We start from the raw sequence: 72,089 nt of genomic DNA on the forward strand, positions 1-72,089 counted from the left end.
GGGACCGCACGTACCTAGAGTTTGCCCATGAGTTGCAGGTGTACTTTGATCGCTGGTGTACCTCGAAAGGGGCAAGGGGGGGGATAGTGACAAAGTGACTCAGTTGATGTAATTGAAGAGTTTAAAGGTTGCATCCCTGATGGTATGAGGACGTACTTAGAAGAGAAAGCCGCAGACACCCTGTCAGAAAATGCTAAGTTAGCAGACGAGTATGCTTTGACCCACAAGGGAAAGTTTTTCCCGAGCAAGAACTACCAGAAGGGTAACAGGGATGGCAGAGATAGCCCACTGGCTAAACCAGAAAGTAAGCCAGGGACTAGCGAAAAAGATCAGGAGGAAGATTCCCTAGTTTAACGTGTTTTAATTGTGGGAAGCCCAGTCACATGGAGTCTTGGTGTTTCACTCCAGAGACAAGGGAAAAGGAAAGAAGAAAACCCCAACTGCCTGTGTCCAGCAGGGAAAATTACCGCTGAGGAAGGAGGGGTCAGGCCAAGTTCAAGAAGGATGCGAGAGATTTATTTCAAATGGGTTTGCGTCTGTAAAGTAGGGGTCAACCCCGGTTCCAGTGAGAATCTGGAGAGATACTGGAGCTTTTTCGTCATTAATCTAAAGGAGTGTGTTGGAATTTGGTGCTGAGACGGAGACTGGTGAAGTGAATGTTATCCAGGGTATTAAAAAAGGGATTGAGGCCGTACCTTTGCATAAAATAATTCTGAAATGTGACTTAGTATCCGGACTATTCACAATAGGGGTGTGATCTAAATTACCAATGGACAATGTTGATGTCTTACTTGGTAATAACCTTGCAGGTGGAGACATTTCTCCAGCAGATCAGCTAGCTAGCAAGCCTGCCGCTGCTGAGGACCCGCCCATGAATTCCAAAGTTGGTCCTGCCTGCGCAGTAACAAGAAGCATGTCAAAAGAGGCTGCTGACACTAATACTGATTTATCCGAGACTTCCTTACCGTCCCTGTATCAACAGGACTTAGAGGAGAGTAAGGAGGAGGAGAAAGGCTTGTCGCTATCGAGGAAAGAATTTAGACAGGAACAAAATAAAGATCCAGAAATTGTGGCTTTAAAAGAGACAGCTCTCTCTGAGGAAGAAATTCAGAATGAGGCAGTGGGATATTACATTAAAGATGGGGTGTTGATGAGGAAGTGGAGACCTGCTACGGTGCCCACAAATAAGGACTGGGCAGAAATTTTAAATTTGGCACACAAGATGCTTTTAGGGGGACATTTTGGAGTAAAGAAAACAGTCAACAGGATTATGAAGGAATTTTATTGGCCTAACATGAGGAGAGATATTGTCAATTATTGCAGAGGATGTCATACATGCCAGGTGGTGGGAAAACCTAACCAGGCCGTCCCAAAAGTGCCACTTTGGCTGATACCTGCTTTCGGTGAACCTTTTTCCCGAGTCATAGTGGACTGTGTAGGCCCGTTACCAAAGACTGCAGCAGGGTATCAGTATGTGCTAACTATTATGTGTGCTGCATCTAGGTTCCCAGAGGCTGTGCCTCTTAGAAGCATCAAAGCAAAAGCTGTGGTAAAGGACCTCAACAAGTTTTTCACACTGGTAGGTTTCCCTAAAGAGATTCAATCGGATCAGGGGAGTAACTTCACATCACACACATTCTAACGAATAGTTTCTAAGCTGGGGGCTATACAAAGTGTGTCATTTGCCTACCACCCAGAGTCTCAAGGGGCTCTGGAGCGGTTTCATTCAACTTTAAAAACCATGATTAAAACTTACTGTCAGGAGAATGGCAGACTGGAATGAGGGATTGCCCCTATTACTTTTTGCCGTGGTGGACACTATTCAGGAATCACTGGGTTCAGTCCATTTGAGCTCATTTTCGGCCATAGGTCCAAGGGACCTTTGACCTTACTCAGAGAGCAGTGGTCTAACCCAACAGCATGTCAGTGTGATAGATCATGTTTTGAAATTCCACGAAAGACTTAGTAAGGTATGCAACCTTGTAAGGAAGAATTTACAAGACTCCCAAGTCAAAATGAAGCATTGGTATGATAAGAAAGCAAGGCAACAGGAGTTTGAACTTGGAGATAAAGTCTTGGTTTTGTTTTCCTTAGTGACGAACCCCCTCCACGCAAGATTTCGGGGACCCTACACGGTAATTAAAAAGATTGACTCTTTGAACTATATTATCAAAACTCCTGATAGGAGCAAGGCTAATCAGCTAGTTCACGTAAATATGCTCAAACCATATTATGACCCTGAGATGGTATCAGTCAGTCCTGTCATGGAAACAAATGAGGTTGTGGAGTCTGATAATGCGGGGCAAGAGCACTGTAATGTTAAATATAGTGTCAACCAGACTGGAGAATTCACTATTTTGACCAACCTTATGGATAACGTCTGTCACTTGGAGCCTGCACAGAGAACACAACTGACAGAGTTAATTAACAGGCATAAGGATTTATTTCCAGATGTTCTGAGACAGTGCACGATGACAGAGCATGAGGTCATTGTAAATTCAGCCCAGCCCATTAAACAGCATCGCTGCAGAATGAATTTAGAGAAAAGCAAGTTGGTGGAAAAAGAATTGAATACATGCTAGCAGTCGGTATTATTAGGCAATCTACCTCAGACTGGGCGGCGCCTTGTGTTCTTGTGCCCAAACCGGACGGTAGCATGAGATTCTGTAATGACTACAGGAAAATAAATGCCATCACAAAGACAGATGTTTATCCTACCCCGAGAGTAGGTGATTGTATTGATAAAGTGGGAAAGGCTAAGTACCTTACAAAAATTGACTTGCTGAAAGGATATTGGTGTGTTCCTTTGACTGAAGGGGCTAGAGAAATCTCAGCATTTGTCACACCTTCAGGGCTGTATGAATATAATGTTTTACCTTTCGGAATGAAAAATGCTCCTGGGACATCTCAAATGATGATTGACTTGGTAATTAGAGGTTTCGAAAAGACAGGGGCTTATATCGATGACTTAGTGGTCTGGAGTGACATGTGGGAAGAGCACACTGTGGCTGTGGGAAAATTGTTTGAACGGCTGTTTGAGGCCAATCTAACAGTGAACCTCACTAAAAGTGAGTTCGGCCACACTACTGTCACATATCTTGTGTATGTGGTAGGTCAAGGGCAACTGGCTCCTGTGCAAGCCAAGGTACAGGCTATTGCTGTGGTTCCCGTTCTGAAAGCTTTGAGAAGGTTTTTAGGGGTATTACCGAAAGTTCCGTTAAAACTTTGCAGATATCGCTCTCCCCCTTACAAAACTTCTGGGGAAGAGTGAGAGATTTGTATGGACTGACCTTTTGCCAGGAGGCGTTTGAACGACTGAAAACTATATTTTGTTATCATCCCGTGCTCAAAACACCTGATTTTTCAAAACCATTCTCTATAGCAACAGACACTAGTGACGAGGCTGCTGGAGCAGTACTGCTACAAAAAGATAGGGATGACATTGAACACACAATGGCTTATTTCTCAAAGAAGTTTAATGTACACCAGAAAAATTATTCAACTGTGGAAAAAGTGTTACTATAGAGTTATTATTCTGGTGTTACAACATTTCGAAGTTTTATTTGTCCTGCCCAGAAGCCACTGGTAGTTTACACAGATCATAATCCGTTGGTATTTCTGACAAATATGAAAAATAAGAACCGAAGGTTGTTGAACTGGAGTCTGATATTGCAAGAATATGACCTAGAAATAAGACATGTAAAAGGTACTGACAACATTATAGCCGATTGTAATTCTAGATGTTAAGTTCAAAATTGTACCCGTCTTACTCTGTTATCTGATGATTACCTATGTATTGTGTCAAACTCTGTAATAAGCATTTAACCTAAAAATTTTCCTTCGTAAAAATTTCTTACAAGGAAGGGGGTGTCATGGGTAACCCTAGTTTGTAACGGGGTCCAGAATAGACCCTATGTACTGTGCTATTAAGAGAGAGAGAGCGCAATGAGAGAGACAGAAACAGCTCAAAAGATTGATGTTATGGTTTCTCTGCAAATTGTTTACCTTTCCCCGAGGTCACTTGCCTGCTTGTAAAGTTCCTGCAGAGAGAGGAGGGCAGAGCAGGTTGATGGACAGATGGTGTCCAACATGTGGAGATAAAAAACAGGTCCGCTGTTACACAGGGAGACACACCATGAGACACACAGTTCAGACACAGAATGAGCTTTGTTGCACCCACACGAAGGTGGGGTTGTGGAGGATCAATTCGGGGAAATTGATCAGTGGTTCACAGTGTGAAAAGGTGCGACCAGTGGGGAATTATTTGTGTGTCCATCCTTGCCTGGGTGATAATTCCACCACCGAAGAACAGTCGTACGTATCATGATCATAGTCAGTGACCACAGCAGGACTTCAGAAGACAACCACCATTTCTGCTGGTTCTTTCACCCGGTCACGGAATACGAGACAACATAATTAACCGATTCTCCTTTGTCTATCTTGTTTATCACAATTTCAATAAATTCAAAAAATTTCAACACACTTTTCAGGCGAGATTTTCCTTTGCGAATGGCCGATTTTATCATGTGCCCAACACATCGCCAACATCCTACTCCAATATCTTCCCAACCAGTGACATCAGAAAAACTGGACTTAAATTTCTGCTCTTCTGTCTCTTTCCCTTCTTGATTAGTGGAGTGACGTTTCCAAATTTGCAGTCTTCCACAACCATACCAGAATCCACCGATTCTTCAAACATCATTACTAATCCCTCTACAATCTCTTCAGCCATCTTTTCCAGAAGTTTGTGATATCCACCATCTGGTCCAGGTGATCAATTTACCTTCACACCTTTCTGTTTCCCAGGAACCTTCTCTCGAGTAACGGCAATTTCACACGTCTGACCACTGACATCTGGACTTCCACCATCCCGCTAGTTGCTACCACAATGAAGACTGATGCGAAATACTTTCTCAGTTCATATACTTATCAATACTTATCCATCTATCCATCTCCTTGTCCACCATTACTATCCACCTCCCCCCACCCCCCGGCATCATTTTCCCCGGTCCAATATCCACTCTTGCCTCTCTTTTATACTTTATGTATCTTGGTATCATATTTAATGTAATTAGCTAGCTTCGTATTCCATCTTTTCTTTCTTAATTACTTTTTAGTTGCCTCTTGTTGGTTGAGGAAAGCATCCTAATCATTTAACATCCCCCCAATTTTTACCATTATATGCCCTCCCTTTGGCTTTTGTGTTGGCTTTGATTTCTCATTAGCTGCAGTTGTATGGTGCTGTCTTTAGAATAGTTCTTCCTTTTTTGGAATGTATATATCCTGTGTCTTCCAAATTGCTTCCAGAAATTACAGCCATTGATGCTTTGTCATCATCCCTGCCAGTGCTTCTTTTTCCTATCAAATTTAGCCAATTCCTCTCTCATGCCTCTGTAATTGTCCTTTTTCCACGGTTATACTGATACACCTCACTTTAGCTTCTTCTCAAATTTCAGGGTGAATTCAATTATATTAAGATCACTTGCCCCTCAGGGTTCTTATACTTCAAGTGTTCTAATTTTAAGGGTTATTTTCAATCGAAGCAAGAGGCTGAGAGTGAAAGGCTGAAGCATCGTGGAGGAAAGGTCGTTTTCTTTTCTTTAACTGATTGGGGAAAAGAGGCTCTACTGCGCAGGCATGTAACTTAGCACACCAAGGTTTAAAAGGGAGACCGCCATATACAGCGGCCATCGTCGGGGTGGACTGAGTCAGAGTGGGACGGTTTCGACTCAATCAGGCTTCAGCGAGAAACAGGCAGAGGCGAAGGTAGGTTCCGGTAAGTTTCTGTTTTTCTTCTTTTTTTTTCATTCAGACTAGAGAATATAACAGGCAGGATGTCGGAATGCTCCTCTTGCAGGATGTGGGAAGTCAGGGAGACCTCTGGTGTCCCTGACAACGATACCTGCAAGAAGTACATCCAGCTGCAGCTCCTAATAAACCGCGTTAGGGAGCTGGAGCTAGATGACCTCTGGATCATTCGGGAGACTGAGCAGTTTATAGATAGTAGCTTCCGGGTGGTAGTTACAGCCAAGGAACAGGGCACAGGTAATTGGGTTACCATCAGGCGAAGGAAGGGGAAAAGGCAAGAAGTGAAGGGTTCCCCTGTGGTCATTCCCCTCCAGAACAGGTATACCAATTTGGATACTGTTGGGGGGGGATGGGTTACCTGGGGCAAGCTGCAGCAGCCGGATCTCTGGCACTGAGTCTGTTTCTGCAGTGCAGAAGGGAGGGAGGAAGAAGAGGAGAGCGGTAGTGATAGGACTCTATAGTCAGGGGTACAGACAGGAGATTCTGTGGTCGTGACAGAGACTCTGGATGGTTTGTTGCCTCCCGGGTGCCAGGGTCAGGGATGTCTCTGATCGCGTGCACAGCATTCTGAAGTGGGAGGGTGATCAGCCAGATGTCGTGGTACACATCGGTACCAATGACATAGGTAGAAAGAGTCAGGAGGTCCTGAAGAGTGAGTACAGAGAGCTTGGTAGGAAGTTGAAAGACAGGACCTTGAGGGTAGTAATCTCCAGATTGCTGCCTGTGCCACGTGCCAATGAGGGTAAGAGTAGGATGCTCTGGCAGATGAACACGTGGCTGAGAAACTGGTGTAGGGGGCAGGGTTTCGGATTTCTAGATCATTGGGACTTCTTCTGGAGCAGGTGAGAGCTGTACAAAAGAGATGGGTTATACCTGAACTACAAGGGGACCAATATACTTGCAGGGAGGTTTGCTAGTGTTACTGGGGAGGATTTAAACTAGATTTGTAGGAGGATGGGAACCAGAGTGCCAGAGTAGATAGTGGAATGGGGGGTAAAAATAAATGATGTTAGTAGTTCATGCAAAGTCATAAATAGTAAGGTTTGTGTGGTGGTAACACTCTTCTGAGGTGTGTATATTTCAATGCAAGGAGTATTGTGGGAAAGGCAGATGAGCTGAGGGCCTGGATTGACACATGGAATTATGACATCATAGCCATTACTGAAACTTGGCTACAGGAGGGGCAGGACTGACAGCTCAATGTTCCAGGGTTCTGATATTTCAGACATGATAGAGGCCAAGGGATGAAGGGTGGGGAGGGTGGTTTTGCTAGTCAGGGAAAATATTACAGCAGTGCTTCGGCAGGAAAGATTAGAGGGCTTGTCTACTGAGGTCATATGGGTGGAGCTGAGAAACAGCAGAAACATTAATAGGGTTGTATTATACACCACCCAATAGTCAGTGAGAATTGGAGAAGCAAATCTGCAGAGTGATAACAGACAACTGCAGGAGACAGAAAGTTGTGATTGCAGGGGATTTTAATTTTCCACACATTGATTGGGACTCCCATACTGTTAAAGGTCTAGATGGGTTAGAGTTTGTGAAATGTGTTCAGGAATGTTTTCTAAATCAATATTTAGATGTACCAACTAGGGAGGATGCAAAATTAGATCTCCTATTAGGAAATGAATTAGAGCAGATGACGTGTGTAGGGGAACACTTTGGTTCCAGTGATCATAACGTCATTAGTTTCAACTTGATCATGGATAAAGATAGATTTGGTCCTCAGGTTAAAGTTCTAAACTGGAAAAAGGCTAAATTTGAAGAAATGAGAAAGGATCTAAAAAGCATAGATTGGGACAGGTTGTTCTCTGGCAAGGATGTGATTGGTAAGTGGGAGGCCTTCAAAGGAGAAATTTTGAGAGTGCAGAGTTTGTATGTTCCTGTCAGAGTTAAAGGCAAAATGAATAAGAATAAGGAACCTTGGTTCTCGAGGGATATTGGAACTCTGATAAAGAAGAGAGAGATGTATAACATGTATAGGCAACAGGGAGGAAATAAGATGCTTGAGGAGTATGAAAAGAGTAAGAATATACTTATAGAAATCAGGAGGGCTAAAAGAAGACATGAGATTGCTTTGGCAGTCAGGATGAAGGATAATCCTAAGAGCTTCTACAGGCATGTTAAGAGCAAAAGGATAGTAAGGGATAAAATTGGTCCTCTTGAAGATCGGCTATGTATGGAACCAAAAGAAATGGGAGAGATATTAAATGGGTTTTTTTCATCTGTATTTACTAAGGAAACTGGAATGGAGTCTATGGAAACAAGGCAAACAAGTAGGGAGGTCATGGAACTTATACAGATTAAAGAGGAGGAGGTGCTTGCTGTCTTGAGGCAAATCAGAGTAGATAAATCCCCAGGACCTGACGGGGTATTCCCTCGGACCTTGATGGAGACTAGTGTTGAAATTGCAGGGGCCCTGGGAGAAATATTTAAAATGTCGATATCCACAGGTCAGGTGCTGGAGGATTGGAGGATAGCTCATGTAGTTCTGTTGTTTAAGAAGGCTCAAAAAGTAAGCCGGGAAATTATAGGCCAGTAAGTTTGACATCAGTAGTAGGTAAATTATTGGAAGGAATACTAAGATATAGGATCTACAAGTATTTGGATAGACAGGGACTTATTAGAAACAGTCAGCATGGCTTTGTGCGTGGTAGGTCATGTTTAACCAATCTATTAGAGTTTTTCAAGGAAGTTACCACGAAAGTGGATGAAGGGAAGGCAGTGGATGTTGTATGCATGGACTTCAGTAAGGCCTTTGACAAGGTCCCGCATGGGAGGTTAGTTAGGAAGATTCAGTCGCTCGGTATACTTGGAGAGGTAGTAAATTGGCTCAATGGAAGAAGCCAGAGAGTGGTAGTGGAGGATTGCTACTCTGAGCGGAGGCCTGTGACTAGTGGTGTGCCACAGGGATCAGTGCTGGGTCCATTGTTATTTGTCATCTATATCAATGATCTGGATGATAATGTGGCAAATTGGATCAGCAAATTTGCTGATGATACAAAGATTGGAGGTGTAGTCGACAGTGAGGAAGGTTTTCAAAGCTTGCAGAGGGATTTGGACCAGTTGGAGAAATGAGCAGAAAAATGGCAGATGGAGTTTAATGCGGACAAGTGTGAGGTATTGCACTTCGGAAGGTGAAACCAAGGTAGAACATACAAGGTAAATGGTAGGACACTGAGGAATGCAGTAGAACAGAGTTTAGATACATAATTCCCTAAGTGGAGTCACCAGTAGATTGGGTTGTAAACAGAGCTTTCGGTACATTGACCTTTATAAATCAAAGTATTGAGTATAAAGAGTTGGAATGGAATGGTGAGGTTGTATAAGGCATTGGTGAGATCGAATTTGGAGTAATGTGTGGAGTTTTGGTCACCTAATTACAGGAAGGATATTAATAAGGTTGAAAGAGTGCAGAAAAGGTTTACAAGGATGTTGCCGGGACTTAAGAAACTGAGTTACAGAGAAAGGTTGAATAGGTTAGGACTTTATTCCCTGGAGCATAGGAGAATGAGGGGTGATTTGATAGAGGTGTATAAAATTATGATGAGTATAGATAGAGTGAATGCAAGCAGGCTTTTTCCACTGAGGCCAGGGGAGAAAAAAAAAACAGAGGTTATGGGTTAAGGGTGAAGGGGGAAAAGTTTAAAGGGAACATTGGGAGGGTCTTCTTCACACAGAGAGTGGTGGGAGTGTGGAATGAGCTGCCAGATGAAGTGGTGAATGCGGGCTAACTTTTGACATTTAAGAAAAACTTGACAGGTACATGAATGAGAGGGGTTTGGAGGGATATGGCCCAGGTGCAGGTCAGTGGGACTAGGCAGAAAAATGGCTTGGCACAGCCAAGAAGGGCCAAAAAGCCTGTTTCTGTGCTGTAATGTTCTATGGTTCTAATTCTGTTCATTGCACAACACCAAACCCAGAATAGCCGATCCCCAGCTGGGCACAACCGGAAGATGCTCTAATAAGCTAACGTCTGGGCATTCCAGGGATTCTCCCTTTTGGGATCCAGCACCAACCTGATTTTCCCAGTACGTCTGAATGACTATCTTCCATGACTATAGTTGCATTGCCCTTTTGGCCAGCATTTTCTATCTCCCGTTATAATTTGTGGACGATATACCTACTGCGGTTTGGGGTCTCTAGATAACTCCCATCAGCGTTTTTTCAACCTTACTGTTCCTTAGCTCTTCCCACAATACCTTCCAACCCTATGTCACCTTTCTGATGATTTGATTTTATTTTTTTTACAACAGAGCCACAGCACCCTCTCTGCCTACCTGTGTGTCCTTTCCAGAAACGTACCAGTATATGGGACACAAGAGATACAGCAGACGCTGGAAGTCTAGAGCAATAACAGAATGTGCGGGAGTTGCTCAGCAGGTCAGGCAGCATCTATCGAAGGGAATCAATGTTTTGGGCCAAGACCTTTCATCGGGACTCTTATCTGGAATATCAACAGGCAAAGAATATAGAAAATAATGCGAAATAGAAAAACAAAAACTTATGACAGAATTTAGATCAGGGCTTAATAAAATTTGCCAAGCAGAGCTCCATGACATAGCAAATACAATAAAGGCAATAAACACTTCCGCTATACCAATATTAATGTATTCTTTCGGCAAAATATCTTGGTCCCATTCCGATCTGGACACTTTACAACGAAAGATAAGAACTGAAATGAAAAATTAAGAAAACACTACTTACACTCAAATCCATGTAGATGAACACTACTGAAGACAGATGGAGGAAGAGGTATAACAGACATTAAAAAAAACACCCAATAGTCTGATAAAATTTCTAAAGTATATATTTTCATCGAAAATAAACATGATTCAGAAGTCCATGTGAGTATGTATGCAAGTCTGATATGAAACACAGACCAGAAAACTTAATTGAGAAGCCAATTCAGAAATACGCATTAGCACTATGGAAAAAAAATGTTAACCAGTGGAATGAGTACAACTCTCCATGGGAGACATTGCAATGATCTAAGCAGACGAGATGGTGACAAGGAGGCATCAAGCGCCCGACTCAGAGTTGGAGAACTGAAACAGAGGGGTACCTTGCAGAAATACAGGACAAGGTTGCTAACAAAGGAAAAAAAATCAAAAATGCATAAAATACAAACAAGGTGATAAATGCAGAAAATGCCCAGAGAAACCAGACACAGTCAAACACATTCTGGGATCCTGCAGCAGTTGAACTTAATCAGATTACTTACACAGCTACAATCTAATGGCAAATATCATTCACCAAAATTTACTTTAAAACGTAAACTCATGAATGACCACCGTAACTTCATAGAGGCAGCATAAATTCAAGCCTAATCCAGTTTTAGAGTCAAAATCTTACAAATTATACGATAACCAATACATTATTTCAGATAGGACAATCCATAATAACCATCCGAATATATTACAGGATAAACAGGCAGGAACAACTCCCTCAAAAGGTAAAACCATTCCCAGCACACACATTCCTCGACCAGTGGAGCACCTCACAACAAGTATTGTTTGTGTCATCAGTCAGATTGATTCATACGTTTTACCAGACCACCGTCCAGAGCCCCAAACTCTGCCCTGTGCAGACCTGCCTCTGGTTTCTGACCCTGTTCCGTTGAACATCCAGCTAACAGTTTCCCATTCTGCTTTCAGACTTTAGAGGACAGTGGTGTTTTCTAACAACCCTGGCAGTTATATAGGACCCAGGTCAGACCCCAATTGGAGTTCTGTGCTCAGTTCTACTCGCTTCACTACAGGAAGGATGTGGAAACCAGAGAAAGGGTGCAGAGCAGATTTAAGAGGATATTGCCTCGATTGGGTGCCTTATGAAGACAGGTTGAGTGAACTTGGCCTTTTCCCCTTGGAGTGACGGAGGATGAGAGGTGACCTGATAGAGGTTTATAAGATGATGAGACGCATTGATCGTGTGGGTAGTCAGAGGCTTTTTCCGAGGGCTGAAATAGTTGCCACAAGAGGGCACAGGTTTAAGGTGCTCGGAAGTAGGTAGAGAGGAGATGTCAGGTGTAGATTTTTACGCAGAGTGGTGAGTGTGTGGAATGGGCTGCCAGCAACGGTGGTGGAGGTAGATACGATAGTCCTTTTAAGAGACTTTTGGATAGGTTCATGGAGCTTAGGAAAATAGAAGGCTATGGGTAACCCTAGTAATTTCTAAGGTAGGGACATGTTCGGCACAACTTTGTGGGCTAAAGAGCTTGTATTGTGCTGTAGGTTTTCTATATTTCTATGTTTCTCTGTTAACCTTTTAGAAGCAGGGAAAATGACCCATTATGTGGGAATGAGCCCTGAATCAGGAGGTTAACTACCAATGTCATTCTTCCTCAGCCCAGAGATTTGAGGGGCGAAGAACATGTCAGATAGAACTGCAGTCAGCTCAACTTCCTTAGTCTGCAGAAAATTCAAGGGAAACCTCTTCACCCACAGAGTCGTGACAGGAACCCATCCCACAGGGAGAGCGAGAGGGGAACAACAGGGGAGGATTTAAAAGGACCATTGTGTAACAGAATCACTGGCAGGGTCCAGCTGCCCTGTGTTGACTCTCTACTGTACACTAGGTGTGTTATAAATTCACTAAGTACCGGAGACAGAATTTAAAATAGAACTGATTTATTTGTCTCAGATCCAGAATATTAAACTCCAGTCCCATTAAAGGTGAATGTGCAGCAGAAGAAACTCCTCCCATGCCCAGTGACCAGGGTGCAGAACCAGAGTACAGACCACGGTGTGGTGAGCAGCAGAAATAATTGCAAAGTTCAGCACTGACAGTCACTCTCAAAATTGCATTCAGCAACAGTGATGGACAAATATCCAGCATGCAGCTTATTAAAACTTTCTCCCCAGTGTGAACCCGGTGGTGTGACACAAGGTCAGATTGCTGAGTGAATCGCTTCCCACATTCACAGCAGGTGAACAGCCTCTCCCCAGTGTAGCCTCTCCCCAGTGTGAACTCAATGATGCACATTTGGTTGATTTGGCTGAGAGAATCTTTTCCCAAAGTCTGAGCAGATCGGCCTCGACCCAGTGTGAACTCGCTGGTGTCTCAGTACATAAGACGACCGCGTGAATTCCTTCCCACATTCACAGCAGATGTATGGCCTCTCCCCTGTGTGAACTGACTGGTGTGCCAGTAGGGTGGATGATCGAGTGAATCCCTTTCCACAGTCTGAGCAGGTGAACAGCCTCTAACCAGTATGAACTCGCTGGTGTCTCTGTAGATGAGATGACTGTTTAAATCTTTTTCCACATTCTGAGCAGGTGAATGGTCTCTCCCCAGTGTGAACTGACTGGTGTGCCAATAGGGTGGATGATCGAGTGAATCTCTTCCCACAGTCTGAGCAGGTGAACGGCCTCTCCCCTGTGTGAACTGATTGGTGTGCCAGTAGTTGTGATGACTGAGTGAATCCCTTCCCACATTCTGAGCAGGTGAACGGCTTCTCCCCGGTGTGAACTCGCTGGTGACTTTGTAGGGTGGATGACTGAGTGAATCTCTTCTCACAGACTGAGCAGGTAAACGGCTTCTCCCCAGTGTGAACTCGCTGGTGTCTCTGTAGGGTGGATGGCTGGGTGAATTTCTTCCCACAGACTGAGCAGGTGAACGGCCTCTCCCCAGTGTGAACTGACTGGTGTGTCAGTAGGTTAGAAGACAAAGTGAATCCTTTCCCACAGACTGAGCAGATGAATGGCTTCTCCCCAGTGTGAACTCGCTGGTGTCTCTGTAGGGTGGAAGAGTGAGGAAATCCCTTCCCGCAGACTGAGCAGGTGAACGGCTTCTCCCCAGTGTGAACTCGCTGGTGACTCTGTAGGATGGATGATCGTGTGAATCCCTTTCCACAGACTGAGCAGGTGAATGGCTTCTCTCCAGTGTGAACTCGCTGGTGTGTCTGTAGGGTGGATGACTGAGTGAATCTCTTCCCACAGACTGAGCAGGTGAATGGCCTATCCCGGGTGTGAACTGACTGGTGCATCAGGAGGTTAGATGACAAAGTGAATCTTTTCCCGCAGTCTAAGCAGGTGAACGGCCTCTCCCCAGTGTGAACTCGCTGGTGTCTCTTTAGGGCGGAAGAGTGAGGGAATCTCTTCCCACAGTCTGAGCAAGTGAAATCCCTCTCTACAGTGTGAATTGACTGGTGTCTCAATAGCTGAGATGATTTAGTGAATCCCTTTCCACAGTCTGAGCAGGTGAATGGCCTCTCTCCAGTGTGAACTCTCTGATGTTCCTTCATTTGGGATGAGCAAGTAAATCCCTTCCCACAGTCTGAGCAGGTGAACGGCCTCTCCCCAGTGTGAATTCGCTGGTGAGCCATTAGGGTGGATGACTGAGTGAATCCCTTCCCACAGTCTGAGCAGGTGAACGGCCTCTCTCCAGTGTGAACTCTCTCATGTACCTTCAGTTTAGATGACCAAGTAAATCCCTTCCCACAGTCCAAGCAGGTGAATGGCCGCTCCCCGGTGTGAACTCGCTGGTGAGCCATTAGGTCAGATGACCGAGTGAATCCTTCCCCACAAATTCAGCTGATGACCAGCCTCTGCCCAGTGTGTACTGTCTGGTGTGCCTACAGGTGGAAAGACTGACTGAATCCCTTCTCACCCACAGAACAGGTGAATGGCCTTGCCCAGTGTGAACTTGCTGATGTACCTTCAGTTGAGATGACTGACTGAATCCATTCCCACTGTCTGAACAGATGGACAGCCTTTCCCCTGTGTAAAATGACGGGCGTGCCAGTCAGTCAGATGATTGAGTGAATCCCTCCCCACAGTCTGAGCAGGAAGGATGGAAGATTTAATCCTTTGTTCCACTTCTTAAATATCTAGACAGAGACAGCAAAACTGGTGTGTTGTGTTCAAGATTCCCATAAATAAATTCCTTGTTGTTTTTAACCTGAAAAAAGATTCATAATACATCAATGAGTGAAGGACAACATTTCAGATGAGATCACTTGAGTTGTCAAGGTGTGATCTGGCATCACACTGTTACAGTGAGGTTCAACTCAAGTTGGAGAGGGAAATCATCTTCTAACTGGGCAGTGCTGGCATCTGGAATGACCATCAAACTCTCTGATGCTCTTCCTGTCTCTATAAGAATGGGTCATTTCTGCCATCTCCAATCTGTGACCTGGCTCAGTTTGACTCTCTCCATTGATATTATTTCCTGTTCCCACTGAGCTGCATGGGTTCTGAAACTGAACCCATAGTAGTAACTGAAATACTCTCACACAAATAGCCTTTGTTGACGTGCAGCTGGGATTTTTTTTTTACGTACTATTAAATTAAAGTAACACAGTTTTAATGTTATATAAAAATTTCCTGCTGAGATGAATGGTTGGTCTGCACAGCTGTTAAAATGACTTAGAGTGAATATTACTATTATTTGAGTTTCTTGTCACAGTCATAGAAAAATACAACACAGAAACAGGTCATTTGGGCCATCTAGTTTGTGCTGAACTATTTAAACTGCCCACTCCCATACCCCTACCATCCAACCTCTTAAATGTTGAAATCGAGCTTTCATGCACCAGTTGTGCTGTCAGCTCATTCCACACCCGGGTGACCATCTGTGTGAAAAAGTTTCCTCTCATGTTCTCCTTAACATTTCACCTTTCACCCTTAACCCATGGCTTCTGTTTGCAGTCCCACCCAATCTCAGTGGAAAAAGCCAGCTTGCATTTACCCTATCTATACTCCTCTAGCACAATCAAATCTCCCCTCAATCTTCGACATTCCAAGGAATAAAGTCCTGACCTGTTCAAACAAGCTGGATGAACTCAGCAGGTCAGGTAGCATCCGTTGAAATGAGCAGTCAACGTTTCGGGCCGAGATTGATTCGACCACAGCATCTGCAGTGTATTTTGTGTTTACCTGACCTGTTCAATCTTTCCTTATAACCCAAGTCCTCCGGACCTGACAACATCCTTGTGAATTTTGTCTGAACTCTTTCAACCTCTTTTACATCTTTCATGTAGGTAGGTGACCAAAACTGCACACAATACTCCAAATTAGGCCTCACCAATGTCTTATACATGTCAACATAACATCCATCTATTGTCAGTACTTTGGTTCATGAAGGCCAATGGGCCAAAATCTTTCTTTCCATCCCTATCTAACGATGAAACCACTTTCAGTGAAATATAGACCTGTATTCCCAGATCCCTTTCTTCTATAACACTCCTCAGTGCCCGATCAGTCACTGTGAAAGACCTACCTTCGCAGGTCCTACCGAACTGCAACACCTCACACTTGTCGACATTAAATTCCATTTTCTGTTTCTCAAACCATTTTACCAGCTGGTCCAGATTGCACTGCAAGCCAGGATGGTCTTCCTCACTGTCTACTACAACCCCTATCTTGGTATTGTCCAGAAATTTGCTGATCCAGTTAACCACACTATCATCCAGATTACTGATAAGAGACGACAAACAACAACAGAGATCCAGCACTGATCCCTATGGCACACCACTAGTCACAGGCCTCCAGTCAGAGAGGCAACCATCTGCTACCACACTCTGGCTTCTCCCAAAACCAGTGTCTCATCCAATTGACTATCTCATCTTGAATGATGAGTGACTGAAACTTCTTGACCCACCTCCCATATGAGACTTTGTCAAGTGCCTTGCTAAAGTCCACTGCCTTGCCTTCATCCACTTTCCTGATAACTTCCTCAAGAGACTTTATAAGATTGGTTAGACATGACCTACCATGCACAAAGCTATGCTACCTATTCTTAATCACTCCACATCTATACAAATACTTATATATCCAGTTCCTGCACATATGTTCCAATAACTTTCCCCCTACTGATGTCAAGCTCACCAACATACAATTTCTTAGTTTATTTTTAGAGCCTTTCTTGAACAACGGAACAACACTGGCTGTCCTCCAATCCTCCAGTACCAGTACCTCATCTGTCACTAAGGATGATTTAAATATCTGCGCTTGGGCCCGACAATTTCTGCACTTGTCTTCCGCAGGATCCCAGGGAACGACTTGTCAGGCCCTGGGGACTTATCCATGGTAATTTGCCTTACGACAGCAAACACTTCCACCTCTGTAATCTGTACAGCGTCCATGAAGTTGATGCTGCCTTGCCTCACTTCTATAGACTGTGCCCATCTCCTGAGTGAATACAGATGCAAAGAAAAAACCCATTTCCAGAAAAGTTGGGATATTTTCCAAAATGCAATAAAAACAAAAATTTGTGATATGTTAATTCACGTGAACCTTTATTTAACTGACAGAAGTACAAAGAAAAGATTTTCAATAGTTTTACTGACCAAATTAATTGTATTTTGTAAATATACACAAATTTAGAATTTGATGGTTGCAACGCACTCAACAAAAGTTGGGACAGAGTTAAAATGAGATTGAAAAGTGCACAGAATATTCAAGTAACACCGGTTTGGAAGACTCCACATTAAGCAGGCTAATTGGCAGCAGGTGAGGTATCATGACTGGGTATAAAAGTAGCGTCCATCAAAGGCTCAGTCTTTGCAAGCAAGGATGGGTGTGGCTCACCCCTTTGTGCCAAAATTCATGACAGAATTGTTAGTCAGTTCAAAAGGAACATTTCCCAATGCAAGATTGCAGAGAATTTAGGTCTTTCAACATCTACAGTACATAACATTGGGAAAAGATTCAGAGAATTCAGAGACATCTCAGTGCGTAAAGGGCAAGGTCGGAAACCACTGTTGAATGCGCGTGATCTTTGAGCCCTCAGGTGGCACTGCCAAAGAAACCGTCATGCTACTGTGACAATTATAGCCACCTGGGCTTGGGAGTACTTCGGAAAACCATTGTCACTTAACACAGTCTGTCGCTGAATCCAGAAATGCAACTACGCAAGGAGGAAGCCATACATCAACTCTATGCAGAAACCCCAGCGAGTTCTCTGGGCCTGAGCTCATCTCAGATGGACTGAAAGACTGTGGAACTGTGTTCTGTGGTCAGATGAGTCCACATTTCAGCTAGTTTTTGGAAAAAACGGGTGTCGAGTTCTCCGTGCCAAAGATGAAAACGACCATCCTGATTGTTATCAGCAAAAGTTGCAAAAGCCAGCATCTATGATGGTATGGGGCTGCATCAGTGCCCACGGCATGGGTGAGTTTCATGTATGTGAAGGTACCATTGACTCTGAGGCGTATATTAGGATTTTAGAGAGACATATGTTGCCATCAAGAAGACGTCTCTTCCCAGGACGTCCATGCTTATTTCAGCAGGACAATGCCAAACCACATGCTGCAAGGGCTACAACAGCGTGGCTTTGTAGACACAGAGTGCGTGTGCTTGACTGGCCTGCTGCCAGTCCAGATCTATCTCCTATTGAAAATGTATGGCGCATCATGAAGAGGAGAATCAGACAACGGAGACCACTGACTGTTGAGCAGCTGAAGTCTTATATGAAGCAAGAATGGACAAAATTTCCAATTGCAAATCTACTACAATTGGTATCCTCAGTTCCAAAAGGAAAGGTGATGTAACACAATGATAAACATGTCTCTGTCCCAACTTTTGTTGAGTGTGTTGCAGCCATCAAATTCTAAATTCGTGTATATTTACAAAATACAATTAAGTTGGTCAGTAAAACTATTGAAAATCTTTTCTTTGTACTTTTGTCAGTTAAATAAAGGTTCACGTGAATTAACATATTGTGGCGACCCACTTCCTAGCGCACTCGAACCGGCTCACAAAGCGGCGAGCGCCGGTATTGAGGCCGGTCCCAAAGAGGGCGCCAAGCCTGCTTCACCAGCAAGGGGAAAAGCCCACGCGCGGGACAGGACTGTGAATACGTGCCCCCTACAGCATTCCCACCCGGGGAGGGCGGGATCAGGAAGGCTTTAAAGCAAGGCCACGAAGTTTGAATAAACCTTTTTTGCAACTGCAGCTCACCGACTCCGTGTCGTTATTTCAGCACACCGCTACAATTGGTGACCTCGACAGCCCAAACGATATTTGGACTGGAGATGAACGACGCCGCATCTGTTCATGCAGTTTCGTTAAAACTGCCAAGCTTCTGGATGCTGCGACCTCACCCATGGTTCCAGCAAGCAGAAGCCCAATTCCACATTCGGCAGATAACCTCGGATGCCACATGTTACTACTACGTGGTGAGCTACCTCGACCAGAAGACAGCTGCCCAGGTTCAGAAGTTCATACAGTCGCCCCCAGTGGACGGCAAATACACAGAATTCAAAGCCTTGCTCATAAGGACTTTCGGACTCTCACAGCGCGAGCGAGCTGTCCACTTACTGCACCTGATTGGTTTGGGGGACAGGCCACCGTCGGCTTTGATGGAACAAGATGCTGTCCCTGGCCGGAGGTCACAAGCCCTGCCTCATGTTTGAGTAGGCTCCAGGAATTGGAGCAGCTGCCCGAGGACATACGCCGGCTGCTGTCCGACATGGAATTCAGCGACCCCCGGAAGGTGGCGGCCCAGGCGGACGTGCTGTGGAGAGCCAAGAAGGAGAGTGGGGCGTCCGTCGCACAGATCACCAGGCCACGCACCCAGCAGTAAACCAGACAAGGCCCAGCCGCAGAGCCCACTAATCCCAGAGGCAGGGGTGAGGAGACCCACGAACAATGGTGCTTCTACCACCAGCGGTGGGGTGCAGGAGCCCGCCCCTGTAGCCCGCCCTGCAAGTTCCCGGGAAACACCAGGGCCAGCCACTGCTGATGGCTATGGCAGCTGGTCATCGGGATAGCCTCCTGTATGTCTGGGACAAGCAGTCAGGACGCCGCTTTTTGGTCGACACCGGAGCCGAGATCAGCGTCTTACCTCCGACGAGTTACGACACCCGCAACAGAGAACCGGGTCTCACCCTGAGGGCCGCGAACGGCAGCACGGTAAGGACCCCAGCCGGTTCACGTGGGACTTCACACTGGCCGCCGTAGCCCAACCGCTCCTGGGAGCGGATTTTTTGCGAGCCCACAGCCTACTGGTCGACCTGCCAAGGAAGAGACTGGTCCACGCCGAGACCTTTCAAACATTGTCCCTGGGTGAAGCCCAGTTGCCGGCACCACACCTATAGACTCCATCAGGCTGTCCAACAACGACTTCATCAGAGTCCTGGTGGACTTCCCATCGGTTCTGGCACCACAGTTCACGGCAGCCATACCAAGACACGGCATACAGCACCACATCCCGACTCAAGGACCACCCCTCCATGCCCGTGCTCGAAGGCTTCCCCCGGACAAGCTCCGCCTGGCGAAGGAGGAGTTCAACAGGATGGAGGAATTGGGGATCATACGGCGGTCCGACAGCCCATGGGCCTCCCCCCTGCACATGGTACCCAAAGCAACAGGGGGCTGAAGACCATGCGGCGACTACCACAGAGTGAACGAGGCTACAACACTGGACTGCTACCCTGTGCCGCACATTCAGGACTTTGCAGCAAACCTGCATGGCGCACTGATCTTCTCCAAGGTAGACCTCGTCCGGGGATATCATCAAATCCCGATGCATCCGGACGATGTCCCCAAAACGGCACTCATCGCCCCTTTCGGCCTTTTCAAGTTCCTCCACATGCCGTTCGGCCTAAAGAATGCCGCACAGACGTTTCAGCGGTTAATGGACGCGGTGGGATGCGACCTGGACTTCGCTTTCATCTATTTGGACGACATCCTCATAGCCAGCAGCAGTCGTCAGGAGCATCTGTCCCTCCACCGTCAACTCTACGCCCGACTGAGTGAATACGGCCTGACAATCAACCCGGCCAAATGCCAGTTCGGGCTTGACACCATCGACTTCCTGGGCCACAGGATTACTAAAGACGGGGCAACCCCTCTGCCCGCCAAGGTAGACGCAGTCTGCCATTTCCCCCGACCCAACACTATCAAAGGCCTTCAGGAATTCGTGGGTATGGTGAATTTCTACCACCGCTTCCTCCCTTCAGCTGCCCGAATCATGTGCCCCCTGGTCGCCCTGATGTCGGGTAAGGGCAAGGACATTACCTGGGACGAGGAGTCCGCCGCCGCTTTCATTAAAACCAAAGAAGCCTTGGCAAACGCCGCGATGCTAGTGCACCCCAGAACGGACGTCCCTACCGCCCTCACAGTGGACGCATCTAACACGGCAGTCATCCATGGATGCTGTTCATTGCTGGAACAACTCATCGAGGGTCGCTGGCAACCCCTGGTGTTTTTCAGCAAACACCTACGACCACCCGAGCTCAAATACAGTGCTTTCGACCGGGAACTATTGGCGCTATACCTGGCAATCCGGCATTTCAGGTACTTCTTAGAAGGTAGGCCCTTCACCGCGTTCACAGACCACAAACCCCTTACCTTTGCGTTCACAAAAGCATCCGACCCCTGGTCGTCCCGCCAGCAGCGACATCTGTCCTACATCTCCGAATACACGACTGATGTCCGCCATGTCTCGGGAAAGGACAATGTCGTGGCGGACGCCCTCTCCCGCCCTAACATCCAAGCCCTGTCCCAGGGGGTAGACTATGAAGCACTGGCGGAGGCACAGCAGGCAGACAAGGAGATCCCTAGTTACAGGACTGCAGTCTCCGGTTTGCAACTCCAGGACCTCCCCGTAGGCCCAGGTGAGAGGACCCAACTCTGTGACGTCACCACCGGCCAACCCCGCCCCGTCGTTCCGGCAGCCTGGCGGCGGCGCGTTTTCAACTCCATTCATAACTTAGCGCACCCCTCCATCAGGACAACCATCCGGATGGTAGCCAACAGGTACGTTTGGCACGGACTCCGCAAGCAGGTCAGTGAATGGGCCAAAACGTGCATTCACTGCCAAACAGCCAAGGTGCAGCGGCACACCAAAGCTCTGCCGCAGCAGTTCCACTGCACCCGCCGGCATTTCGGCCACATTCATGTGGATATCGTGGGCCCCCTGCTAGTGTCGCGAGGAGCGCGGCACCTCCTGACTATCGTGGACCGGTTCACAAGATGGCCAGAGGCGATCCCGCTCACCAACACCACCTCCGAATCTTGCGCCCGGGCACTGATTGCAACCTGGGTATCTCGCTTTGGTGTACCGGCCCACATTACCTCCGACAGAGGCGCCCAGTTCACCTCCAGCCTGTGGTCAGCTATGGCCAGCCTTTTGGGGATACAGCTGCACCACACAACTGCCTACCACCCACAGTCGAACAGACTACTGGAGCGTTTCCACCGTCACCTGAAGTCCGCTCTCATGGCCTGCCTCAAAGGGCCTAACTGGGTGGACGAACTTCCCTGGGTCCTGCTCGGAATCCGCACAGCGCCCAAAGAGGATCTGCACACCTCGTCGGCCGAGTTGGTGTACGGTGCACCCCTGGTTGTCCCAGGAGAGTTCATACCAGCCCCAAGGGGGCAAAAGAAGAACCCGCAGCAGTCCTGGGCAGACTACGCGAGAGGCTCGGTAACCTGGCCCCCATACCCACTTCACAGCATGGGCAGAACCCTGCAAAACTGTAAGTTCGTTTTTGTATGACGGGGCGGACATCAGGCACCGCTACAGCGGCCCTACGAGGGGCCGTTTACGGTGATCAGAAACAACGGGTCCACGTTCGTGCTGGACATTGGGGGGAAAGAGGAGGTTTTCACAGTGGACTGACTCAAACCGGCCCATGTGGATTTGGCACAGCCGGTCGAGATTCAGGCACCGCGGCGCAGAGGCAGACCTCCCAAACAGAGTCCGACCCAGACTGTGGACATCGGGGGTGTATCGCCAGTTCTGGAGGGGGGGAGTTATGGGGCGACCCACTTCCCAGCGCACTCGAACCGGCTCACAAAGCGGCACGCACCAGCAATGAGGCTGGTCCCAAAGAGGGCTCCAAGCCTGCTTCACCAGCAAGGGGAAAAGCTCGCACACAAGACGGGACCATGAATACGCATTCCCGGGGAGGGCGGGATCAGGAAGGCTTTAAAGCGAGGCCGCGAAGTTTAAATAAACCTCTTTTGCAACTGCAGCTCACCGACTCGGTGTCGTTATTTCAGCGCTGCGTGTAGCACACCGCTACAATATCACAGATTTTTGTTTTCATTGCATTTTGGAAAATATCCCAACTTTTCTGGAAATGGGGTTTGTACTTTGCCTCCTCATATGGATTACCATTCTGATCTTCCAGAGGATTATTTTTTTTCCCTTGCCACCTTTTTGTTCTTAAAATAAGCGCACAGCTCCTGAGGATTCTCCTTCACCTTGTCTGCTGGGGGAACCTCAAGCCTCCATTTATTTCTTTCATAAGAGATCACTTCAATTTCCTGTACTTCATCAGTACCCCATTTCTTCTTATCTGTCTGTACCTGGTATGTGCCTCATAGAACATAGAATAGTACAGCACATTACAGGCCCTTCGGCCCACAATGTTGTGCCGACCCTCAAACCCTGCCTCCCATATAACCCCCCCACCTTAAATTCCTCCATATACCTGTCTAGTAGTCTCTTAAACTTCACTAGTGTATCTGCCTTCACCGCTGACTCAGGCAGTGCATTCCATGCACCAACCACTCTCGGAGTAAAAAACCTTCCTCTAATATGCCCCTTGAACTTCCCTCCCCTTACCTTAAAGCCATGTCCTCTTGTACGGAGCAGTGGTGCCCTGGGGAAGAGGCGTTGGCTGTCCACTCTGTCTATTCCTCTTAATATCTTGTACACCTCTATCATGTCTCCTCTCATCCTGCTCTCCAAAGAGTAAAGCCCTAGCTCCCTTAATCTCTGATCATAATCCATACTCTCTAAACCAGGCAGCATCCTGGTAACTCTCCTCTGTACCCTTTCCAATGCTTCCACATCCTTCCTATAGTGAGGCGACCAGAACTGGACACAGTACTCCGTGTGTGGCCTAACTAGAGTTTTATAGAGCTGCATCACTACATCACGTCTCTTAAACTCTATCCCTCGACTTATGAAAGCTAACACCCCATAAGCTTTCTTAACTACCCTATGTACCTGTGAGGCAACTTTCAGGGATCTGTGGACATGTAACCCCAGATCCCTCTGCTCCTCCACACTACCAAGTATCCTGCCATTTACTTTGTACTCTGTCTTGGAGTTTGTCCTTCCAAAGTGTACCACTTCACACTTCTCCGGATTGAACTCCATCTGCCACTTCTCAGCCCACTTCTGCATCCTATCAATGTCTCTCTGCAATCTTCGACAATCCTGTACACTATCTACAACACCACCAACCTTTGTGTCGTCTGCAAACTTGCCATCCCCTCTTCTACCCCCACATCCAGGTCGTTAATAATAAAAAGTAGAGGTCCCAGAACAGATCCTTGTGGGACACCACTGGTCACAACCCTCCAATCTGAATGTACTCCCTCCACCACAACCCTCTGCCTTCTTCAGACAAGCCAATTCTGAATCCACCTGGCCAAACTTCCCTGGATCCCATGCCTTCTGAGTTTCTGAATAAGCCTACTGTGTGGAACCTTGTCAAATGCCTTACTAAAATCCATATAGATCACATCCACTGCACTACCCTCATCTATATGCCTGGTCACCTCCTCAAAGAACTCTATCAGGCTTGTTAGACACGATCTGCCCTTCACAAAGCCATGCTGACTGTCCCTGATCAGACCATGATTCTCCAAATGCCTATAGATCCTCTCTCTAAGAATCTTTTCCAACAGCTTTCCCACCATAGACGTAAGGATCACTGGTCTATAATTACCCGGACTATCCCTACTACCTTTTTTTGAACAAGCAGACAACATTCACCTCCCTCCAAACCGCCAGTACCATTCCCGTGGACAACGAGGACATAAAGATCCTAGCCAGAGGCTCAGCAATCTCTTCCCTCGCCTCGTGGAGCAGCCTGGGGAAGATTCCGTCATGCCACGGGGACTTATCCATCCTAATGTATTTTAACAACTCCAACACCTCCTCTCCCTTAATATCAACATGCTCCAGAACATCAACCTCACTCATACTGTCCTCACCATCATCAACTTCCCTCTCATTGGTGAATACCGAAGAGAAGTATTCATTGAGGACCTCGCTCACTTCCACAGCCTCCAGGCACATCTTCCCACTTTTATCTCTGATCGGTCCTACCTTCACTCCTGTCATCCTTTTGTTCTTCACATAATTGAAGAATGCCTTGGGGTTTTCCTTTACCCTACTCGCCAAGGCTTTCTCATGCCCCCTTCTTGCTCTTCTCAGCCCCTTCTTAAGCTCCTTTCTTGCTACACTATATTCCTCAATTGACCCATCTGATCCTTGCTTCCTAAACCTCATGTATGCTGCCTTCTTCCACCTGACTAGATTTTCCACCTCACTTGTCACCCATGGTTCCTTCACCCTATTTCCTCTCTTCCTCAACGGGACAAACTTATCCCTAACATCCTGCAAGAGATCCTTAAACATCGACCACATGTCCATAGCACATTTCCTTGCAAAAACATCATCCCAATTCACACCGGCAAGTTCTAGCCTTATAGCCTCATAATTTGCCCTTCCCCAATTAAAAATGTTGCCGTCCTCTCTGATTATTTCCTTTTCCATGATAATGCTAAAGGCCAGGGAGTGGTGATCACTGTCCCCCAAATGTTCACCCACTGACAGATGTGACCTGACCCGGTTCATTACCTAATACTAGATCTAGTATGGCATTCCTCCTAGTCGGCCTGTCAACATACTGTGACAGGAATCCATCCTGGACACACTTAACAAACTCTGCCCCATCTAAACCCTTGGAACTAATCAAGTGCCAATCAATATTAGGGAAGTTAAAGTCACCCATGGTAACAACCCTGTTATTTTTGCAACTTTCCAAAATCTGCCTCCCAATCTGCTCCTTGGTATCTCTGCTGCTACCACGGGGCCTATAGAATACCCCCAGTAGAGTAACTACACCCTTCCTCTTCCTGACTACCACCCACATTGACTCAAAAGAGGATCCTGCTATATTACCCACCCTTTCTGTAGCTGTAGTAGTATCCCTGACCAGTAATGCCACTCCTCCTCCCCTTCCCCCCTCTATCCCTTTTAAAGCACTGAAATCCAGGAATATTGAGAATCCATTCCTGCCCTGGTGCCAGCCAAGTCTCCATAATGGCCACCACATCATAATTCCATGTATGTATCCAAGCTTTCAGTTCATCACCTTTGTTCCTGATTTTTCTTGCTTTGAAGTACACACACTTTAACCCTTCTACCTTACTACCTTTACACCCTTTATTCTGCTTCTCTTCCCTCAAAGCCTCTCTATATGTTAGATCTGGCTTTACTCCATGCACTTCTTTCACTCCTCTATCGCTCCGGGTCCCATCCCCCTTGCAAATTAGTTTAAACCTTCCCGAACCATTCTAGCAAACCTACCTGCAAGGATATTGCTTCCCCTCGAGTTCAGGTGCAACCCATCCAATCTGTACAGGTCCCACCTTCCCCAGAAGAGATCCCAATGATTCAAAAATCTAAAACCCTGCCCCCTGCACCAACTCCTCAGCCACGCACTCAACTGCCATCTCCTCCAATTCTTACCATCACTATCACATAGCACTGGCAGCAATCCTGAGAACGTCACCCTTGAGGTCCTATTCTTCAGCCTTCTGCCTAGTTCCCGAAACTCACACTTCAGGGCCTCATCCTTCTTCCTGCCTATGTTACTGGTACCAACATGTATCACGACTTCTGGTCGCTTTCCCTCTCATACCAGGATGTCATGCACCCGGTCAGAGGCACCCAGGAGGCAACAAATCATGTGAGTGTCCTTCTCACATCCACAAAATCTCCTGTCTGCTCCCCTGACTATTGAGTCTCCAATGACAACAGCTCTCCTCTTCTCCGTCCCATCCTTCTGCACCACAGGGTCAGACTCAGTGCCAGAGGCCCTGCCACTGTGGCTCACACCTGGTCGGTCATCCTCACCAACAGTATCCAGGACAGTAAACTTATTATTTAGGGGAATGCCTACAGGTAGTGCTCTGCACTACCTGTCTACTCACCTTCGCTTTCTCCCTCTGACTGTCACCCAACGACCTGCTTCCGGCAGCCTAGGTGCGACTATCTCCCTGTAGCTCTCATCTATGACTGCCTCCTTCTCCCTTATGAGTCGAAGGTCATCCAGCTGCTGCTCCAGATTCCTCACACAGTCTTCCAGATCGCCCAGGTGCATGCACTTCTGGCAGATGTGACTCTGCGGGAGAGGGGAGTTCCCCCAAGACTGCCACATCTCACAGGAGAAGCACATCACCGTCTCAGGAGGCATTGTAAAGACTAACTGGGAACAAACGTCCTCCGCCTCTTCTCGTCGAAGCCTCTCGAGTCAAAGCAAATCTCCACTCCTTCACTGGCCCACTCACTCACTAGCTGCTTTCCACAGACTACTCTGCTTGAGCTACCCCTCTATTTATTTGTTTGAGCTTTTCAAACTGCTTGGTCACCTGAGCTCGATTGCCCAATCAGCTGCTTTCTGCTGAGTCTGAGCTATTCAAATCTTGAAAGACTTGATTGCACAGTCCAACTGCCAAAACTGCCAGAATCTCTTGAGTCAAAGCCTCAAATCTCATCTCTGGGAGATGAAAGCCAAAAGGGTGATAGAGCTGCATGGTTGGAGGTTGGAGGGTTTGGAGGTTGGAGGGTTTGGGGGATGGAGGGTTTGGGGGTTGGGAGTTGGGAGGTGGGGGTGGGGGGGTTGGGAGGTGGGGGTGGGGGGGTTGGGAGGTGGGGGTGGGGGGGTTGGGAGGTGGGGGTGGGGGGGTTGGGAGGTGGGGGTGGGGTTAAACTAAAGTTGCAGGGTGAATGGGAGCCTGAATAACAGAACAGACAGTGGAGGAGTTGTGGAGGACAGTGGAGAGGTTGTGGAGACAGATGCTGTTCAGACCTCAGATAGAGTCAGGAATGAAAAAGTTGATCATGGTGCAGTGAATATGCATATTTCAAAGTATATTCCTGTATATTTCAATATAAGGAGCAGCGTAGGAAAGGTGGATGTGTTCAGGGTATGGATCAACAACTGGATTATGACACTAGGATCTAGCACCTGTGGACTGGGACAGGCTGCTTTATGGCAAAGGTGTGATTGGTAAATGAGAGGCCTTCAAAGGTAAAAGATAGAAACTTTGGTTTGCAAGAGATATTGAGACCCTGGTGAAGCACAAAATGGAGTTGCATAACAGGGATAGGCAGGCAGGTTCTTATGGTGTATAAGAAATACAAGAGAACAAATAAGAAATAAATCAGGATGGCTAAAAGAAGGCATGAGATGCCCTCACAGAGAAGATAAAGGATAATCTCAGGGATTCTAGAGATAGATTTAGAGCAAAGGTATTGCAAGGGACAAAGTTGGTCCTCTGGAAGACCAGAATGGTAATCCATGTTTGGAACCAAAGCAGACTGGGAAGATCATCTCTATTTACTCAGGAGATGGACACAGAGTCTATGGAAGTGTGGGAAGGTGGCATTAACATGGTGGACCCAGTACAGATTAAAGAAGAGATGTTTGCTATCCTGAGGTAGACTAGGGTGGATAAATCTCCCTCCTATGGGAGGTAAGTGCAGAAATTGTTGGGGCCCCTAGCAGAGATAATTAAATCATCTTGGTGACAGGAGGAGGTACAGAGGATTGGAGAACAGCCAATGTTGTTTTGCTGTTTAACATAGAAATCTACAATATATTACTGTGGCCTGAAGGGTCTAAGTTGTGCCAACCATGTAACCTACTCTAGAAACTGCCTAAAATTTCCCTAACACATAGCCCTCTATCTTTCTAAGCTCCATGTACTTATCTAAGAGTCTCTTAAAAGACCCTATTGTATCTGCCTCAACCACTGCCACTGGCAGTGAATTCCATGCATCCACCACTCTCTGTGTGAAATACTTACCCGACATTTGAGTCCATTATTAAAGATGAAATACTGGCATATCTAGATAGCAGTGATTGAATTGGGCCGAGCCTGCATGGATTTACCAAGGGCAAATCATCCTTGACTAATCTATTGGAGTTTTTCGAGGATGTAACCAGGAAGTTAGACAAGGGAGATCCAGTAGATGTAGTGTACCTTGATTTTCAGAAGGCACTTGATAAGGTCCCACATAGGAGATTGGTGGGTAAAATCAGAGCTCATGGCTAAGCTGGGTGGCAGTGTGACATGTGATGAGGATGTTAGGAGAATTCAGGGAGACTTGGATAGGCTGGGTGAGTGGGCAGATACTTGGCAGATGACGTTTAGTGTGAATAAGTGTGAGGTTATCCATTTTGGGAGTAAGAACAGGAAGGCAGATTATTATCTGAACAGTGTAGAGTTAGGTAAGGGAGAAATACAAAGAGATCTAGGAGTCCTTGTTCATCAGTCACTGAAGGTGAATGAACAAGTGCAGCAGGCAGTGAAGAAGGCTAATGGAATGTTGGCCTTTATTACAAAGGGAATTGAGTACAAGAGCAAGGAAATCCTCTTGCATTTGTACAGAGCCCTGGTGAGACCACACCTGGAGTATTGTGTACAGTTTTGGTCTCCAGGGTTAAGGAAGGACATCCTGGCTATAGAGGAAGTGCAGCGTAGATTCACGAGGTTAATTCTTGGGATGTCTGGACTGTCTTACGCAGAGAGGTTAGAGAGACTGGGCTTGTACACACTGGAATTAAGGAGATTGTGAGGGGATCTGATTGAAACATATAAGATTATTAACGGATTGGACAAGATAGAGGCAGGAAATATGTTCCAGATGCTGGGAGAGTCCAGTACCAGAGAGCATGGTTTGAGAATAAGGGGTAGGTCATTTAGGACAGAGTTAAGGAAAAACTTCTTCTCCCAGAGAGTTGTGGGGGTCTGGAATGCACTGCCTCAGAAGGTAGTGGAGGCCAATTCTCTGGATGCTTTCAAGAAGGAGCTAGATAGGTATCTTATGGATAGGGGAATCACGGGATATGGGGACAAGGCAGGAACCGGGTATTGATAGTAGATGATCAGCCATGATCTCAGAATGGTGGTGCAGGCTCGAAGGGCCAAATGGTCTACTTCTGCACCTATTGTCTATTGACATCCCCTTAGTACACATTTTCAAGCACCTTAAAACTGTGCCCTCTCATGTTAGCCATTTCAGCTCTGGTAAAAAGCCTCTGGTTATCCACATGATCATCTTATACACCTAAAAAAGGCTCCAAACATAAACAAGGAAATTATACATTGCTCTGAGGATTTGTTCAAAGTATACACAATTATGAGGGTATAGATAGGGTAAATGCAAGCAGGCTTTTTCCACTGAGGTTGGGTGGATGACAACCAGAGGTCATGGGTAAGTGGGGAAGGTAAAAATTTAATGGGAACATGTGGAAAAACTCTTCACTGAAATGGTTGTGACAGTGTGGAATGAGATGCCAGCACAAGTGGTTCATGCCAGCCCGACTTCACCACTTAACAGAAATTTGGATAGGTACCTGAATGGTAGGGGTACGGAGGGCTGTGCTCCCAGTGCAGGACATTGCATTAGAGATTTTAAATATTGTCGGATTGACTAGATGGGTTGAATGGCATGTTTCATGGAACTTCTCCATGTCCCTATGACAGAGAAGATGTCCAAACTTAATTGGAAGGGGAAACTGGTAGGAATGACGATGGAGCAGCAATGGCTGGAGTTTCTGGGAGCAATTCCGGAGCTGAGTGATAGATACGTCCCAATGGAAGCATTGGAAAGGCAGGAGGACACAACCGTGGCTAAAATGGGAACGCAAAGCCAACATAAAAGCCAAAGAGAGGGCAAATAATAGAACAAAAACTATTGGAAAGTTTTTAGAAACCAACAGTAGACAACTAAAAAAAAAAGATATGCTCAGGGCATTAAATTATGATTTGTAGTCATTAACGAGTCTTGGTTGACCCAACAGTCTGAGGCATTAAGAGGAACAAAATATCCAGGGCCTCAATATCTCTTGAAAACCAAGGTTCCCTGCACCAGTTACCTTTCAACTTTATTTTGGCAGGCTCATACAAACTCTGCACATTCAAAATTCCACTGCTGAAGGATTTGCCAAGTACTCCTTTTCCAGAAAACATCATGTCCCAATCCACACTTCTCAGATCCTTTCTGATACCATCAAAATTGACCTGTCTCCAATTTAGAATCTCAGCCTGTGTTCCAGACCTCTCTTTTTCCATATTTACTTGGAATCTCATGGCATTATGATCACTAGATACTAAGTGTTCCCATACACTAATTTCTGTCACTAGCCCTGGATCATTTCCTAATAGCTTATTGCACACTTCTACATTGGGAATTCTACATACTGATTAAGGGCACATTTGACAAACTCTACCCCAGCTAGTCCTTTTACAGTATGGGAGTCCCAGTCAATATTTGGAAAGTTAAAATCACTTCCTATATCAACATTTATTTCTTGGCATAGACTGCAATCTCTCTACAAATTTGTTCACAATATCATGATTCCATGCCCTGAGTTCATCTGGCTTTCCTACGATGCTTCCTGCATTGTGCTATACACAGCTCAGCACATTCATCGCACCATGCTCAACCATTTGATTGCTGACTTTGTCTGAACAACATCCGTCTGGATGTCAAGAAAGCAACCTCTCCCTCAATGACACAAAAACAAGGGAACTGGTTGTGGACTACAGAAGGAATGGAGACAGGCTAACCCCTATTGACATCAATGGATCTGGGGTTCAGAGGGTGGATAGCTTTAAATTGCTCGGCATAAAACATCACCAAGGATCTCATGTGGTCTGTACATACTAACTGTGTGATATGCGGCTGTGCGCCTGTTTCACCTCAGATGGTTGAGGAAGTTTGGTATGGGCCCCAAATCCTAAGAACTTTCTACAGGAGCACAATTGAGAGCATCCTGACTGGCTGCATCACTGCCTGGTATAGAAACTTTACTTCCCTCAATCGCAGGATTCTGCAGAGAGTGGTGCAGACAGCCCAGTGCATCTGTAAATGTGAACTTCCCACTATTCAGGACATTTACAAAGACAGGTGTGTAAAAAGGCCCAAAGGATCACTGGGGACCCAAGTCACCCCAACCACAAACTTCCAGCTGCTACCATCCGGGAAATGGTACCGCAGCATAAAAGCCAGGCCCAACAGGGTCCTGGACAGCTCCTTCCACCAGGTCATCAGACTGATTAATTCATGCTGATGCAATTGTATTTCTGTGTTATAATGACTGTCCTTTGTACTATTTATTATAAATTACTATAAATTACACATTGCACATTTAGATGGAGAAGTAATATAAAGATTTCTATCAGATTTCTGGTCATGGCTGACGGACTATCAGCAATCTCCTGTTGCTCCAGTCTTGAAACTTCCTTTTTAAGTGTGATATTTTTTCATTATGGCTACATCAAGGGGTGGCAGAGATACTAAAAAGGATGATCCCCCTGCTTCTTTGGATTCTACAATGGATTTGCTGCAAAGTCATACACGAGAAGCTTCTGAGAAGTTTCAACAATTCAGCTCTGAATTTAAACAAACAGATGGTAAACTGGATTCTATTCAGCAAACTCTTAACAAACATGATAAATGTATAAAAAATAATGAAGCAATGTTGTCTTCTCTGGACACGGAAGTGGATGAACTGCAAAAGCTTTGTGAAAAGCAATCGAAGTCCAACGAAAAGTTAAGACAGAAGATTATCAACATAGAAAATAAAAGTAGAAGGAACAACCTAGGTGTTCTCTGTCTTGAAGAATTAATCAAAGGTAATCATCCTATGGAATTCTTTGCAAACTTTCTGCAAGAATTACTTCTGGGGATTTTGGCATCTTTGCCAATGATTGATCGAGCTCACAGGTCCCCCATGTTCAGACCTCCTAACAGAGATAGACCAAGATCCATTATAATTTGTTTTCATGAATTTAAAACAAAGGAACTGTTAAGACGCGAATCTCATCGAAGAGGCATGATTGATTATCGTGGCAGCAAGATTAGAATTGTTGCAGATTACCCGCCTGAGATTATAAAGAAACATGCTAAATTCAAAGAAGTTATGTCCATGTTTTTTAACAAGGGTTTTAATCCCTCCCTTTGCCATCCAGCTCGTCTCAGAATCACACTTAAAAATGGTTCTTTAGAATGGTTTCGTTCGACTGCTGAAACACAAAGGTTTTTAAACTCCAAAGGCTAGCTGTTTAGTTTGTCCTTACATGTAGACACAAGATTAAATGAGAAACTTTAAATTCGCAAATCCCGTTGAAGGAGTGGAATATTAAGATTCTCGAAGACTATTTGCTTGTGGTTATGCAGGAATGTGCTAAGTTTAAACAAGCTTTGGTGGAATTTTTTTTAACAAGGGTTAACCCATCCCTTGGCTACTTAGTTTGACTGAGAATCTCATTAAAGATGGACCCTTTGAACGGTTTTGTTTGAATGCCGAAGCATAAAGGTTATTTTTAATTTGAAAGCTAACTGCTCAGCCTGTTTTTTCATGAAGATATAAGGTTTAATGTCTTTTAGTATGAATAAAGGTATCTTTTACTTTTGGTAAACCTTTGTAACTAATTTCCTTTTGTATTTTTTAATACTGTATTTTTGATATACAGGAATTGAATTTCCTGTTTGGATATTGTTTAATCTAGGTTGGAATAGAAACAAACTTGAAACTAATTGGAGCGATCACCAGGTTTTTTGGGGGGTTGTCCGTAGTTGTAGATGCCAGCTTTCTATTGATCTGTTTTCTTTCTTTGGGAGGTGGGTGAGGGTTTTTTTTTCTCTCAGAAGCTGTTTTCGATTTTTTTTAGCCAACTTGTTTCTTGGTTACCATTTCTCAAGGTTTATGGATTGGTTTTAACTTATGTTTTAACCTTTCCTTTAAATAATTCTAAAAATGGACCAAACTATTAATTTACTCAGTTTTAACGTGAAAGGGTTAAATCACCCTTTCAAACATAACAAGGTTTTTTTCTTACATTAGGGAATTTAAGGTCCTTATTTTTTTTACAAGAAACTCACATACGCAAATGTGATAATCTATGTCTTTTTAGCTGTTGGAACGGACTTTGTTTTCATTCGTCTTTTCAAGCCATATCTAGAGGAGTTACGATTCTTATAGATAATACACTTTCCTTTCTCCAACATAAAGTAGTGTCTGATACGAATGGACATTTTGTTAGTTTCAGGAAAACTAGATAATAAATTAATAGTATTTGCCAATGTGTATGCCTCAAATATAGATGATCCAAGATTCTTTGAGCATTTTTTATTTCATTTTTACCAGATCAGAGTCTTTATTCTTTAGTGATGGGAGGAGATTTTAACTGCTGGCTAGACCCAATTTTAGACCGATCATCTTCTAAACCAGCGTCTTTTAATAAATCAGCTTTGTTTATTCAATCTTTTTTTATTGCAATGTTGATATTTGGCATTTCTTACACCTTTTAGATAGGGTGTACTCATTTTTTTCCCATGTTCATCATACATATTCCAGGATTGATTTTTTTTATTGACAGTCAAATGATTTTATCAGTTTGTTCCTGTGAATATAAAGAGATTGCTGTTTCAGATCATGCCCCTGTATTTCTATCTTTAAATCTCCCTGGGCTTCCTCAAACAAACAGAATTTGGCATTTTAGTACAACTTTGTTATCTGGTAAGGATTTTTTTAAATATCTAGACAGGCATATTATTTTGTTTTTTGAAGAGAATAAAAAGGAAGAGACTTCTAATCTTATTGTATGGGATACTTTCCAAGCCTATATTGGAGGTCAAATTATTTCTTATACTTCAAGTGTTAAGAATAACTCTTATAAAGAAAGAATTGAATTAGCCAATCAATTGAAACAACTAGATCAAAAATATGCTATAGCTCCAGATCCTGTTTTATATAAAAGATGCGTTGAAGTTAAAACTAAATATGATCTTCTGTTGAATCCAATTGAAACTCAACTTCTTAAAGATAAAATTCAATTTTACATTCATGGAGATAAATCAGGCAAAGTATTGGCCAACCAATTAAAAACTTCTGTAGTTAAACGACAAATTAAAGGAATTTGCAAAACTAATGGTGATAGGACAACTTATCACTCTGAAATAAATGATACCTTTACAGAATTCTATTCTAAACTTTATAGTTCTGATTCCCCTAAAGATAATAATGAATAATTTTCTAGATCAATTAAATATTCCTGCACTTTCTGCAGATAATTGTAAACAGATGGATCAACCCATTTCTTATGAGGAAATTGCTGAGGATATACGTTTATTACACTCTGGGAAGGCTCCAGGTCCAGATGGATTTTCTGGAGAATTTTATAAGGCTTTTTCTTCATTAATTATACCGCAGTTACGCTTAGTCTTTTTGGATTCTTTCAAATTGAGTAGCTTGCCTTAATCTTTCTATGAAGCCTCTATTTCGCTTATCCTAAAGGAGAACAAGGACCCAACTGAATGCTCTTCATACAGGCCAATTTCATTACTCAATGTTGATACTAAAATCTTTTCTAAAGTTCCGGCGTGCAGGATTGAAAATATTCTACCTTCTATTATTTCTGATGATCAGACTGGTTTTATTACAAACCAACATTCCCTTTTTAATATACACCGTGTATTAAATGTTATTTACTCTCCCTCCCTGGAGTTATCGGAATGTGCGATATCCTTAGATGCTAAGAAGGCCTTTGATCAGGTTGAATGGAACTATTTATTTAAAACCTTAGAAAAGTTTAATTTTGGACCAGATTTTATTCAATGGATTAAATTACTTTATCTATCACCTTCTGCCTGGGTTGTTACTAATTTTCAAAATTCCAAACAATTTAAACTTCATTGCCGAACTAGGCAAGGCTGTCTGTTGATCCCTTTGCTCTTTGATCTAGCTTTAGAACCTCTTGTCATTGCTTTTTGAGAATTTAATGATATCTGTGGTATTTTAAGGAGAGGTATTACTCACAAAATTTCACCTTACACCGCTGATATATTGCTGTTTATCTCTAATGTTGAGACCTCGTTACCTTGCATACTTTCTTTACTCTCCTGTTTTAGCCAGTTTTCAGGATATAAATTGAACCTACATAAGAGTGAATTATTTCCTTTAAATAATTTGGTATCAATTAATACTAACCTCCCTTTTAAAGTTGTAAGGAATCAATTTACTTATTTGGGTGTAACAGTCACTAAGAATTACAAACACCTGTTTAAAGATAACTTTCTTACTTTTTGAATCATGTAAAAAGGATACCATTAAATTGGTCACCTTTTCAATATCTTTGATTGGACGAATTAATTCTATTAAAATAAATAATCTACCTAAATTTATACATCTTTTTCAGGCTTTACCTGTTTTTATTCCTATATCCTTTTTTGACTCTCTTGATTCTATTTTATCCTCTTACATATGGAAAAATAAACGTTAAAATAAAGTTCATCTTCAAAAATCTAAAAAGTCTGGTTTAGCCTTACCTACCATAGATTCCGGACTACAGAGCGCACATGATTAAAAGCCGCTGGCTCTAATTTTAGAAAGAAAATCAATTTTTTACTTGTACAGGCCGCACCGGATTTTAGGCCGCACCGGATTTTCGGCCGCAGGTGTCCCACGTTGTAATATGAGATATTTACACAGAAAGATATTACACGTGAGGATTTTTTAACTTTTAATTAAATCCATATGGTAACATAAACAAATACATATTGCAAATGCTTTTTTTCGAACCGTGCCTGTAACGCGGCTACTTTTAAATATACGTTGCGTATACTTTTTTACTGAACAACATTCCAATATCTCCTAACGACTGGTAAAAAATATATATACTGCAGCCTACCAGGAAAAGTTATTGGTCGCCTTTAACTTAAAAGTAGCGTTCGCTCAGATCCAATGCCGCTCGCGTAATGTGCTCCCCCCCGCCTTCCCGTTTATCGCAAACAGCATTTTTCCCACAAGACGCGGCGAAACCGGGTGTGACGTCATAGCATCCCGCAATGTAGTACAGAAAACAAATATAGTTAAAACACTTCTAACTTTAACTAGAAAATGAATTACTAAGCGAAAATATTATAAACTAAATAACTGCCATAAAGGCAGCACAATGCTTTTCTTCGAGTGTTTTCCATGTTGATGAGGGTGAGTACAAATGACTGATTTACAATAATTTAATTGTGAAAGTGCGCTTGATTTATCGTACAATTTCATTGGACCTCTGTGAACTACTCATCAATTTTATTGGTCTACTGTTACGAGGCAAAATGTTTTTGGCGGCATGAAAAAAATCATACATTAGCCGCACCGTATTAAAGGCCGCAGAGTTCAAAGCTGTTCAAAATGTGGGAAAAAAGTAGCGGCTTATAATCCGACATCTACGGTAATTTTAGGTTTTATTACTGGGCAGTTAATATATATCTTACAATTTGGCTATATTATATTAATCTTGTAGATTGTCTGGTATGAGTTTCTTTAGAAACTTACTCTGTTAATAAATTTTCTATTATTTCTCTTCTTGGATCCTTACTAACTGATAATTTAATAGTTAAACATACTCTGAGGATCTAGATAAAATTTAGAAAACACCTTGGTTTATTGAGATTTTCCCTTTCAAGTCCCATTTATTCTAATTTTTTTAAACCTCCATGACTGATTTAGCTTTTAAGGAATGGGACAGTTGGGTATTAAATGTTTTTGGGATCTGTTTCTTGGAGGAAACCTTTTTTTCATTTGAGCAATTGTCAGCTAACTGTAGCTTACCCAAAACTCACTTTTTTAGATATTGACAAATCAGAGACTTTTTAAGATCTCAATTATGTACATTCCCTATAAGTTCAGATGAGAACTTACTAGATGTAACTTTTAATTTGACACCTTTTCATAATGGTTCAATATCTAATGTTTATTGTATGTTACTGGAGACAAGGAATATTCACTCAGACAAAATTAAGAATCTCTGGGAGCAAGATTTACAGGCATCAATATCTGAGGAAACTTGGAATGACATTTTTAAACTGGTTAATACTTCATCGCTCTGTGCTCGTCATTCCCTCATACAATTTAAGGTGGTACATAGAGCTCATATGACTAAGGATAAGCTTTCTCATTTTTATTCAGATATAGCTTCCTACTGTGACAGATGTAATAATGGAGAAGCTTCATTAATTCATATGTTTTGGACTTGTCCAAATCTTGAAAAATATTGGAAGGAAGTTTTTCAAACTTTTTCCTTACTTTTTAAAGTCAATTTTAAGCCTAACCCTCTGACGGCCCTATTCAGTATTGTTGCAGGATAAGATATTAAGCTGAAGGCATCTGATTTACATGTTTTGGCCTTTAGCTCTTATAGCTAGGAGGATGCTTTTGTTTAAATGGAAAGATGTTTTCCTTCCTACTCATGCTCAATGGTTACACAATGTTATGTCACGTTTAGATTTAGAGAAGATTCATTGTTCAATTTCTGAATCTCGTCAAGACTTTCAAACATTGGGGGGATCTTTACTGAATAATTTTCAAAACCTTCAATTCATTGTTTAAACTCAGATGTTAGCTATTATTAACTTGTATTACATGAGAATGTATTTTACCTTCTTTTCTCCTTAATGAACAGCTTCGGTCTTGGTAGGGGTTAGATTATTCTTTTGTAATAAATTAGTATAGTTCAACATAACTATTGATTAACATATGAATACAGGGTATTGTGATTGTTATTATGAATAGATGTAATGTAATTGGTAGTTTTTTTAAAATCTTTTTTGACCTTTTATATACACTTTCTTGTACTCTGTATTCTTCTATGTAGAAACTAATAAAAATATTGGAAAAGTAATGTAAAGATTTCCATTCCTCATTATATGAAGTATATAAGTCATTTCAATTTACTCTCTCCACTATCTGTTCTGGCATTCTGACTCCAATCCCCCCGCAACTTTAGTTTAACCACACACCCCCACACCACCACACAATAGCATGACCAAGCCTTACCACTAAGATATTTGACCTCTGCCAGTTTTAATTCCCGAAGTAACAAGTCCCCCGGTCAGCACTTTAACGTTCCTCTGCGAGGTAATGCCCCCCTAACAGTTTCTAAAGTGCCACAATCCTGTTGATGTTTGGGATGGCCACAAGAGTACTCTGCAATGGCTATTAAACCTCATTCACCTTCCTGACTCTCACCCAGCTTCCTGTCTCCTGCACCTTGGGTGCAACTCACCTCTCTTCATGTCATATCCATCACCCCCTTCAACTCCCAGATGATCTGGAATTCATCCATTTCCAGCTCCAACTCCCTAATGTGCAGGATTACAAGCTGAAGCTGGATGCACATCTTGTTGGTGAGGGTATCAAGGACACTGGAAGTCTCCCCACCTTCCCACCAACGTCCCGTCTAATTTGTAATGACCACTGTACCAAAAAATCTTGTGCTGTGCAACTTTTACCCAGTGACAACAACATGTGCCACGGAATTTTAAATAGAGAGGTATTTATTTTAACAGCTAACAAATCACTGTTAATAAGAACTTTGATCTCTTCTGGGTTTGATCAAGTTCATCTACACTCTCACACAACCTATGTAGCAGGCCTGTAAAGGGTTATGAAGGATAACTCACTCCAGCTTTTGCACACCGTCCATATCTGATTTGCTTGCTAAATGATGCTTTAAAAAGTCAGATTTCCAAATATCACTCGACTTCCTCACACTTGCAAATTCTCCAGCAACTTTTGCATTGCCACAATACACACAGGTAACAGTTTCTGTATTGTACATAATTCTTTCCCCTGAACCCTCCCCTAAGTGACTGACGGTGGTGAACTCATTGATGGCAATGTTAATGAATATGAAGGGAAGGGTAGTGGTCTGTCTCATTGGAGTCTGGCACATTTGTGATGTGAAAGCTACTTGTTGCCCAGGGCAAAGGTGTTTGATATCATTATTTTCCCCAAAGAGAATGGGTCAAAACATATTCTCACAGGTAGAAATGTCCAGACCAAGAGGAGGTAGAACAAGCAACACACACAAAATGCTGGATGAACTCAGCAGGCAAGGCAGCACCTTATGGAAAAGAGTACTATTGCTGAGTTCCTCCATAAATTTGTGTTTTGCTTGGATTTCCAGCAACTGGATATTTTCTCTTGTTTGTGATTGCAAAAGAAAACTGATTTTCTTTAACAGCTGATGTAAAAGATTGTGTTTCCTTTCTCCGAGTTTCTAATCCTTGCATTTAGGTAGCTGGAGCTCAGCTCTGTCTGAGAGATCCGTCGGTTCCCATTCCCCTCATCAGCCGGAAACTCTACGGGGCTCGTATACGGATCGTGGGGCTGAGAGAGAGGGAAGAGAACCGGACTGTACCGGGTTTGTAGGCTACGGTGTCCGCAGTTCACAGCAATTGTCCCGAAGTCGGGGTTGAAAATCCTCACCCGCAAAATCGCCTCTCTTACCTGGAGCCGATTTCCCAAGGTACTTACCTGCCGCCATTACTCCTGATCCTTTTGTGTACTGTGCGCATGCGCGATATTCGGGAACCATCCGCAGCCTTGACGCCTGCGCATTCGTTCGGTGCTTCAGTGACGGCGAAAAGTTTTAGCGCCAGGATTTATGGGTAATCATGGTGCCATTGAAAGGTCCTGCAACCACCGGTTCCATGTCCATACCTCAGTTTTTTGTGTGTAGAAACTCAGCAGCTCTTTTAACGCAGAAAGAAGCTCCAATAAACAATACACTTAATATCAGAAAACTTTCCACATATCTAATGCTAAAGTAGAACCTTCTTACAGATGCAGATATGAAACACAAGAGACTCTGCTGTTGCTGGAAATGTAAACACATACACACAAAATGAAGGATGAACTCTGCAGTTCAGGCAGTAAATAAGCAGAGGAGCACACAGTCTAGGCATGCTGAAGGGACTCAGCCTAAACGTTGTCTATTTATTCCTCTCCATATTTGCTGCCTGATCTGTTGATTTCCACCAGTATTTTGCAGAAATTAACCACCTTTTTTTCGATCAATCAGTTTCCAAATGTTTCTGATCTTTCATTTGTAGCCACATCCTGCTGGTCTGATTCCTCTTCTTCCTACTCCTTGTAAACTCTAGGCCCCATCAGGCAGGGATAGATTTTGATATACTGATTCACATCATATACTGATTCACAGAAACATGGGCAAGGACCAGATGGGCTGAGTGGCCTCTCTAGTGTACATTGCAAGTCTGGCAGAGACTGTAAGTACCTGTGACACGGATTTGATCTTTCACAGATCCACAATATTAAACAGCAGTCTAGTTGAAGGCTAACATCAGCAGAACAGACTCCTCTAATGCTCAGTGACCAGGGTTCAGTCCTGGGTGCAGTTGCAAGAACTGCAAATTCTGACAGTAACAGTCCCTCATGAACCTGCAGCTGCCTTCAGTCACCATGATGGTTAAACATTTAAAACAGAGCTGATTTGAACTTCCTCCCTGATGTGAAGTTGCTGGTTTTGCAGCAGCTGGGATGATTGAGTAAAACTCTTTGCTCACTCCGGACGGAAATGTGGCGTCTACTTATTGTGAACTCACCGGAGCATCACAAAGTGAGTTAACTGAATGAGTCTCTTCACACATACTGAGCAGGTGATTGGCCGCTTCCCGGTGCGATTCTCCTGGTGTATCTGCTATGGCCAACTGAATCCCTTCCAAAATGAGAGCCAGTGAATGATGTCTCACTGCTATCAACACCGTGACAATGTACCCCATCAGATCATGGACATGGACATGTGTTCGGGCTCTCTTTGTAGTGTGTGGGGCGCAGAATTTTCCAGCATCTCCGCCTCCACATTCAAGGATCGGTGGCATTAAAGCGCTGGTGAACTGACAGATACAGCGGACCTAACATGCTGTTGTGTTTATGATTCCCATACACAAATCCTTTGACTTTTCCCACATTGTTAAAAGTTATGTCAGTGGGTGAAGGGCAACATTTCAACTCAGATAAATGTAGTCTCCATGGTGCCTTCTGATAAAACACTGTCACACCTCAAAACAATTTGGAGGAACAAGACCTCACGTTCTAACTGGCTGCAGTTCCAGCATCAGGCACAATATCAAACTCTCTGCTTCCCTCTCAGTATCAAAATGGATCATTCCTCCCCTTTATCAGTCTGTGACTTGGCTCAGTTTGTCTGTCTCCTTCACATTCTGAGCATGCGCCACACACCCACTAAGATCACATTTTATTTACACAGCAGCGACTGGAGACTTTCTGATTATTATGTCCCTCCTGGCATTTGACGGTGGTAAACTCAGAGTCAGCAGTGGTATTGAACCTCAGGAGTAGGTGATTAGGCTTTCTCGTTGGAGATCGATGAACTGCCAGTAGTGTGTGGCTGGATGAGTGGGTCATTTTCAGACTGGAAGGAGGTAGCGTTTGGAGTACCCCAGAAATCAGTCCCTGACCACAGTTGTTCACAGTTTAATGGCCTGACAGAGACAGCGAGATGTGAGATGTCCCAGTCTGCTGGTGATGCAGAAGGAGTGGAGTTGGGGGAGGGGAGGCTATTCACATGAAATTTCATAACTTTGCAATCAGTACCTAGTGCACTGTGGGGCTGCAGTGGTAGGATCCATTGCCAGGATCAATGTACAGTCACAGTGGGCTTTGAGGATTTTGTGAATAAAGCCAATTTAGAATCTCAAACTGCGGAGCAAGCCTATCATTTGTATATTTAAGTTGTATTTATGGCATTGTGATAACCAGATACTGTAACCATCCATGACCAGTCCTTTCAATATTCAACCATTCAAAAATTTGGCCACAGGGCCGCCAATACTGTCATTCAATGCATTGACATGGAACATAAAAAGAAATGTTGCCAACACAGACTCCTGTGAACCTCTGGGGTAGTAATTTCAGGATTGCTGCCTGCACCACGTGCTAGCGATGAAAGAATAGCCTGATCAAGCATATTAATGTGTGGCTGAGAGACGTGTAGGGGGCAGGGCTTCAGATTCCTGGATCATTGGGGCCTCTTCCAGGGGAGGTACGACCAGTACAAAAAGGACGGGTTACACCTGAACCCAAAGGGGTCCAATATCCTAGCGGGCACATTTAATAAATCTGTTAGTGAGGGTTTAAACAAATTTGGCAGAGGGATGGAAACCGGCGTGTTTGGCTGAGGAAGGGGAAAACAGAAATAAATCTCCGTAGCATGCAACGGAGATTATAGAAAGAACAGGCAAGAGATAAATCTTAATCAACGCCAGTGGCGTGAGTTACAGGGCAATACAGTTGTGGTGCAATTGAAACAGAAAACAACAAATACTGGACTGAGAATGTTGTATTTGAATGCACGCTGCAGAAGGAATAAAATTGATGATCTTGAAATTCTGCTACTGTTTGGCAAATATGATGTTATGGCCATCTGTGAAACTTGACTAAAGAATGGCTGCCATTGGGAGCTGAACATCCAAAGATATACAGTGATCTATACAAAGATAGATCTATAATCTATAATCTATACAAAGATCTATACAAATCTATACAAAGATAGATTAGTAGGCAAATGAAGTGGTGTGGCCCTGTGAACAAGAAATAATATTAAATCATTGGAAAGAAATGACACAGGATTGTCATGGTCCTGGCTGACATTTCCCACCTTTTCCCTTTCCTCCCTAATTGGTCCTTAATCCCCACACTTGATTCCCAATCTTTCCCAATCCCTCTCAATCACCAGCACCTGGTTTTCATTAGCCACCAGAGGATAAGACTCTGACAGCTCCAGTCAGCCCTTGCTGCATTGTTGGGTGGGGGGGAAGAGAGGAGAGAGGACAGAGAGAGAGAGAGAGAGAAGGGAGGGAGAGAGAGAGAAGAGATATATATATATATAGTTACGAACCCCGTAACTGGGTCACTTACCAGCAAAGATAGAGAGGTCCGTTGAAGTCTGATGGTACTATTTTTAACAGTATTTATTAGTAAAAATACACAAAAATAATATCAATGCAAACATACAGATAATATACGTCATCAATACTAAATCTAAAAGAGCGGGCATAATAATAATCAATAAGAAATAGCTCTATCGTTGTCTAAGGGATAATGTATTGTCCGATGGAAATATAAAAGTCACTCAGTTCATTCAGGCTGCAGCCTTTTGGTTGGAGAGAGAGAGATTTTTAGAAACTTGCCGGCTTTTCTTTTTTATGATTTCGATCCGTCAGAAGTCCCGTTGGTGTGGCCGCTCCTTTAGCTAAGCCATTCTTCCATGATGAGCCCGCTACCCTGGTAAGGGAGGAAGCACATGGGCCCTCACCGGCGTTCACTATGAAACGCTGTCACTGGCTTTCCAGCGTTTCTCCTGGTGCGTCTAAAGGGGTTGTTCCCCAGACCCTCTTTTATCCTTACAATCAATCAGGTTGGGATGATGCAATCCCTCAACCAGCCCACTCTGGTCATCCCCTGAGGGGCTTCAATGAATAGTACAGTACTCAATACACAATTCTGTCGCCAAGAGACAATAACCGTTATCAGGGGTTTTGTTTTCGCTGAGGCCAGGACACATTCCAACCCTTGTGGATTCTGCGTGTCTCTCTCTCATTTCCTGGGTCCCAGACCCGAATTAATAGCGATCTTGCGTTTCTCAAAAAGGAGGGGGCTACTTTGTACTTCCACAAAGGTGTCTCCCAAGACAATGGCTATGTCCAAGGCTTTTGTCTTGCTGAGCGACCAGCCCACATTCCAAACCGTAAGGCTCTCTCTCTCTCTCTTGCGATTCTCACAAAGGAGGGGGCTGAGGTCATGACACCTCCCCTCTTAAAAGTTTTTTACCAGCGGTTAAAAACAAGTTGGTACAGGATTTTTTTTTTGGCTCTAACATACTACACAAGCTTTTCTCTTCACAGAGTACTACCGTTATACATTCCAGTCAGTATCGAAACAGGTAACAATTACAGTGCCCCTTTCTTTAACATCTTAACCTCACGTACCGTACTAAAGTCTGGTAGCATCAAACTTCAGCTCAATAACCACCTATTTGTATTTATTTTCTTCAGCAACACAACTAAGGAGGTGTGATCTTAACTTAGGTGCATCTACAAAAGTTTATACAAATACTAATCGTTTCGGTCGTGTTATTTCACCAGCAGGTCTCCAAACGGGTTGTCTTTATTATTCACAGGCTTTGGGCGCAAACCCGTACAACCGACGTCGCTGTTTAAAAATGACAATTTCTATTGACCATCGCCTCTTTCCCTGGGAGTCCCCCCCGGGGGGACTTGAGTAATTTGGCGAGGTACTCTCCCGCCTTTCCTTTCCACGAGGGTTATTCTCTTAACTCCGTGTCCCCAACCTAGTCCATCATGGGAATTTCCGCCCAATTCTTTAATGCTACACAGGTAGTTAACCCTTTTGTCAAGACCATGCAGGCTGATGTGTTTTAGTTCAAACCTTTTTCTCCGGCCGCATTTAAATTTCGGCTTCCTCACAGCGCTTTCTTCAATAACAATAGCGTGTGAGGCCCCTTTACATTCCAAATCAACCTGTAATCCATGCGCAGGCATCAGTCTAGACTTTAACTGTTTTCCATTCGATTTGGGAACTACAGATTTACCGTTCTCCTCCACAACAACAGTTATCTCCCCATTCGTAAACTCCACCTTAACTCTGAACACCCCCTTCAGCACAGACACCTTCTTTCCCGAACCAAGTCTATCTGATCCAAAAGGACGGCCGTCTCGTCTAGCCGAGTCAAATACCTCAGACTTTTTCTGAGCTCCGTGACTAGGTTTAGGACCACGGGCCTCCCCATCTTGGACACACTCAAACGGGGCATTGGCCTCTTCCAGGCTTTCAATACCCATACCCTTTTCAAATTCTAACTTCCCCTGATCCTCCCAGTTACTCTCTGGGCAACTCACTTCCGAAGTAAACTCAACCCCTTGGGCACAAACAACCTCATCTGCCAACCCAGCAGACTTCTTCAAGGTAATGGCATCCTTTTCATCGAAGACTGCCCTCATTTCATTATCGGGAACGCCTTTAGACTCATTCATGTTCAACCCTGGACCTTTTAACAGCTTTATCTGTTTCTCATTTTTATTTCCTACCTCTAGGACCTTTTTCTTTGCTAAGGAAGGATCTACCTTCTCTCCCTTCTCTCCTTTACCCCCTTTTACGTTACTATTCCTCGTTTTACCACCCTCGAAACCCTCGTGGCACAGGGTTGGTAAAGATGTCTGGGCCAATTTTAAACAGCTCGCTTTCTCAGCTGTCGCTCTCGACAGGCTGAGAGTGTCCGTGCATGCGGGATAGCTCGGGGACTCTATGGGCGGGGCCTCAACTCTCACGGGCTGGGTTTTCAGCTTCACGGCGGCTCCCATCTTCCCACCCGCTAGGTCGTTACCCAGAAGGACGTCCACGCCTTCCCCCGGCAACTCCGGCAGGACCCCCAGTTCCACTGGTCCCGACACCAACTCACAATCTAGAAGGACCCTATGCAAAGGCACTACCTCGGTCCAGTTTCCTATGCCTCTCAGGGCTACCTTGCCTGTCGGAGGTCCGAATGGTAATACGTTACGGCTAATTAATGATAGCTCTGCCTCCGTGTCTCTCCAAATCCGTACGGGGATTGGGGGGTCCCCTTCCCTCAAAGACACGGTTCCTTCGGAACTAAATGTCTCCCGCCCCTCCTGTATTCCATCTACCGGGGGCCCTCTTGTCGATTTGCTGATCGACGCAATACAGCCTATAGGGATAGCTGCTTTCCCTCTTTCCGGCTCCTTCCTCGGAGTAGGGCATTTTGATGCAATATGTCCCACCTTTCCACAATTAAAACAGGTTAAACCAGGAAATCTCCAGGTTTCCTGCCTGTTATCCTTCCCCAGTAACCGTGTGACTTACCAGCAAAGATAGAGAGGTCCGCTGAAGCCTGGTGCTACTATTTTCAAACGTTTTATTTATAAAGGGGCACAAACGTATTGTTAATACAAAACATTCAGATCATATTCATCGTCAAAACTCAATCTAAAGCACAGGTGTAGTAATAATCAATCAAAAATGAGCTCTATCGTTGTCTAGGGGATACTGAGTCCAATTGGATATAAGAGTCACTCAAAGTCTGCAGGCTTCCCCGTTTCGGGAACCGCTGGCATTTCATGTGTTGGAGAGAGAGAAAAGGAACACTTGCCCGTCGTCCTTGCGAAGCAAATCCCTGCTGTTAGTTAAAGTGGTTTTTCCTTTTGGGTCCAGCCACAGACTCCCGATCCGGAATCTAACACACGTGGCTTCCTTCAGAATGGCTTCGCGCTCTGACGGGAAGCACTATCATGTCTTCTTCGTGTGTCTCCTTGGTGCGTCTGAGGCCCCGCCTCGGCAGCCCACCTTTTATCTGGACTGGCAGGGTTGTAGATGTCCATCAGGGTGGGGGCGAGGCAATCTTTCCCCCATCACCCATCTCACATTGCCCTGAGGGTTTGCACGTAGGCCAGTTCCTTATTCCACAAAGGTGTCTCCCAAGACAATGGCTATGTCCAAGGCTTTTGTCTTGCTGAGCGACCAGCCCACATTCCAAACCGTAAGGCTCTCTCTCTCTCTCGCGATTCTCACAAAGGAGGGGGCTGAGGTCATGACACCTCCCCTCTTAAAAGTTTTTTACCAGCGGTTATAAACAAGTTGGTACAGGATTTTTTTTTGGACTCTAACATACTACACAAGCTTTTCTCTTCACAGAGTACTACCATTATACATTCCAGTCAGTATCTAAACAGGTAACAATTACAGTGCCCCTTTCTTTAATATCTTAACTTCACGTACCGTACTAAAGTCTGGTAGCATCAAACTTCAGCTCAATAACCACCTATTTTTATTTATTTTCTTCAGCAACACAACTAAGGAGGTGTGATCTTAGCTTAGGTGCATCTACAAAAGTTTATACAAATACAAAAAAAAAGAAGAGGGACGCCTCACGTCTTAATAAGCTGGTAAGGAAGGCGGGCTCTGTCGTGGGCAAAGTACTGGAGAGTTTAACATCGGTAGCTGAGCGAAGGGCACTGAGTAGGCTACGGTCAATTATGGAAAACTCTGAACATCCTCTACATAGCACCATCCAGAGACAGAGAAGCAGTTTCAGTGACAGGTTACTATCGATGCAATGCTCCTCAGACAGGATAGATAGATAGATAGATACTTTATTCATCCCCATGGGGAAATTCAACTTTTTTTCCAATGTCCCATACACTTGTTGTAGCAAAACTAATTACATACAATACTTAACTCAGTAAAAAATATGATATGCATCTAAATCACTATCTCAAAAAGCATTAATAATAGCTTTTAAAAGGTTCTTGAGTCCTGGCGGTTGGATTGTAAAGCCTAATGGCATTGGGGAGTATTGACCTCTTCATCCTGTCTGAGGAGCATTGCATCGAGGGCCACGACAGAGCCCGCCTTCCTTACCAGCTTATTAAGATGTGAGGCGTCCCTCTTCTTAATGCTTCCTCCCCAACACGCCACCACAAAGAAGAGGGCGCTCTCAACAACTGACCTATAGAACATCTTCAGCATCTCACTACAGACATTGAATGACGCCAACCTTCTAAGGAAGTACAGTCGACTCTGTGCCTTCCTGCACAAGGCATCTGTGTTGGCAGTCCAGTCTAGCTTCTCGTCTAACTGTACTCCCAGATATTTGTAGGTCTTAACCTGCTCCACACATTCTCCATTAATGATCACTGGCTCCACATGAGGCCTAGATCTCCTAAAGTCCACCATCATTTCCTTGGTCTTGGTGATATTGAGACGCAGGTAGTTTGAGTTGCACCATATCACAAAGTCCTGTATCAGTTTCCTATACTCCTCCTCCTGTCTATTCCTGACACACCCCACTATGGCCGTGTCATCAGCGAACTTCTGCACATGGCTGGACTCCGAGTTATATTGGAAGTCTGATGTGTACAGGGTGAACAGGACCGGAGAGAGTGAAGAGGCCAATACTCCCCAATGCCATTAGGCTTTACAATTCAACCGCAAGGACTTAAGAACTTTTTAAAAGCTATTATTAATGCTTTTTGAGATAGTGATTTAGATGCATATCATATTTTTTACTGAGTTAAGTATTGTATGTTATTAGTTTTGCTACAACAAGTGTATGGGACATTGGAAAAAAAGTTGAATTTCCCCATGGGGATGAATAAAGTATCTATCTATCTATCTACTAATCGTTTCGGTCGTGTTATTTCACCGGCAGGTCTCCAAAGGGGTTGTCTTTATTATTCACAGGCTTTGGGCGCAAACCCGTACAACCGACGTCGCTGTTTAAAAATGACAATTTCTATTGACCATCGCCTCTTTCCCGGGGAGTCCCCCCTGTGGGGACTTGAGTAATTTGGCGAGGTACTCTCCCGCCTTTCCTTTTCACGAGGGTTATTCTCTTAACTCCGTGTCCCCAACCTAGTCCATCATGGGAATTTCCGCCCAATTCTTTAAAGCTACACAGGTAGTTAACCCTTTTGTCAAGACCATACAGGCTGATGTGTTTTAGTTCAAACCTTTTTCTCCGGCCGCATTTAAATTTCGGCTTCCTCCCAGCGCTTTCTTGAATAACAATAGTGTGTGAGGCCCCTTTACATTCCAAATCAACCTGTAATCGATGCGCAGGCATCAATCTAGACTTTAACTGTTTTCCATTCGATTTGGGAACTACAGATTTACCGTTCTCCTCCACAACAACAGTTATCTCCCCATTCGTAAACTCCACATTAACTCTGAACACCGCCTTCAGCACAGACACCTTCTTTCCCGAACCAAGTCTATCTGATCCAAAAGGACGGCCGTCTCGTCCAGCCAAGTCAAATACCTCAGACTTTTTCTGAGCTCTGTGACTAGGTTTAGGACCACGGGCCTCCCCATCTTGGACACACTCAAACGGGGCATTGGCCTCTTCCAGGCTTTCAATACCCATACCCTTTTCAAATTCTAAATTCCCCTGATCCTCCCAGTTACTCTCTGGGCAACTCACTTCCGAAGTAAACTCAACCCCTTGGGCTGAAACAACCTCATCTGCCAACCCAGCAGACTTCTTCAAGGTAATGGCATCCTTTTCATCGAGGACTGCCCTCATTTCATTATCGGGAACACCTTCAGACTCATCCATGTCCAACCCTGGACCTTTTAACAGCTTTATCTGTTTCTCATCTTTATTTCCTACCTCTAGGACATTTTTCTTCGCTAAGGGGATATCTACCTTCTCTCCCTTCTCTCCTTTACCCCCTTTTACGTTACTATTCCTCGTTTTACCACCCTCGAAACCCTCATGGCACAGGGTCGGTAAAGACGTCTGGGCCAATTTTAAACTGCTCACTTTCTCAGCTGCTGCTCTCGACAGGCTGCAAGTGTCCGCGCATGCTGGATAGCTCGGGGACTCTATGGGCAGGGCCTCAACACTCACGGGCTGGGTGGTCAGCTTCACGGCGGCTCCCATCTTCCCACCCGGTAGGTCATTACCCAGAAGGATGTCCACGCCTTCCCCCGGCAACTCCGGCAGGACCCCCAGTTCCACTGGTCCCGACACCAACTCACAATCTAGAAGGACCCTATGCAAAGGCACTACCTCAGTCCAGTTTCCTATGCCTCTCAGGGCTACCTCGCCCGTCGGAGGTCCGAATGGTAATACGTTACGGCTAATTAATGATAGCTCCGCCCCCGTGTCTCTCCAAATCCGTACGGGGATAGGCGGGTCCCCCTTCCTCACAGACACGGTTCCGGGTGACAGATAAATCTCCGACCCCTCGCGCTCTCTGCTCCCCTGGGACCCTCTTGCCGATTTTCTGATTACCACTGCACGCCCGATAGGGATCGCTGCTCTCTCTCTCTCTGGCTCCTTTCTCGGAGCGAAGCATTTAGATGCAATATGACCCACCTTTCCACAATTAAAACAGGTCAAGCCAGGACCTATCCTGCCATCTTGCCTCTCCTCAATTTTACCACTAGCTCCCAGCGGGATCTCCGCCTCAGCTGGTGGGCTTTCCCTACCATTCCGACTGTCTCTCGGGTAACTTTTTGGCGAGGAAAACTTTGTCTTGTGGGTTAGGGCATATTCATCTGCGAACCTAGCAATTTCTGAGATGGACTGATTCGTCCTCTCATTTAAATACATCCGGATCTCTTCCGGAACACAACCTTTAAATTCCTCAATCAAAAATAACTCCCTGAGATGCCCATAATTCTCGGCCACCTTTTCCGCGGTGCACCAACGGTCCAAGAGCACACCCTTCTCATGAGCTAGCTCGGTATACGTTTGATTCCACCCTTTCCTTAAATTTCGGAACCTTTGTCTATACGCCTCAGGTACTAACTCGTAACCTCGGAGAATGGCCTCCTTTACTTGGTCATAATTCCCTTCCCCTTCTGGGGGCAACGCTGCATATGCCTGCTGTGCTTTCCCTCGTAACACACTTTGTAACAACGCCACCCACTGATCTCTGGGCCACTTCTGATTCACTGCCACCTTTTCAAAAAGCAAGAAATAACTATCAACATCCGTCTCCTCGAATGGGGGGACCAACCTCAACGCCCGACTAACATCAAACCCCTCCTCTCTCTCTTCCCCTTGAGCTCTTCGCTCTTGCTTTCGCCTGTCCAGCTCCAATTCATGGCTCCTTTGTTTCTCTTTCTCTTCTGCTTCTAGCTGCTTTAGCTGGAACTCATGACCCCATTTCACCTCTAATTCCTTTAGTTTGAATGCCTGCTCCCTTTCTTTTTCTTTCTCAGCCCGTTCCTCGGCCCATTCCTTTTCCTTTGCAGCTGCTTCTAGCTGCTTTACTTTAAGATCATGTTCCAACCTTACTTTCTCCAACTCTAACTGATCTGTCCCACTCGCTAATCTCTTTTTGGGGATATTTTCCAAATCCTCAGCTGCAAACACCTTCTTCCCAATGTAATACTGATTTATGACCCTTCACACTTCCTGCTTTTTCATTGATGACCTCACCTCTGCAAGGTCTAAACCCTTTGCCAGATTTACCAAGTCTAATTTGGTTACCGTCCCTAGCGCCTCTACAGTCAGGTTTCTCATAAATTCCTCCACATCCATCTTTGCTGGTTTCCTGTCTGGCTACCTGCGTAACCAGATTTAAGTTTGGACTTACAGCCCAATTCACTGACCCTCCCCTTTGGTTTCAAATCCGGGACGAGTACCCCACTTGTTATCCTTCCCCAGTAACCGTGTGACTTACCAGCAAAGATAGAGAGGTCCGCTGAAGCCTGGTGCTACTATTTTCAAACGTTTTATTTATAAAGGGGCACAAACGTATGGTTAATACAAAACATTCAGATCATATACATCGTCAAAACTCAATCTAAAGCACAGGTGTAGTAATAATCAATCAAAAATGAGCTCTATCGTTGTCTAGGGGATACTGAGTCCAATTGGATATAAGAGTCACTCAAAGTCTGCAGGCTTCCCCGTTTCGGGAACCGCTGGCATTTCACGTGTTGGAGAGAGAGAAAAGGAACACTTGCCCATCGTCCTTGCGAAGCAAATCCCTGCTGTTAGTTAAAGCGGTTTTTCCTTTTGGGTCCAGCCACAGACTCCCGATCCGGAATCTAACGCACGTGACTTCCTTCAGAATGGCTTCCCGCTCCGACGGGAAGCACTATCATGTCTTCTTCGTGTGTCTCCTTGGTGCGTCTGAGGCCCCGCCTCGGCAGCCCACCTTTTATCTGGACTGGCAGGGTTGTAGATGTCCATCAGGGTGGGGGCGAGGCACTCTTTCCCCCATCACCCATCTCACATTGCCCTGAGGGTTTGCACGTAGGCCAGTTCCTTATTCCACAAAAGTGTCTCCCAAGACAATGGCTATGTCCAAGGCTTTTGTCTTGCTGAGCGACCAGCCCACATTCCAAACCATAAGGCTCTCTCTCTCTCTCTCTCTCTCTCTCTCTTGCGATTCTCACAAAGGAGGGGGCTGAGGTCATGACAATGCAAATACTAATCTTTATGTTACTTTCAAACTTAACAGTCAATCTTCCATGGGGTTGTCTTTATTATTCACATGCTTTGTCGAAATCCCTTAAAACTGGATCCTGTTATTTAAAATGGCATCCCGTCAACCCTCGCCCCTTTTCCAGTTAACTCCCACGTGGTTAACTTGTATACTAGTGTGAAATAGGCTGTTGCATGCTCCTTTCATAGGAGTTATTTTATCAACAATGTGTTTCAAACTTAGACCATTTTCCAAATTTCCACACAATTCTTTAATTTTAAGCACGTCGTTAGTTTTATCTTCAGGACCCTTCATGCTATTAGTTTTCAATTTTAAATCTGCAAGCGCCTCCTCTTTGTTCAAAGAGCATTTCAAATTCTGCCTTTTCACAGCACACTCTTGAAAAACAATAGCGTGTGGGGCACCCTTACATTCCAAATCAACCTGTAATTGATTCGCAGGCACCGTGTTACCAAGCCATTGTCTCTGCAGCCTGGTTGCTGCTTCTGACATCAATCCAGACTTTAAATTTTCTTCATTCAATTTAGGAACTACACTTTTCCCTTTTCCTTCAATAATAATATTCACATTACCACCTTTTGCCTCCTCACTAACTTTTAACACACCTTCGAACACAAACAACTGGGAATTCTCACTTTCCACTATTACCAAGGTTAACCCTTTCTTCACTGAACCAAGTCCATCTGACCCACAAGGACTGCATTCCTTTTCACCTGAATCAAATACCTCAGACTTTTTCTGAGCTCCATTACTAGGTTCAGTACCACGTGCATCCACATCTTGAACACACTCAAATGGGACATCTGCCTCTTCCAGGCTTTCAATACCCGTACCCTTTTCAAATTCTAAATTCCCCTGATCCTCCCAGTTACTCTCTGGGCAACTCCCTTCCGGAGTAAACTCAACCCCGCGGGCTGAAACAACCTCATCTGCCAACCCAGCAGACTTCTTCAAGGTAATGGCATCCTTTTCATCTAGGACTGCCCTCATTTCATTATCAGGAACACCTTTAGAATTTTCAACTTCTTCAAACAGTTCTGCCAAACCAGACAGATCATCTATGTCCAACCCTGGACCTTTTAACAGCCTTATCTGTTTCTCATCTTTACTTCGTGCCTCTGTAAATTTCCTCTTGGCTAAGGGCAGTACTACCTCCTCTCCCTTACTCTCTTTCACTTTCCTATTCTCCGTTTTACCACCCTCTAACTCCTCTTGGTACAGGGTCTGTAAAAACGTCTCCGCCAAATCGATACTGGCCGGATTTAAACTGGTCTTGTTCTCAGCTGCCTTTCTCGACATGCTGCGAGTGGTCGCGCATGCGGGATAGATCTTGGAATCTAGGGGCGGGTCCACAACACTTACAAGCTGGCTCGTCAGCTTCATGGCCAACCAGACTTCACCACCAGCTAAATCGTTACCCAGAAGGACGTCCACGTCAGTTCTCGGGAATTCTGATCGCACCTCTATTTCAACTGGTCCAGATACCAGCTCACAATTTATAATGATCCTATGCAAGGGCACCGTTTCTGTCCCTTTTCCTATGCCTCTCAAAGCTACCTCTCCAGTCTTACGACCAAAACCTAGTACCTTACTGCTAATCAATGACAGTTCAGCTCCCGTGTCTCTCCAGATCCGCACTGGAACTGGTGTGTCTCCCTCTCTCACAGACACGGTTCCTTCTGAAATACTTTTCTCAGACCCTTCTCGTACTCTGTCTACCGGGGGCTCTCTCGTCGATTTACTGATCACCACAGCACATCCTATAGGGACTGCTGCTTTCCATTTTCCTGTCTCCTTCCTCGGAGCAAGGCACATAGATGCAATATGACCCACCTTTCCACAATTAAAACAGGTCAAGCCAGGACCTCTCCTGCCGTCTTGCCTCTCCTCCTCAATTTTACCACTAGCTCCCGGCGGGATCTCTGCCTCAGCCGGCGGGCTTTCTCTACCATTCCCACGGTCTCTCTGGTAACTTTCATTCGAGGAAAACTTTGTCTTGTGGGTTAGGGCATATTCATCTGCGAACCTAGCAAATTCGGAGATGGACTTATTTGGCTTCTCATTCAAATACTTCCGGATATCATCCAAAACACAACCTTTAAATTCCTCAATCAGAATTAACTCCCTGAGACACCAAAAATCTTCTTCCACTATTTCTGCTGCACACCAACGATCCAAGAGCACACCCTTCTCATAGGCAAACTCGGTATACGTCTGATTCCACCCTTTCTTTAAATTTCTGAACTTTTGTCTATAGGCTTCAGGTACCAATTCGTAGGTCCAAAGAATGGCCTCCTTTACTTTCTCATAATTCTCCGACTCTTCCTCCTCCATGGACAACGCCGCATATGCCCGTTGTGCCTTCCCTTTTAACACACTTTGTAACAACACCACCCACTGCTCTTTGGGCCACTTCTGACTCACTGCCACCCTTTCAAAATGCAAGAAATAACTATCAACATCCGTCTCCTCGAATGGAGGTACTAACCTAAACTCCCCACTAACATTAAACCGCTCCTCTCAGTCTGACCCTTGAGCTCTTCGCTCTTGCCTTAATTTCTCCATGTCCAAGTCATGTTGCCTCTGTTTCTCCTTCTCCCTTTGGTTCTCAGTTCTTTCCCTCTTTTTCTCGGATCTTTTCTTCTCTTTTTCAGCTGCTTCCAGCTGTTTTAACTGAATTTCATGCTCCCTTTGATTCTCAGCTCTGTCCTGCTCTAACTCCTTTAGCTGGAGCTCATGCTCCCTCTTCCTCTGTTCCGCGTCCAGCCTCAATTTCTCCAACTCTAACTGAGCCGTCCCACTAACTGGTACCTTTTCAGGGATATTTTCCAATACCTCAGCAGAAAACACATTCTTCACAATATAATACTGAGTTATGGCCCTCCGCACCTCCCACTTTTTCATTGACAACCTCACCTCTGCGAGGTTTAGTCCTTTCGCAATATTTCTTTTCAAATCTTTTTATTAGTTTTTTAAAAAAAACAGAAGAAAAATATTGTTACAAGACATTTGAGAGTACATAGTAGATTGATAAACATTCAAATATATATTGATCCATACATAGAATCTCTCAAACTCATATAATAATATAAATGATTAAGAGAAACCCCCCCCAAAAAAAAAACAACAACAACTAAATAGAAAAAAACTAACCAACATGGGCAATCGTATAATGTTATATATATACAGTAGTGCCTATGACTCCCAACCTCCATCCACACAATTCAGGATAGTGACAATAAGGTTCAGGATCAGACCGTTTAATTCATATGAAAATGCTGAATAAATGGTCTCCAAGTTTCCTCAAATTTAACTGAAGAATCGAAAACCACACTTCTAATTTTTTCTAAACTTAAACAGGAAATAGTTTGGGAAAACCACTGAAATACTGTTGGAGGATTGGCTTCTTTCCAATTCAGTAAAATGGATCTTCTAGCCATTAGTGTAATAAATGCAATCATTCGTTGGAATGAAGCGGATAAACACTTATTATCTATCATTGGTAGGCCAAAAATTGCAGTAAAAGGATGTGGTTGGAGATTAATATTTAAAACTATTGAAATAATATTAAAAATATCTTTCCAATAGTTTTGTAAGCAAGGACAGGACCAAAACATATGAGTCAACGAAGCTATATCAGAATGACATCTATCACAGGTTGGATTAACATACGAGTAAAATCGAGCAAGTTTATCTTTAGACATATGAGCTCTGTGTACGACCTTAAATTGTATTAGAGTATGTTTAGCACATATAGAGGATGAGTTTACCAATAATAAAATTTTTTCCCATTGCTCAGTAGAAATGGGGCAATGCAGTTCTTCCTGCCATTCCTTCTTAATTTTTTCAGATATATCTGGTTGTAGATTCATAATCATATTATAAATGATAGCAACAAGACCCTTTTGACAAGGATTAAGAGCTAAAATTCTTTCTGTAATGTCCAATGGACATTCTTTCGAAAAAGACTTTAGTTCATTATATAAAAAATTTCTAACTTGTAGATATCTAAAAAAATGGATTTTAGATAAATTATATTTATTAGATAATTGTTCGAAGGACATAATGTTATCATCCAAAATCAGATCACGAAAACATGTTATACCTTTTGTTTTCCATAAATAAAAGGCTTGATCTATGGAAGATGGTCGAAAAAAGTAATTAGCTGTTATAGGACTTGACAGTATAAACTTATTCAAACCAAAAAATTTACGAAATTGAAACCAGATTCGTAATGTATACTTGACTATAGGATTAGTTATCTGTTTATTCATTTTAAATAACGAAAAGGAAAGTGAAGATCCTAAGATTGAAATCAATGAGAAATCTTGCACAGATTTACATTCCAAATTTACCCATTGTGGGCCAGCAACTGTAGTCGATTCTTGTGTCCAAAATATCAAATACCGTATATTAACTGCCCAATAGTAAAATCTTAAGTTTGGTAGAGCCAAACCGCCCTCCTTCTTAGGCTTCTGTAAATATTTTTTAGCTAACCTAGGATTTTTGTTCTGCCACAAATACGACGATATTTTAGAATCAACTGTATCAAAAAAAGATTTAGGAATAAAAATTGGTAATGCTTGAAATAGGTATAAAAATTTAGGTAGTATCATCATCTTAATGGCATTAATTCTACCTACCAAAGACATAGATAGTGGAGACCACCTATTAGCAAGTTGCTTAATTTGATCTATTAAAGGCAAAAAATTAGTTTTAAATAAATCTTTATGTTTTTTAGTAATTTTAATACCTAAATAAGTAAAATAGTCTGTAACAATTCTATATGGTACCCGATTATAAATTGGAGTATGCATATTTAATGGAAAAAGTTCACTCTTATTAAAATTCAATTTATACCCAGAGAAGTTACTAAATTGAGCAAGCAAAGAAGAAATAGCAGGAATAGATCTTTCAGGATCAGATATATATAATAACAAATCATCTGCATATAATGATACCTTATACATCGTCTCCCCACGGGTAATACCTAAAATATTGGGTGATTCCCGAATAGCTATAGCCAAGGGTTCCAAAGCAATGTCAAATAATAAAGGGCTTAAAGGACAACCTTGCCTTGTACCCCGAAATAGCTGAAAAAAAGGGGATCTTTGATTATTAGTGAAAACCGAAGCTAAAGGTTTCTGATATATTAATTTAATCCATGATATAAATTTTGAACTAAAATTAAAATGTTGCAAAGTATTAAATAAATATGACCATTCGACTCTATCAAATGCTTTTTCGGCATCTAAGGAGATGACACATTCTGGGATTTTAGATGAAGAAGTATAAGCAATATTAATTAATTTTCTAATATTAAAAGATGAATAACGATTTTTAATAAATCCAGTCTGATCCTCAGAAATAATCCGAAGCAATATATTTTCTAATCTAATAGCCAAGATTTTACTAAAAATCTTAAAATCCATATTCAGCAAAGATATAGGCCGATAAGATGCACATTCAGTGGGATCTTTATCTTTTTTAAGAATTAAAGAAATAGAAGCTTCATAAAAAGATTGTGGTAGTTTACCTATACTTAATGCATCTTTAAAAATTTTACAAAGCCAAGGAGAAAGTATAGAAGAAAAGGATTTAAAAAATTCTGCAGAAAAACCATCTGGGCCCGAAGCTTTACCCGAGTTCATTAAGAAAATGGCCTTTTCTATTTCAGACTCCGTAATAGGTGTATCCAAAAATACACTATCCTCAGCAGTTACTTTTGGAATATTCAATTTCCTTAAAAATTCACTCATTATAGAAGAGTCTTTAGTACATTCTGATTGATATAAAGAATTATAAAAATCTTGAAAGGCTGTATTTATCTCTTTGTGATCAATCGTCAGAGTACCATCTTGTTTACGAATCTTAGTAATTTGTCGCTTATCCGAAACAATTTTCAATTGGTTAGCTAGTAATTTACCAGACTTATCTCCATATGTATAAAATTGAGCTTTCGATTTAATTAACTGACTTTCAATCGAAGAGGTTAATAATAAACTATGCTCCATTTGAAGTTCCACCCTTTCTTTATAAAGTTCTTTACTAGGGGTCAATGCATAAATCTTATCAATTGCCTTAATTTTATCAACTAATGTTGATATTTTAGAATTAGTTCGTTTCCTAACTCCGGCAGAATATGAAATAATCTGTCCACGAATATATGCCTTAAAAGTATCCCAGAGAGTTCCACTAGAGATGTCTGCTGTGGAATTTATTAAGAAAAACAAATCAATTTGCTGTTTAATAAAGTTAATAAAGTCAGAGTCCTGCAGTAAAACAGAATTAAACCTCCAACTTTTAGTACTAATATGTGAATCCGTCACCTTAATAGATAACTTCAAAGGTGCATGATCAGATATAACAATAGAGTCGTATTTGCAATCCATGACATCTGTAAGGAAGTGCTGATCAATGAAAAAGTAGTCAATCCTTGAGTAATTATGATGCACATGGGAAAAGTATGAGAACTCTTTATCATTAGGGTGTAGAAAACGCCAGATTTCACAGATAGCTGAATCAATCATAAAAGAATTAATAAGAGAAGCCGATTTGTTCGGAAAAGTTTGAATGGGTTTGGATCTATCCATCAAAGGGTTTAAACAACAATTAAAATCCCCGCCCATTATCAATCTGTATTGATTCAGATTAGGAAAGGATGTAAATAAACATTTAAAAAATTCAGGACAGTCAGTATTTGGAGCATAAACATTAACTAAAACAACTTTTTGATTAAAAAGCAACCCAGTAATAAGCAAAAATCTACCTTGCGGGTCTGAAATTGTTTCATAATGTATAAAAGCAGTTGATGAGTCTATAAAAATAGAAACACCTCTCACTTTGGCTTGCGAATTTGAGTGATACTGTTGGCCCTTCCAAAACCTAAACAACCTCTGACTATCCACCTTCCTAACATGAGTCTCTTGTACAAAAATAACATTCGCATTCATTCTATGGAATACTTTGAATACTTTTTTCCGTTTAATCGGATGATTTAAACCATTAGTATTCCAAGAAACAAAGTTAATAGTCTTATCCATATTGACAATACATATTACAGTTAACATATAGGTTTAAAAGAAAAGTGAACTCATGAACTCGGAAGGGGGAAATAAGTTCAAAGGGAAGCCGGAAGTCACAGCACCGCAGCCATTTTTGTAGTTTCATATAAGCCCATGAAGTAAAACTAAGCAAAAAGCAAGCAGAAAAAAGAAAAAAAAGAAAAATCTCCCTCCCACCACCCTCAAAACCCCAGGAAAAAAGCCAAACAGAGGCAAGCGAGCGATCTAATACTAAAATTACCCCCTTGTCTCAAGACGGCAACTCAGACGTAACAAAGTTAAAAAAAATACAAACAACCCACATTATAAAAAAAAGGGTTGATATAGGAAAAATTAAAATATAAAATTAGTGTTATAAATGTATATTATCAAAAGGGTTAAAAATTAAAACAATAAATGAAGGTTTAACACTTTCGAACAGATCAAAACAGTTATGACGCTACAGACACTGGAGTCTGTCGGGAAGAAGAAACGCCATTTTATTCTTCCAAATCTTAATATTCAAATGCTAAAAATGTAAAAAAAGAGCGTATATCGATTAAAAAAAATAAAAAAAAAATAACCCTAATAGGTCATCTTCAACATTAATCGGTTAGTAATATATAAAAATATGAAATCGGAATAAACCCGGTAGAAAAAAGAGAGCTTTAATCGTATATAAGAAATACATATGAACCGTATCAAAAAAGAACCCAAACGTCAATCTATAACAGATTCAAATCTATAGGCTAGATTACATTGATCAGCCCGATCAAATGTCATTGTTCCAGGAAACCTTGAGCATCCGCTGGCGATTTAAACAGCCGAAAAGATCCATCTTGAAGGGTGACTCTCAGGTGTGCTGGAAACAGCAACGCTTGCTTGTAGCCTTTCTGGTGAAAATCCGACATAACCGATCTGAAAGCCAGCCTAGCCCGTAGTACTTCGGGGCTATAGTCCTCCAGAATGCGAAAATTAAAATTTTGATAAGTTATCATACCTTTTTTACGAGCCGCACGAATCAGTCGTTCTTTGATGTGAGGATAATGGATCCTGAGAATTATGTGCCGTGGTTTCAGACTTGAATCTGCCCGATATCTGGAAACTCTGTGTGCCCGATCGATTAATTGGGGGTTATCCAGGACTTCTTCGCCCAGGACATCCACTAGAAATTTGGAGAAGAAAACGGTCAGATCACCGCTTTCAAATTTTTCCGGGATTCCAATTAACCGAAGATTTTGTCTTCGAGAGCGATTTTCCAAATCAGTAATTTTAGCTTTATAGCGATCCATCTGTTGGATCGTCGAAGTTTGCTCTTCTTGCATTTTTTCGATTATACGATCCTTCTTACGAGCAGCTTCTTCAAGAACCAAAATGCTTGCATGTTGTTCATTTGATTCCCGTGAAAGGGTCAGGAACTTATCTTCGAGTGATCTCAAACGATTGTCATAGTCTGAGAATCTTCCAAGTAATTTTTTCTCCAATTCATCAAATCTAGCGTCTATAAACTTCACAACAACTTCTAAAGTTAACGGTTCTCTCGTCTGTTTCGGTTCTTTTGCTTTAGACATTTCAACGAGTTGAGAGTAATTCAGATAGTTTTTAAAAAAAATTCTATATGTTTAGACCCCTTTAAAATAAGTTTAAGGGGTGTTTGTAGGTTAAAAAAAACGTAAAAGGTTTGGAGCAAAGCCTAGATGCGGTTTACTCCATGAGCGCCATCTTGAGACCACCCCTTTCGCAATATTTATCAAGTCCAACTTTGTGGCCGTCTCTAGTGCCTCCAGAGTCGGGTTATCTATAAATTCATCCACGTCCATCTTTGCTGGTTTCCCATCTGGCTACCCACGCAACCAGACCCACGTTTGGACTTAAGCCCGATTCAGTGGCCCTCCAATTTGGTATCAAATCCCGGATGAGCCCCCACTTTGTTACAAACCCCGTAACTGGGTCACTTACCAGCAAAGATAGAGAGGTCCGTTGAAGTCTGATGGTACTATTTTTAACAGTATTTTTTAGTAAAAATACACAAAAATAATATCAATGCAAACATACAGATAATATACGTCGTCAATACTAAATCTAAAAGTGCGGGTATAATAATAATCAATAAGAAATAGCTCTATCGTTGTCTAAGGGATAATGTATTGTCCGATGGAAATACAAAAGACACTCAGTTCATTCAGGCTGCAGCCTTTTGGTTGGAGAGAGAGAGATTTTTAGAAACTTGCCGGCTTTACTTTTTTATGATTTCAATCCGTCAGAAGAACCGTTGGTGCGGCCATTCACTTGTGGCCTCTCCTTTAGCTAAGTCGTTCTTCCGTGATGAGCCCGCTACCCTGGTAAGGGAGGACGCACACGAGCCCTCACCGGCGTTCGCTATAAAACGCTGTCACTGGCTTTCCAGCGTTTCTCCTGGTGTGTCTAAAGGGGTTGTTCCCCAGACCCTCTTTTATCCTTACTCACGGGGTCTCAGATGTCAATCAGGTTGGGATGATGCAATCCCTCAACCAGCCCACTTTGGTCATCCCCTGAGGGGCTTCAATGAATAGTACAGTACTCAATACACAATTCCGTCTCCAAGAGACAATAGCCGTTATCAGGGGTTTTGTTTTCGCTGAGGCCAGGACACATTCCAACCCTTGTGGATTCTGCGTGTCTCTCTCTCTCATTTCCTGGGTCCCAGACCCGAATTAATAGTGATCTTGCGATTCTCAAAAAAGAGGGGGCTACTTTGTACCCTTCGGCCCCTCAGAGTTGTGGCACATTTGTAACAAGATTCAAATGACAGTTGTATACAGGCCTACAAACAGCAGCTGGGATGTGGATTGCAAATTTAGCAAGAGATGGAAAAGGCGTGTCAGAAAAGCAATGTCATGATAATCGGAGGGGATTTTAACAAGAAAGTGGATTGGGAAAACCAGGTCAGTACTGGACCTCGAGAGACAATTTGTAGAATGTCTAAAAGATGGCTTTTTAGAACAGCTTGTTGTTGACCCCTCCAGGAGATCGGGCATGCTGATTTGGGTGTTGTGCAATGATCTGGAGGTGATAAGGGAGCTTAAGGGAAAGGAACCCATAGGGACTAGTGATCACAATATGATTGAGTTCACCTTTAAATTTGAGAGGGAAAAATAAATTCCAATGTGTCAGTATTTCAGTGGAATAAAGGACATTACAATGGCATGAGAGGGGGAAATGTCCGAAGTTGACTGGAAAGGGACATTTGCAGGAAGAACAATAGTGCAGCAATGGCTGCAGTTTCTGTGAAAAAGGAGGGAAGTGCAAGACATTTTTTTTTCCAAAAGGAAGAAGGACAAGCTGACAAGTGAAGTCGGAGCCAAAGTAAAAGCAAAAGAGAGGGCATACAAGGAAGCCAGAGCTAGTGGGAAGATAGAGGATTGGAGAGCTTTTTAAAAACTTGCAGAAAAAATCTGGGAAGGTCATTCAGAAGGAAAAGATGAACTATGAGAAGGAGCAGGTGAATAGTGCTGTATCAAAGAAGATACTAAAAGGTATTTTTAAGTATATAAAACTTAAGAGAGTCAAGAGTAGATATAGGATGAATATAAAATGATGCTGGAGATATTGTAATGAGAGGTGCAGAGATGGCAGTGGAACTAAATGAGTAGTTTGCATCAGTCTTCACAGTGGAAGTCGTCTGCAGTATATCGGACATTCAAGAGTGTCAGGGAAGTGAAGTTTGTGCCGTGAAAATTATGACTAAGAATGTGCTAAAATGGGATCCTACAAGGTGAATTTAGGGAGTTAGGAGATAAACTAAAAAGTAGGACCACAAAGGTAATAATCTCTGGATTACTACCAGTCCAATGTGCTAGTCAGAGTAGAAATAGGAGGATATTTCAGATGAATACGTGGCTTGAAAAATGTTGCATGGGGGTGGGATTCAAATTTCTGGGGCATTGGAACCAGTTCTGGGGGAGGTGGGACCGGTATAAACAGGACGGTCTGCACCTGGGCTGGATTGGAACAAATGTCCTAGGGGGAGTGTTTGCTACTGCTGTTCAGGAGGCTTTAAACTAATGTGGCAAGGGGATGGGAACAAGTGCAGAGAGACAGAGGGGTGTAAAATGAGGGTAGAAGCAAAAAGTAGTAAGGTAAAAAGTAAAAGTGGCAGGCAGGCAAATCCAGGGCAAAAAGCAAAAAGAGCCACTTTTCAACATAATTGTATAAGGGCTAACAGTGTTGTAAAAACAAGCCTGAAGGCTTTGTGTGTCAATGTGAGGAGCATTCATAACAAGGTGGATGAATTGAATGTGCAGATAGTAATTAATGAATATGATATAGTTGGGATCACAGAGACATGGGTCCAGAGTAACCAAGGATGGGAGCTCAACATCCAGGGATATTCAATATTCAGGAGGGATAGACAGGAAAGAAAAGGAGGTGGGGTAGCATTGCTGGTTAGAGAGGAGATTAATGCAATAGAAAGGAAGGACATTAGCCTGGAGGATGTGGAATCGATATGGGTAGAGCTGCATAACACTAAGGAGCAGAAAACGCTGATGGGAGTTGTGTACAGGCCACCTAACTGTAGTAGTGAGGTTGGGGATGGCATTAAACAGGAAATTAGAAATGCGTGCAATAAAGGAACAGTAGTTATAATGGGTGACTTCAATCTACATATAGATTGGGTGAACCAAATTGGTAAGGGTGCTGAGGAAGAGGATTTCTTGGAATGCATGTGGGATGGTTTTCTGAACCAACATGTCAAGGAACCAACTAGAGAGCAGGCCATTCTAGATTGGGCATTGAGCAATGAGGAAGGGTTAGTTAGCAATCTTGTCGTGCGAAGCCCCTTGGGTAAGAGTGACCATAATATGGTGGAATTCTTCATTAAGATGGAGAGTGACATAGTTAATTCAGAAATAAAGGTTCTGAACTTAAAGAATGGTAACTTTGAAGGTATGAGACGTGAATTAGCTAAGATAGACTGGCAAATGATACTTAAAGGGTTGACAGTGGATATGCAATGGCAAGCATTTAAAGATCGCATGGATTAACTACAACAATTGTTCACCCCAGTTTGGCAAAAGAATAAACCAGGGAAGGTAGAGCACCCGTGGCTGACAAGGAAAATTAGGGATAATATTAAGTCCAAAGAAGAAACATATAAATTAGCAAAAAAAAGTGACACACCTGAGGACTGGGAGAAATTCGGAGACCAGCAGAGGAGGACAAGGGGCAATAATATATATTAATGATTTAGATGAGGGAATTAAATGTAGCATCTCCAAGTTTGTGGCTGACATGAAGCTGGGCAGCGGTGTTAGCTGTGAGGAGGATGCTAAGAGGATGCAGGGTGACTTGGATAGGTTAGGTGAGTGGGCAAATTCATGGCAGATGCAATTTAATGTGGATAAATGTGAGGTTATCCACTTTGGTTGCAAGAACAGGAGAACAAATTATTATCTGAACGGTGGCCGATTAGGAAAAGGGGAGATGCAACGAGACCTGGGTGTCATTGTACACCAGTCACTGAAGGTGGGCATGCAGGTACAGCAGGCGGTGAAAAAGGCAAATGGTATGTTGGCATTCATAGCAAAAGGATTTGAGTACAGGAGCAGGGAGGTTCTACTGCAGTTGTACAAGGCCTTGGTGAGACCGCACCTAGAATATTGTGTGCAGTTTTGGTCCCCTAATCTGAGGAAAGACATTCTTGCCATAGAGGGAGTACAGAGAAGGTTCACCAGATTGATTCCTGGGATGGCAGGACTTTCATATGAAGAAAGACTGGATCGACTAGGCTTATACTCACTGGAATTTAGAAGATTGAGGGGGGATCTTATTGAAAAGTATAACATTCTAAAGGGATTGGACAGGCTAGATGCAGGAAGATTGTTTCCGATGTTGGGGAAGTCCAGAACGAGGAGTCACAGTTTAAGGATAAAGGGGATGTGTTTTAGGACTGAGATGAGGAAAAACTTCTTCACACAGAGAGTTGTGAATCTGTGGAATTCTCTGCCACAGGAAACAGTTGAGGGATATGGCCCTTGTGGCTAAAGGGATCAGGGGGTATGGAGAGAAAGCAGGTACAGGGTTCTGAGTTGGATGATCAGCCATGATCATACTGAATGGCGGTGCCGGCTCGAAGGGCCGAATGGCCTACTCCTGCACTTATTTTCTATGTTTCTATGCTCAGGAAGCATAATGGTCTGAGTGTGGATAAATCTCCTGGACCTGATGGAATGCACTCTTGGGTTCTGAAGGAAGTAACTGGAGAGATTGTGGAGGCATTAACGATGATCTTTCAAGAATTGCCAGATTCTGTCATTGTAGCGGATGACTGGTAAATTGCAAATGTTATCTTCAATTTAAGCAGGGTGGAAGACAGAAGAAAGGAAACTATAGTCCTGTTCGCCTGGCATCAGTGGTTGGGAAGTTGTTGGAATCGATTGTTAGGGATGAGATTATGGAGTACCTGAGACACATGACAAGATATGCCAAAGCCGGCATGAATTCCTGAAAGGGAAATTCTGCCTAAGAAACCTACTTCAATTTTTCGAGGAAATTACAAACTGGGAGACAAAGAAGATGTAGTAGATATAGTGTACTTGGATTTTCAGAAATCCTTTGACAAGGTGCCACACATGAGGCTGCTGAGCCGGATAAGAGCCCATGGGATTACAGGGAAGTTACTATCGTGGGTGGAGCATTGCTAGTCCGCAGAAAACAGAGAGAGGGAAGAAAGGGATCCTATTCTGGCTGGCTGCCGGTTACCAGTGGAGTTCCACAGTGGTCGGTGCTGGGACCACTGCTTTTTACGATGTATGCAATGATTTGGACTACGGTATTAATGGATTTGTGGCTAAATTTGCCAATGATACAAAGATAGGTGGAGGAGCAGGTAGTGTTGAGGAAACAGAGAGACTTAGATAGTTTAGGGGAATGGGCAAAGAAGTGGTCAATGAAATACAAAGTTGGAAAGTGTATGGTCATGTACTTTGGTGGAAGAAATAGACAGACTATTATTTAGATGGGGAGAGAATTCAAAATTCAGAGATGCAAATGGACTTGGGAGTCCTTGTGCAGGATGCCCTAAATGTTAACTTCAAGGTTGAGTCGGTGGTGAAGAAGGCAAATGCAATATTGACATTCATTCTAGAGGTATGGGATATAAGAGCAGGGATTTGATGGTGAGGCTCTATAAGGCAGTCGTGAGATCATACAGACTATTGTGCGCAGTTTTGGGATCCTTATTTTAGAAATGATATACTGACATTGGAAAGGGTTCAGGGAAGATTCACGATAATGATTCCAGGAATGAAAGGTTTACCATATGTGGTGAACTAGATATACCTGTCTGACTGCTCCTGTGGCTCCTCCCACAGACCCTGCTGACTGCCCCTGTGGCTCCTCCCACAGACCCCTGTATAAAGGCGACTGTGGCCTGCTGCTCTCCCTCATTTTCCCAGGATGTAGTGTTGTTCTTCAGTCAATAAAAGCCGATATCTCACTTCCTAAGTCTCAGCGTGAGTTATTGATGAATATCTGGCAGCTTTTGGGCTGTATTCCCTGGAGTCAGAAGAATGATGGGGGGATCTCATAGAAACATTCTGAATGTTAAAAGGCCTGAACAGATTAGATATGGCAAAGTTAATTTCCCATGATAGGGGATTCTAGGACAAGAGTGCATGACTTCAGAATTGAAGGGCGTCAACTTAGAACAGTGATGCAGAGAAATTACTTTAGTAAGTGGGTGGTGAATCTGTGGATTTTGTTGCCATGAGTGGCTGTGGAGGTCAAGTCATTTGGTGTATTTAAAGCAGATAGGTTCTTAATTAGCCAGGGCATCAAAGGGTATGGGGTGAAGGCAGGGGAGTGGGGATGACTGGAAGAATTGTACCAGCCTATGATTGAATGGCAGAGCAGATGATGGGCCAAATGGCCTACTTCTGCTCCAATAGTTTATGATCTTATGGTCTATTCCACTGTTTCGACCTGCCAAAATGCAGCCAATATTTCTGGGTCCCATTCATGTGAGAATTTAGCCTTTTCCATTTTTCTGAGCTTCTCATAAATGTGTGCAGTTTAGTTAAGTTTTGCTCCAGAATTTCCACACAATTAAAAGAGTTTATTACGTTTTGTTTTTTTAATTTTTGCACTACTTATAAAATTTAACTATTTAATATGTCTATTATTGTAATTCATAGTTATTAAAATCTATTGTTATGTATTAGGTTCTACTGCTACCGCAGAAACAACAAATTTCATGAAATGTGCCGGTGCTATTAAACCTGATTCTGATATTGATATGGGAGACCTACCACCGGTCACCTGATCCCAGTTACCACAGATCGTAATGCGAGATTGAAGGTTTTTCTATTTACTGCATTTGCATTCCTCAGAAATGACAACAGTTCAGATAAGCTTCCTTCTAAGGTTCCAAAGCAGTGTTACGTACCCCGTAACTGGGTGTCTAACCAGCAAAGATAGGAGAATCCGTTGGAGTCTGGTGGTACCATTTTCAAATAGTGTTTATTAGTAAAATACACAAATCAATATCAATAATGCAAATTTATAGATAATACACGTTAGTAATAATAAACCTAAAAATGTGGGTATAATAATAATCAATAATAAACAAGCTCTATCGATGTCTAGGGGATAATGAATTGTCATATGTAAGTATAAAGTTCAGTTCATTTCATACATGCTGAGGTAGATGTTGGTTGTTGTGTTGTAATTGTTGGAGAGAGAGAGAGCGAGCAAACAGTGACAGCTACAGTCAGTCAAACCTTCCTTTGCGTTCTTGATCCATCAACGTGTTGTGGCCATTCAGGTATGACCCCTCTGTCCTTCAGCTAGACTGTTCTTCTGTGATGGACTCATCACTCTGGCATGAGTGGACACATACACAAGCCCCCACCGGCCCTGCTATAACACTGTGAGTTAAACTGACCGATCCCTTTGTTCGATCTCCGATGCCCCACACCTTCACGTGGGTTCCAACACTCAAGCAGTGCTCAATAGTGTGTCTCCTGGTGTGTCTGAGGGGTGTATCCCCAGACCTCACTTTTATCCCTACTCACGGGGTCTCAGGTGTCAATCAGTTTTGAATGGCTTAGTCCATCAAACCAGCCCACTCCGGCTGTCCACTGAGGAATTTTAATGAACAGAATAGTATAAGGTAAACAATGCTCTCAGAAGCCATAAGTCTTTCAGAAGTCATAATATGGTGAATCAACAAGTCTCTCTCCCCCTGCTTTATCTCTCTCTTATCTGTAGCAGAAGTTCCAGTTCCAGCATGTTTTTCCCTTACATCTCTCTCTCTCTCATTAGCAGCATAGCAACAGTAACGGTTTGTGATTCTCCCGGGGGGGGGGGGGACATGGGCAACTCTGCACCCTTCTGCCCATCAAAGCTGTTCATCCTTCGTAACAGCAGAAGCTCAGTCTGTCTAATATTTCCACGCAACTAAAATGGGGGATTTGCTTATTATTATCACGTACCGAGCTACAGTAAAAATCTTGCCTAATGTACCATTCACACAGATCAATACATTACAACAGTACATTGAGCTGATATATGACAAAACAATAACTGTAACAAAGCATTATGGCTGCAGAGAAAGTGCAGTGCAGATAGACATATGGTGCAGGGTCACATTGAGTTACATTGTGAGGTCGAGTCCATTTTATTGTACTGGAGACAATTCATTTGGCTTATAACCGCAGACAGGAAGCCATCCTTGAGTCTGGTGGTACGCGCTTTAAGGCTTTTCTTTCTTTCTTTCTTTTTCAATCTTTTTATGAATATTAACATGATAAGATTAATACATAGTTATTGGGATTACAAAATACAAAAATAAATGAACATAAAAAGATACACAAGCAATAAGTACAATATAGTTAAGTCTTCTGAAATCATGAATGATACAACTATCATATAAACAAAACAACAACAAAAAACTAGGTATACCATGTTGAAAAAAACAGAAAAGAGAAAAAGAGAAAAAATATATATTATTGCCCTAAGAAAAACTAATTTAACAAACTAGCCACTAACTAATAAAGAGGAAAAAAGGAAGGGAAAAAAGGGCTGTTTATAGTATCTATAAAAAGACAAAGAATCATCAGTGTCCCCAACTCCGATCCTCCCAACATACATCAAAACCAGAAAAACAAATATGATTGGAACAGGGTCGAATTGCATCATGTGAAAATATTGAATAAATGGCCTCCGAGTCTTTTCAAATTTAATAGAAGGGTCATATATGACCCTTCTAATTTTTTCCAAATTTAGACATAACATAGTTTGAGAAAACCAATGAAATATGGTAGGGGCAAACACGAGGAAATCTGCAGATGCTGGAAATTCAAACAACACACACAAAATGCTGGTAGAACACAGCAGGCTAGGCAGCATCTATAGGGAGATGACGAATATGGTAGGGGGATTCATTTCTTTCCAATTCAACAAAATAGATCTTCTAGCCATTAATGTAAGGAATGCAATCATCCGTCAAGCAGAAGAAGATAAATGAATTGACTCTATCATTGGTAAACCAAAGATTGCTGTAATAGGCTGAGGTTGTAAATCAATGTTCAATACCGTGGAAATAATATCGAAAATGTCTTTCCAATATTTTTTCAAAAGCGGACATGACCAAAACATATGAGTTAAAGAAGCTATCTCAGAATGACATCTGTCACATATAGGATTTATATGGAAATAAAAACGAGCCAGTTTATCCTTGGACATATGAGCCCTGTGCACTACTTTAAACTGTATCAGTGAATGTTTAGCACATATAGAGGATAAATTAATTAATTGAAGAATTTTATCCCAATTCTCAATAGGAATAGTAAGGTTAAGTTCTCTTTCCCAATCATTTTTAATCTTATAAAAGGCCTCTGAATGTATTTTCATAATTATATTGTAAACATTTGATACTACACCTTTCTGAAAAGGATTTAGTTCTAACAATTTCTCCAAAATACCCGAAGAAACAAGATTTGGAAAGGTAGGAAGTACAGTGTTTTAAAAATTCCTAATCTGTAAATATCTAAAAAAAATGAGATCTAGGCAAATTATATTTATTAGATAATTGTTCAAAAGACATAAAACAATTATCCAAAAATAAATCAGAAAATCGTAGTATACCTTTAGTCTTCCAAGCTGAATAAGCTTGGTCCATAATAGAGGGATGAAAAAAGAAATTGGATACAATAGGAATTGCTAAAACAAACTGATTCAACCCAAAAAATTTCAGCAATTGAAACCATATATGTAAAGTGTGTTTAACTATCGGATTGTCAATTCGTTTATGCAATTTAGAAAGAGCAAAGGGAAGAGAAGTCCCTAAAATAGAACCCAATGAAAATCCTTGTACAGATTTAGTTTCCAGATTTACCCAATGAGGGCTAGGAGATAAATCCAAATCCCTTAACCAACAATTCAAATATCGAATATTAATTGCCCAATAATAAAATCTAAAATTAGGCAATGCCAATCCACCTCCCTTCTTTGACTTCTGTAAATATCTTTTACCTAATCTAAGATTTTTATTCTGCCATATATATGAGGAAAGTTTTGAATCAACGTTGTCAAAAAAGGATTTTGGAATAAAAATTGGTACCGCTTGAAATATATATAAGAACTTGGGTAAAATAATCATCTTAATAGCATTAATCCGACCTATCAGAGATAAAGACAATGGTGACCATTTAGTAAACAAACATTTAATCTGATTAATTAAGGGTAAAAATTAACCTTGAGTAACTCCCTATGATTTTTTGTAATTTTAATCCCTAAGTATATAAAAAAGTCATTAACTAATTTAAAAGGTAAATTTCCATAAATTAGATTCTGTCTATTTAAGGGGAACAATTCACTCTTATTAAGATTCAATTTATACCTGGAAAAATTACTAAACTGAGCCAATAATGATATAACTGCAGGAATGGATTTCTCAGGATCAGAAATGTATAATAACAAATCATCTGCGTATAATGATAACTTATGTATATCTATCCCGCGAGTAATGCCAAAAATGTTAGGTGATTTTCTAATAGCAATTGCCAAAGGTTCCAGAGCAATATCAAATAATAATGGACTAAGAGGACAGCCTTGCCTGTTACCCCGAAATAAATGAAAAAAGGGAGATCTTTGATTATTAGTAAAAACTGAGGCTACTGGAGTATGATATATCAATTTAATCCAGGATATAAATATCGGACTAAAATTAAACTTCTCAAGCACAGTAAATAAATATGGCCATTCAACTCTATCAAATGCTTTCTCCGCATCTAATGAAATGACGCATTAAGGCTTTAAGGCTTTTGTATCTCTTCTGTGATGGGGGAGTGGGTTTGCTGCAAGAACATCCAGGTTGTGAGGATCTTTGAGTACATGGCCTGCTTTTCTGAGGTGGGGGAAGTGCAGGAAGAGTTCAAGGAGAGG

General features: G+C 43.0%; 1 protein-coding gene across 1 annotated transcript; it reads right to left on the bottom strand.

The window, feature by feature from the left end:
- Window positions 1-10,602: 10,602 nt before the first annotated feature.
- LOC140731916 (uncharacterized) lies at window positions 10,603-40,160 on the bottom strand. Its single transcript, XM_073053903.1, has 2 exons — window positions 40,112-40,160; window positions 10,603-14,709 (listed from the first exon to the last, which is right to left on the bottom strand). The coding sequence occupies exon 2, from the start codon at window positions 14,300-14,302 to the stop codon at window positions 13,013-13,015; it is 1,290 nt and encodes a 429-aa protein (XP_072910004.1). The 5' UTR covers window positions 14,303-14,709; window positions 40,112-40,160; the 3' UTR covers window positions 10,603-13,012.
- Window positions 40,161-72,089: the final 31,929 nt, after the last annotated feature.

Source organism: Hemitrygon akajei, chromosome 8 (genome assembly GCF_048418815.1).
Source record: "Hemitrygon akajei chromosome 8, sHemAka1.3, whole genome shotgun sequence".
NCBI classification, from domain to species: domain Eukaryota; kingdom Metazoa; phylum Chordata; class Chondrichthyes; order Myliobatiformes; family Dasyatidae; genus Hemitrygon; species Hemitrygon akajei.

What these genes read in the sequence shown, in the direction of transcription:
- LOC140731916 (XM_073053903.1), bottom strand. Translation starts at nt 14,302, where the DNA reads ATGGCTCACCAGCGAGTTCACACCGGGGAGCGGCCATTCACCTGCTTG.